General features: G+C 43.6%; 1 protein-coding gene across 1 annotated transcript; it reads right to left on the bottom strand.

The window, feature by feature from the left end:
- Positions 1–34,411: 34,411 nt before the first annotated feature.
- On the bottom strand, positions 34,412–45,750 carry LOC128411345 (protein mago nashi homolog 2-like). The gene is made up of 3 exons (XM_053383620.1): positions 45,696–45,750; positions 39,006–39,512; positions 34,412–34,542 (listed from the first exon to the last, which is right to left on the bottom strand). Exons 1-3 carry the CDS (start codon positions 45,748–45,750, stop codon positions 34,412–34,414), a joined length of 693 nt encoding a protein of 230 aa, XP_053239595.1.
- Positions 45,751–72,089: the final 26,339 nt, after the last annotated feature.

Here is a 72,089-nt window from a genome sequence, read left to right as displayed (position 1 = left end):
GGGAGGGGGCACTCTCCCAAATCCACAGCTGGGAAATACCTTTATTAGGACTAACCCAAATTGTCACAAAATAGTTTGCAAATTTTCAAGTTGTCTAGAACTCTCCCACCAAGCTAGTTTGGGGTGGTGGAGGTTATGAGAGGGAAAACACAAAAAATAGGCTAGATGTTGAAGCCTTGAGGTTTACATTTGAGTTTCTCCTCAAACCTCCATCACCACTTTTCAACTATTTACAATCTGGAAACTAATTTTCTACCCCTTAAGCCCACGGTATCCTTTCTCATAACCTTTTTTTGTCCTCTGAGGTATCATCTCCTTATCAGTTCATCATACAGCACTAGTGGAAAGAAGGTTTTGCTGGACTGTGTCGCACTAGTCTAAACATGTCATGGCTACTGTAGGCAGGACAAATGGTCTCGATGTTTATGCAATCCAGCTGCTCCCACTTCCCTCCTTACTCCCACCACCAATAAATATAGCTGATTGTATATATTACACTTCAGGGTCATGTACTAGCAGTGAGATCCCATTAGGAGGGCAAGGGTGACTGACTTGTGACTTCAACAATCCTTCAGAGTTAATCCAGCATTGTAGGAGCAAAAATTAAATACGCTGAGCTCCAAGTGTGATGAAAAAAAACAGCCCATAGCTGGGTAGCAACCTATAAAGGAAGAATTTAAAATGGCAATAAAAACTTTGTAATCTAATTACAGCAGTAAAAGTGAAAGGTGAGGCATTCACAGCATGGTTCACGTGCACTACGGCTAACCCCTGACATCTTGAATATATTATGTGGTTTCTTCCCTGCAGAAAATACTTTGTAAAGATCAGCCAGTCAGCCTTCGATCTTATTTTGTTATGTGCACTTTTGATTCTATGTTTCTGCAAATGTGGATACTGGGTTCTGGTGTTTAAGCTGATTTTCTGGGTTGGTGAGTGTCTCTGTGCTGCAATTTCGTGTGTCCACTTCTGAGAATAAGATTTCCCCCCCATACACACCTCCCAAAGATAATTTCAGAAAGATGCCAATTTGCATTTGGCAAATTGACTCTCACATTGACATACCCTAGAAACAGTCTGCACACGTTGTAACCAAAGAATCCGTTAAAATTCATCAAAACAACCGAGCAAAGATCTATCAAATGTAAAGCTGGAAGGGATAAGAAAAATAATCCCCCCTGTTTCTAAAGTTTGAAGGTGAGCGTGGATACTTAAATTGCTGTAACGACACTGTCCGTAAATAAGAGGCTTGTTGGAACCCCAAGATTTGCAAAAATATAAGCAATTCTTATGGGACGCGGGTGGCACTGTGGGTTAAACCACAGAGCCTAGGACTTGCCGATCAGAAGGTCAGCGGTTCGAATCCCCACGACGGGGTGAGCTCCTGTTGCTTGGACCCTGCTCCTGCCAACCTAGCAGTTCGAAAGCACAAAGTGCAAGTAGATAAATAGGTACCGCTCCGGTGGAAGGTAACCGGCATTTCAGTGCACTGCTGTGGTTCGCCAGAAGCGGCTTAGTCATGCTGGCCACATGACCTGGAAGCTGTACGCCGGCTCCCTCGGCCAATAAAGCGAGATGAGTGCCGCAACCCCAGAGTTGGTCACGACTGGACCTAATGGTCAGGGGTCCCTTTACCTTACACTTAAGGAAAAGGCTTTTGCAAAGCTTAGGAACCTAGGCAATTCACTACCAGCACTGCCAGACTTTCAGGTTTCAATATACTGCAGGTGCGAGAGCCTCTGCAAGTGTAATTTGGCACATCGGTATTGAAAATCAGTACAGATACTTAGAATATTTTTTACTGTATGGTTGGTTTTTACTTTATTGTTTTATTTTTGGCTATGAGATGGGACATATTTTAGAGCAGTGTTTCTCAAACTTGGGTCTCCAGCTGTTGTTGGACTACAACTCCCATCATCCCTAGCTAGCAGGACCAGTGGTCAGGGATGATGGGCGTTGTAATCCAGCAACAGCTGGGGACCCAAGTTTGAGAAGCACTGCTTTGGAGAAATAAAGTACAGTCAATTGAAAATGTTGACCTATGCTCTTCAGCAAAAAGGCAGCCGTAGAGGAGTGTAAAAGGACGCCACTTGAATGTATATCATCCATGCTATTCCTTGACTCCAGAATGACTGATCTGTTTCCAGATTCCACTGTCCATAATTACCAATCCTTGGCTATGTTGGCTGGGGCTGATGAAAGTTGGAGTCTGACAACATCTGGAAGGCCACAGTTTGGCCACCCCTGCTTTTTACTCTGGTGATGTGATGGATAACAATAACTCTTTGTAGTTGTACAAGGGAAGGCAGCAAGAATTCACAAGCCTTAGGACCACTTCCAATGTCAGTATGTGAATTTGAGGAATAAAAAGGAGGAAAATCCAAAAACATACACTTTGCAGAACTGCTTTGGGACTTCTGCACAGCACATGTGTCCGGCACATGTCAGGCACATGCATCTAATTGTTCCAACATGACGTACTTGGGTGTCCTGCTGCTTTGTACTTGAATTTTGTACTTGTGCCTTAAAACACTTGCATTACTGAAACTGAATAACAGGAGCCTGCCCTTAGAAACAGTCTGGTGTCTAGTTCCTCAACACTTATCTGCAGATGTGTTGGGGTAGGTCCATGAATGCAATTCTCCTGGAGAGCAGACCTGAAAAATTGAAGACAACCAGGCTTAAGATTGAGCTGAATCCAGGAAACACATTATAACATTCCTGACACAGGCTAATTGCATGCAAGAAACGTGCTTTTTTAAAAACAAATGCCAGCAGCCCTGTTGGTCCAGGTTTCTTTTTCTTTTGTTGCAGGGGGGGAGCAATCAAAACAGAAATAATTTTATTAGGACCAATTAAAAGTTGAAAAGATGTAAGTTAGCTTCTGAACTTCACAGAACTCTTCCTTGGGGTTAAGCAAGAAAAAGTGCAAAATTGGGAGGGAGAAATAAAAATGTTGCTGGTTAGAGGACTGCAGTCCTAAGATGTTTCAGGCTAATTTCTACAGGCTAGTTAATTTATTTTGTACTGAGTGTAGAAGATCACAGGTTGTACCAATATAACAACAAGAAAGCAAGGGCCACTTTCTCTTTGAAACTATGAGGCTGATGTAACACCTAAGAGCAGCTAAAAATAGGAGAGCCTCCAACTATAGACATTGCAGCAATAGTATTTAAAGACAATGGAAAATCTTCCAGTTAAAGTGACATGATGCAGGTAGATGTGAGCAACTTACCTGGATGCTTTTTCGGGGACAAAATGGTCCTAATTTTGGGCCCAAACCCATCAAAATGTCATTCTATTTTGTACTCCACTTGCATTATGGCAGGACAAAATGTTCTATATAGGCAACTGTAGTGGCAATGCTTGCTTTTGTTTGTGTATGTTTTGTATATATTGTAAAACTATTCATTTGCAGTTTGTATAATGTGCACACACATGTCGTCTTGCTCTGTTAGAGGTGACCAAACTGACCAGATCCTACATTACATGGACAGAACCCTAGCATGAGAAAGCACCTGCTAAATGTTTGAGAACCTTTTAGGATAAGTATAGATATATGGAGTAACCAGCCTTTGAATTAGGTTAGACAGGTAACACAGGTAACACAGCTACACAGCGTGTTATTACAGAGTGCAAAGAAGATACTGCTGCAGCTTTACCTCTGAAGATTGCCGTGACGCAGTGGGATGCATTCTGCATGTACCTCCAAAACAAGCATGCAGTAAGTACATCAGGGACATTTTGCAGCCCTCTAGAATGTTGGTGGGCTGCAAGCTTCCATTAGGCCCAGTCAGTCCTATGGCCAGGGACTATGGGAGTTATGGGACACAGGTGGCGCTGTGGTCTAAGCCACTGAGCCTCTTGGGCTTGCCGATCAGAAGGTCGGCAGTTCGAATCCCTGCGATGGGGTGAGCTCCCGTTGCTTCTGCCAACCTAGCAATTTGAAAGCACGCCAGTGCAAGTAGATAAATAGGTTCCATTGCGGTGGGAAGGTAAGCAGCGTTTCCATGCGCTCTGGTTTCTGTCATGGTGTTTCGTTGCACCAGAAGCAGTTTACTCATGTTGGCCACATGACCCGGAAAGCTGTCTGTGGACAAAGGCCAGTTCCCTTGGCCTGAAAGTGAAATGAGCGCCACAACATTATAGTTGCCTTTGACTGGACTTAACCATCCAGGGGTCCTTTACCTTTTTTACCTTTACTATGGGAGTTGCAAATCCAGCAACATTTGGAAAGTCACAGATTTCCCAACCCTGCAGTGCATTGATACAAGTGCAGACACCAATGCTTTGGTTTTGAAATATTGTTCACGTCAAATGTTTCAAACATATTGTTTAATAGTTCTAACTATTATAGTTAGTTAAATACACTTGTTTCCTACATTCCACTTTGCAATTCTGAATGGTGCTTTTTGCTTCACAATCTCTCTTAGAATTAAGAGTTCTGGTTCATCTTGGAATACTCTGCTCCGACTCCCCTGTAAACACTTTCTTAACTATGGCTGTTTGCTGTACCAGGTGTCCATTTACACATCACAAAACAAGAGGGATAGCATCACCAAAAAAAGGAAAAAAGAGGACACAATTCTGCACATCCTCATTTATATGGTTAGATGCCCACTTTGAAATAATTAGTGTAATTTAAGTTGGAATAAGGGACCCGGGTGGCACTGTGGGTAAAAGCCTCAGCGCCTAGGACTTGCCGATCGAAAGGTCAGCGGTTCGAATCCCCGCGGCGGGGTGCGCTCCCGTCGCTCAGTCCCAGCGCCTGCCAACCTAGCAGTTCGAAAGCACCCCCGGGTGCAAGTAGATAAATAGGGACCGCTTACCAGTGGGAAGGTAAACGGCGTTTCGTGTGCTGCGCTGGCTCGCCAGATGCAGCTTGTCACGCTGGCCACGTGACCCGGAAGTGTCTGCAGACAGTGCTGGCTCCCGGCCTCTAGAGTGAGATGAGCGCACAACCCTAGAGTCTGTCAAGACTGGCCCGTACGGGCAGGGGTACCTTTACCTTTACCTAAGTTGGAATAAAATATATCTCATTCAACCTGCATGCCTGCTCAGTCTGCCAACTGTTGATAGACAACTTCAGGGTCCCTGCTGTCCTTACTTCTGGTTCTTTACCATTACTCTGGATGCAGAAACATAGAACTGTAGAGTTGGAAGAGACCCTAGGGGTCATCTAGTCCAAAGATGCCTTCAGATAGAGGCCTGTCCACTGTACAACAGAACATGTGGTGGAAGGGTGTGTCATTTTAGGGAGCGAAATGTAATTTTTTGCAGATTTCTTCAGTGAGGGGTCTTCCAGTGTTACCTGTCCACTTGCTGTTAGACAAGGTCTTCTCATTGAGTGCTTTGATCAAGTGTTGCAAGGGTAACTTGTTGGTGTGGAGGGCACAAACCAACCAGACCAGCTTACAACCATGTTTAGGTTCTACCCAACACATGGTACCACCCTCCCAGCCGGTGTAAACATTTGTAGAATCTCCCCCAATGGCCTGAAGGCTCTTACCAATGCTCTTCTTCGTGAAATCTGCAAGGTTATTAGTAATAATTTCAGCTGGTTTTTCACTCTTTGAGCCTTTCTCTGGAGTGAAGTGGTAGAGATATATTACACCTGGCCCACTGTACAAAGAATAAGGCTGTTCTGTGATTTTGCTGGGGAGCTGCTGATCTGAACTGTCTGCTTTCAACATAACTTTAGTTGTATCTTCACGGCCATCAAAGAAGATGGGTTCAGTTTTACCCTTCTAACAAAGAAAACCAAATTCCTTATCCTGGGATTTCATTAAATTTTATTGGGTCTGCTTGACTTTATTGAAGCCTCTTGTCTTCTTCAGTGACCAAGCCAGCATCCATAAAGGCAGCAGTGGTGATGGCAATTGTGGTTTTGTTAAAGTCCCCAGTAAACCTATCGGGTCCTAAGAATTTATCTTTTTTCAGTCATTTAATTGCACCCTTTACTTCTGTTTCAGAAATTGTGCTATTCGAAAAGGTCCTGAGGTCATCAGTCAAAGTTGGCAGTCCAGTTGGTAACAGGTAAGAGTCAATATAATCCTTAGATGGATCTGTAGATGTGTAGAGGTTTTGAAAGAATTGTTCAAATTCTTGGCTGTTTGATGGTGAGTCATAGCAGAGGTGGTCTTCAGGGTTGTGTATGCATTGAATCAAGTTTCTTGTCCATCTTTTCTTTAGTGCTCATGCTAACAGTTTGGAGGCTTTGTTTCAAACCCATAGTAGATTATTTTGGTGTGTGCTAGAGCTTGGAGAATGTGATCTGTCTCTAGAGATTTCAGCTGTGCTCTCTTATCTCATGGAAGTTTGAATGTGTTGTGTTGTCCTCGGGTTAAATACAGGAGTTACAAATCCCATATTTCCTTGTCTCTTTTGTGCATTTCCTGAACAAGGATTATATCAGGGTGTTCTTTTTTAAGATGGATTCTACCCTACAGCATTTAACAATTGAGCCCAGCCCTTTGACGTTGAGAGAGATAACTTTGAAGGCTGGTGGCATTATAGACATGGGAAGTTGTTAAACATGCATGCTGTGAGTCTTGGTGTGAGTGTTGAATGCATGGCAGATCTCAGGTAAAGCAGCTGCACCGAGTAAACTTGAGAGAACAACAAGAGTCATAGGAACGCATAAATAAAAACATAACTATCTGTCCATGGTGAAAATGACTGAGTCATGACAGGGAAAGCTGTGGATAACTTTACTCTGGACCTCAGGAGATGAAGGAGGGGCTAGGGTGGGGGATTATCTTAGTGCTCCACACATTCTCCTTCCTTGGGAAGTCATAAAAGCCTGAAGGCTTTATAATGAAGTTGAATGCCTTCAAGCCTTAGGCTTGAGAGGCATAATATTAACGAGCAATGCCATCATCTTTTTGAGTCATCCATATTGAGGAGGAAAATGGGACAGACTGTCCCTTGGTGTAAATTCTGGGATGATAATTTCAAGATTATACAGAATATTTTCCATTTGTTTACCATCACTGGCTCCAAGGCATTTACCATTCACTTGCACCAATATCTGAAGTGGGAAACCCCACTGGTAAGTGGTTCCTGCAGCTTTTAGTGCAGCAGTGTAGTATTTGAAAGATCTGTGATGGGCCAGGGTCTCCGGGCATAGGTTCAGGAACACCTCCATAACTGCAGGTTCATATTTAAACTCATAGAAGTTGAGTAGGGCATTGAAGATGGAATTTTTGATCTGATACCTTTCAAATGCAACAATGTACCTAGGCATGTCTGAGGCCCTTGTTTTGGGTCAACCTACTCTGTGAGCTCATTCAATGTCAGCGGAAGTGAGGGGGTGGTATATTCAAACCACCAAATTTAAAATAAATTTAAAATGAAAACAATCCCCCCACACACCCCATCTCTCATTCCAGAATCCCACATGCATGAACATTTTTCCAGCTGTCATTATGAGACTGATCCTCAGTCTTTAATTCCAGATCTCCACTTGTCATTTTGAGTAATTGCAGTTCAGATTGAGTGGTTAGGCTAGCATTAAGCGCTACTTGCCATTTGTGTTACGTCAGCTATGCGATCAGATGACATCTCAGTGCAGAGCAGCAGTCCAGTCATTTGCTAGAGCCTGCCTTACTTTGGCAACAAATTTCTCTGAATCGCTCTCCTCCTTGGGGCCATTAGTAGCTTTTGTGCCCTTTTGCCTACAAGTGCCAGATGATGCCATGTATCCCTCATGAGCTCTGTCCAACAGCTCTGGGAAATCAACCTCTAGAGCAGCGTTAGAGTGCTCAGAGAGGTAAGAAATAGCATTTTTGCAGATGTTCAGAGCATTTTTAATCCCGAGGATAGTGGAGACTCAAAATCCAGCCACCATTAGCCAGACGTTGGAGAGACTTGTCAGGAGTAAGCATGGACCAATGGTACCAAATAGTATGGGAAACAGCCCTACTAGAAAAATTAACCAATAAACTGAAACTGACATGGGGACAAATAGAAGAAGACACCTTCATGCTGGTATGGCTCCCCTTTATCACATACTCAGCCCAACAAGATAATGACAATAATCCACCAACAGCATACAAATCAATATGGCTCACCTGATCCAAAACACACACCCACCCCACTCACACATGAAAACAAAGACCACCACAGCCAACTACAAATGAATAACCACACCCTAGGCCAACCCCAACCTCTCTCACCACCAAAGGAACACAAGCGAACAGCAAAGAACCTGCACAAACAACACTGACACCAAACCTTACATATGGTAAGTAAAATAGAAACATCGCCACCTGACCCCCACTCCCACCCATCTTTCCCCCCTCCACCTCTTTCCCCCTTTTCTTCCTAATGTCTCAACAAATGAAACTGATTTGTAAAAATGTTACGTGGGCGGGGGGGGGGGGACACGAGAGAGAGACATTGCACACTTTTGTAAATCAACAAAATCTTTAATAATAATTTTAAAAAATCCAGCCACCATTTGACAAGCACACCCCGCCCCCGCCCCAAGCCGTCTTGAGCTGAAGTAGATATGTGAACCAGCCAGAAGAACTAGCCTTCTGCCCCATCATCATTGGCTATCTTCAACACAAGGAACCTAAAGTTAAAATCCATCTTCATTTCTTTGACGCTGTTTGTAGCCACACACTGGTGTTCCTGGGAATAGAGTGCAAATGCCCCATTGATAAATATTCATATGCATGACATTATGCTACCAATATTTTGCATGTAATTAATTAAGATGTGGGCTGTGGCCCTGAGCTGACAAGTACTTTTGAGCTGAAGTCCTGAACAAGCAACCCACACCCTCTGCAATGGGCGCTTTGGCCTCATTAGGAGTGTGACGATTCCCACATGATCTTCTTAAATGCTTGCTTAAGTGTCACCTTTTCTGTCAGTGTATAAGTCGTGGAAAAGCGTGTTCTCCCTCATGGAAAGCGTGTGTTGCGGTGGGGTCCACCAGGCCACCCATCTGTTGCCAGGCAGGATTACTAAGGAAGCCTGTGGCAACGATTGGATGGCTGGGTTGCTGGGGTAAATCCTATGTTGCAATTTGTTGGGAGGGATCAGATGTTTTAAATCCTGTGAACGCAGCTTGGAGCTTTCTCTTTCGCTGTGTGTAACGGATCACCCACCCTAATTTGATGGGTTTTGCGTTGACCTTGCTATGCCTGTCATGGGGTCGTCTGCCGTTGGGGCAGGGGCCTGGTAGCAATTTTGTCCAGCTGATTGGCTGGTGCCATTTGGTTTTTGCCTACTGCGTAGCAAATCGTCACAACTTGTAAGGTTGCGGTTAGGCATTGGTTATCAATTGATTGGAGGAGGGGTTAGGATTGGCTGGGCCTGCCCCTCCAAGGTTGCTGCGGAAAGGGAATTCCGTTAAAGGAATCCTGGGGCTTGCCATCTTTTCGTCCGAATCCCTGGAATGGGGCTAGGGCCGCCAAGCCCTGGGGAGCATGCGGGGAGAGGTGAGGGTCTGTGCCTCAGCTCCATTTCTCCCCAATATTGTTTTCCCTTACTGGCTTTTGGTGGTGCCCGGAAGTCAGTTCTGTCCCCAGGCGGGGGGACAGATAGTCTTAACCAGTGCCTAAACAACCACTCACATTTATGTATTTCAATAAAGTTGTGGCCAAAATTATGCCCAAAACCTTAAACAAAATTTATGTGTGTGTTGTGAGTTATTTGAGGGTTGGCTTGGGGACCTTGACACGCAACTGGATGAAGCGGGGAGGCGAGGTAAGACTATGCAAGGAAGCACGAGAAGAATGCATTGGAACTAGGCCCAGAGCCTGTCTCCATTTGCCCTTCATTGCCTGCATAAACTCTCATGGTTCAGAATATCCTAGCACTGCAACTTCACATGGGGGCTGCATCCCAGAGAGTTTACTTGAGGTGCACCCAAGGGCTTGCACACACCCAGAACTTCAGCAGGGAAAGCATGCACACACCCTGCTTTTATTACAAGCTGCTTTTGAAATTCTTCTGAGATGCTGAAGAGTAGCATGGGTACCTACTATTTACAAAGCACGCATATAAAGCCCTGGGGAGTGCATGTCGTTATACAGTTCTCTGGAATGTGGCTGAGAAAACTGGGATGGGGGTGGGCAGAGCCACAAACACAGGAGAAAGTCAGGGCTTTTGAGTCTTGGTATTTGTTCCACCTACAAACTATACTAATGCTGCTAATTAAGGGCTTGCCCACATTTCTGCATTATTTAGCTATTCACCCACTTTCCCCCCATTTGAATTAGACTGGAGTTGTCCACACCCACATGTATTTGGATTTCTATGTGAGAAGCAAATTTGGTTCCCCCCCCCAATGCATGCCAGTAAGTGTTCCCTTTTGTGTTATCCCTGCCTTCTCATTTGTTGATTCTATGATGCCTATTAAGTTCCAACACGGCATGTGTATACATGCACCTTGGTGGTGGTGGTGGTAGTAGTGGCTAGGGTTAGGGTTAGGGTTTAATCCCTTCTTAAGAAATGTGCAAAAATACACAGCCAGGCAGTTGTAAAGTGTCAGTGCACAGCTTTGCCATTTTCTGGTTTTGGGCAAATCTGAGGTATCAAAACATTTATAGACATGCTCCTCTGTTCAGGAAAATGCTGGAAATAGTTAAAAGCATAGGTGGAAAAGAAATGAAAAGCAGACACTTTTCAGATTGTTGCACAATGTCTGGTGTAGAAATCTTTTAACATGACTTGCTTCTGCAATTTTCTGGTTTTGTGCAAATTTGGGGGGTTGAAAGAATGAATAATATGCACACACACAAACACACAGACTCCTCCATTCAGGAGTGCTCCAGAATAGTTGGGAACATGGACAGGAAAGAAATGAAAGCATTGAGGAAGTAGTTGGTAGGGAAAGGAGAGCAGTAGAATGTGGTATTTGATCCACTCACTGAAAAACACCAAAACAAATCATTTGCAACCCTGAGTGGAGTGGTTTGGAACCCCATTTTCCTCAACTGACTGGACTTACCCTCATATCATGAAAACCCACATTTACAACGGTCATCCAGATTAGTGCTGTTTGAGGTTAATGCCATGCAAACTACTCAAATTATATAGGAACACAAAGGGCGGCAAACACAATAAGCTCTGGCGTGGACAGGCCTTGATTTTCTGGTGCAGAGGAAGATCATAACAATTGGCAGTCACATGAGCTGGGTTTCGTGATCCTTGGGGAATGGACTGTGGTAGTGGTGGGGAACCAGTGGTCCTTTAGATCTTGCTGGAATACAACTCGTATCATCCCTGACCATGGACCATGCGTGTTGGGCTTATGGGAGTTGAAGTCCAGCAGCAATTGGAGGGCCACCAGTTCCCCACCCCTGATTTATGGAGTGTTATGCCTGGCTTCTAATTTTCTCACTATCCATTGGACATTACCCCACATTAGTTTTATTTGTAATGCAGCTGGCCCTAACCCTGCAAAATATTTGTGTTTAAGATTCAAAAATGAGATTATGACTGGAAATGCTTAGGGCTGTACCTGTGCTAAAGTATTGTGAAGTTTCAGGAATTTCACCAGAAGGTGCTGGGTATCAGGTTTTTATGTTTTGGAAACAATGCAAAGTTTATAAAAGTTTTACTATTACAAAATGACTTTTTATCAAGCGTTTCGATTCTGTGTTTGGGCTGGGAGCTTACTACTTAATATTGGAATTTATAGTTTAGATTGTATGCAAATTCCATGCCTTCCCTCGTTTACCCAGTTAGTAGTTGGATTACAGTTGCATAAATAAACCTTTAATTAGTAGTTATTAATTATGCAAGGTCATTTTAACTCCATCAGCAGTCAAGAAATGTGTTCTTGAGACATAGCCCTTTCCCGCTTTGACCAAGTGATTCAGTTCACAATTGCAAAACTTTGACTACAGACCATAATTTGAATTGAAGTGAGAGAGAGAGCATTGTGATCCAGAATTTCGTTTCAGGAGTTTAGACATGGATCACTTGGTTGGTTTGTATATTGTAAATATTTTATACCGCCTTTCAAATCCTGTTCCCAATGAGGTTTACAAAATGAAGAAATCAACACATAAGTTAAGAACAATAAGGCTAGAACAATAAGGCTAGAATGTAGCCTTATTGAAAAGTCCAAAGAAAAAATAGCTTATATGCCATCAGTGAAATGTTGGCACTCTCTTAATTTCAAGGAAATACAATGACATTTATTGTTAGTCAGGGGCAGCTGGTGTATGCTGGATTTGGTGGGGTTGCTTGTCAGCCAAGGTTGCATAGGCTAAGCCAAGATGGTCTCCATCTTCTTCCCTTGCAAAGGTACCATAGTTGGATAACCAATGCAGTTATACAATTACTTAGCATCAAACTAAACTGAATAGACTCTTACCTTGGTTCAGCAGGGGTCCCTCAGAGAAAAGGTGTGCGGTGTTGTTCAGCACCCCAACCTCCACTTCTTCAGATGTTTGGCACAGCACCTCTTCTTTTCATGCTGCCATCTTGTATGCAAAGTTTGTCTGGTGGTCATTCTGTCATGCAAAAAGTTCAGTGTTCCTATGACTGAAATTTGGTATTTTCTTGATCTTCTATTTCCCAGTCGGCTGCATTGCCAAGGCAGTGACATAGTGTTCCACAGGAAAATCTTAATCCTCTTCAGAGCCCAGAATATCCACTCTCCTTCCGCAGTTGTCACAGGAGTGCTGATGAGGATTTTGAGCAATTTCATCATTTCTTCCATTGCTGGCTCCAGATTGCTAGAGTATGGAAGCATCCATGCAGATGTACAGTTCTTGCCTATAATACAGGATAAAGATATCTATCTTCACCCTCCAGCATAGGCTTCTGGAGTTTCCTTAAATCTGTTGTGGAGATCTCTGGCTGTGCGCTGGAAAGAAAGTCCCTTGTACCAGCAAATTGGATGCAAATTGCTCATTTGCATGTGTGATGATGATGCCACAGACTTCTGATGCCACTTGATCCGAGATCTTCTTTCATTTGCTTCTGGGCAGCTGAGATTCCAGAAGTATCTCAGAGAACAATTTTCCAACTGACTCACCAAATTGATGGCATTCACAAAGTGATGCTGTAGAATCGATGGCTGTTCTTCAGTTGATTGTAGAGTGTTTTCACATGGAGCATTATTCTGTAGAACAGCAACAATGGTTGCTACATGAACTCACTGTCTCTTTTCAGCGTTTAAAGAAATTCCCCGGCCTCAAGGACTGAGTTCTTATCATACGCCCAGTCTCACATTTGATGAATCCTGTTTCAAACACCACATTCATTGTGTGGATGTTGAGGTTCCAGCATTTTTAAGACACTCTTAGGAGCCTTCGGTGCACAACTGACTTGAGTACTCCACTGCTTTTTGCACTGTGGGCAAAATAAAAATAAAAAATAAAAATGATGGGGGAACCAAGAAAGATCTGAAAAGAAAACTCTTCCTTCCTTGTTTGAGGATACTGCTTGCTAATTTCAGCTGATACACATAACCGTGAACATAGTAGGCACTGGAAAATGCATCTAGGATCTTCTTTTCCATTCTTGTGTGCTTAATATGCATCACAGTCACCCCATTGTAGCTCAAGGAATGAGTTTCTCTTCTGCAGCAAAAGCTCATTCAACTACAGAAACAAGGCTGCCACAGTGGTTTAAGGCTAAGAGTCTTGCAGCCGTGTGAATCCATAAAACCTGACCATCATCAAATGTGTCATCAACCAGTATATATTGGCAGTAGGTGGCAACATCTGTGGTGTCGTCAGCTTCAATGGCAACAGAAGGAGTGTATTTCATCTGTTGTTTAATATGATCCTGGGCCATAGGCAACATGAAGTCAAGCAGAGTAGTCTTTGACTCTAAACACTGTTGCACACTGCCAATGAACGTTCATTGTGGTCCGTGCTTTTCAAGGTGAAGCCATGAGCTTCAGGTGGCAGATTCAACCCCATTCCCCCACGGTTTCTCTGCTGCCAGCCCCACTGGGGCTTCACCTGCACCACAAACACAGCCTCATTGCCCTCACCGCTGGTGCTGTGCCGCCACGTTGTAGTGGCAAAATGGGCACAGCCGCAGGTGAGGCTACAGCTGTGGTGATGATGCTGGTAGTTCGGGTGCAACAACAGGGGCAGGGAGGGTGTGGAGCAGAAACCTGGTTCCACAGGGAGTAGCACTGAGAGGGCGTTGTGTTTTGTCTACAATGGCAAAGCATCTCGGGCCATTCCTACTTATGCCCCACTGTTCCTGAGGAGCCTCCGTTATTTATCTGAAAAGCTATGCACTCAAATAGATGAGCATAGTGTGTGGCTTAGATGGAAAATCAATACCGTACACAAACCAGTCTGTTACTGTCATTAGAGCATCTTCTTGCCAGCCTTCACAAATGATATACTGTTGTTGCACAATATGTCAAGCGCAATCCAAGGCTGGTGCAGGTGTGTTGGCAAAAGAACAGGCAGCTTCTCTTGTCCCCGTGAAAGCTTTCTTCTTGGATTTTTTTTTTAAATATTTCCTTCATCCAGAAAACCCAGAACATGTGGGAGGGGGAATCCCATCTTTAAAGCAAAATGAAAAGAGTTTAAATAAGTGAGTATTTGCCACATTGGTCTTTCCTGCAAAGCTTGCAAAATATGCACCAGATTCTCCTACAATAATTCTCCTTGGAAAGAGTGGCAAATCCAAACAGCCCTGTTCTCTCTGAGCTGATCAACCTATGGCTGGGCTGCACCACTTCAGATTGTAGGTGTTCTATGCGCTGTGTTGGTTGTGGGTGTATGGCATGGCTAAATGCTTCTCCGCCTAAAAACCTGGCGTGTCAGAGTCTGGGAGAAGACTAGACTAGAACTCTTCTCCCTGACAACTGCTATGACATTGTGAAGACTGATTGGGGGGGTGCCCTTTTGGCCAATTAAAAAACTTATTAGGTTGCAATCCTATACACATTTATCCTAGAGTTCTCAGATAACTCAGTGGGGACATACTTCTGAGGGGGGAAATGTCCACAGTTGCACTGTTAATCCATGAATCTTATTCCTGGCTTCTTTATCACTTGATTGTAGAAAAAAAACCCCTCAAAGCGGCTGAGAAAAAAGATAAAACAAGAAAACTATCATTATTATTTTTTTACCGTAATTTAAAAATACAGAAGGTTAAAACCATAATAAAATAGACTAAAATGGAAGGTTATACTAGCTCTACATGGTTGTGGCTGTGGGTCAGTAGAAATACTGTGTTTGGAGTTGTTGGGTGAGAATTTTCTATACAGAACAAGGAACATTTTTACAAAGGTGGTTTGCCTAATACAGGTGAATGAATGAAGGAGCTGGGATGTGTTTAGCTGGGAGCAAAGTTTGCCGTTTTATTGTTCTCTGAAAAGGATAACCGACTGTTTTAGGGCCACTGCAGAATAGATAAGCAGTGGCTTCAAAACTGAACAGATGTGAGATGGGTATCAGCCAGTGCTGACTAGCTGAAACTGGTATAACTTTTTAGAACAATCCAGGTTGGTATCTGGAATGCTGTACTCTTGAGAAGCCTTCTACTGCAAGCTATAGAACTAGGTGAACCTTGAGGTCCCTTGCCAGTTTGGAAGCCATGCCTACCCACCCAAATGTAATTACTTGTACTTACAATAATGGGATGCAGGTGGTGCTATGGGTTAAACCACAGAGCCTAGGGCTTGCTGATCAGAAGGTTGGCGGTTTGAATCCCCACAACGGGGTGAGCTCCCGTTGCTCGGTCCCTGCTCCTGCCAACCTAGCAGTTCGAAAGCACTAAGTGCAAGTAGATAAATAGGTACCGCTCTGGCAGGAAGGTAAATGGTGTTTCCGTGCACTACTCTGGTTTGCCAGAAGCAGCTTAGTCATGCTGGCCACATGACCTGGAAGCTGTACGCCGGCTCCCTTGGCCAATAAAGCGAGATGAGCTCCGCAACCGCAGAGTCGTCTGCAACTGGAGCTAATGTTCAGGGGTCCCCTTTACCTTTACGATAAACGAAGCAGTTTGATCAGTGATTCAATATAGCATCCTCCCAGTGGTTGCGTACCTGTGTGCTAGCTAGCTGTTTGTGGATTTGTGTAGGTGCAGGCTTGTTTAATAATAAGAATAATGCAATGAACTGGTTTAGTTCATCAGGATGGTTTTACTGACAAAGTGATGTAGCCAGGCTGCTTTCATACCTGGAAGTAATGTATCTTGTTTGAAGTACATTTAATGGAACAGATCTTGCCCAAAGGAGGGATGGGTGTGGTAGATACTCAGATTTGTGAAGATGCCATGTGCATCACTCATTGTTTCCCGGATTTCTCCCACAGCCCAGACACATTTTCTTTACTCCTTTCAATGCCAGCACACAGCCTTCTGTTCAAGTGTGTGGGAAGGATATGGAAGGTTTTAGAAGAACTGAAAGCAGACTGGCTACTGCGTTTGCCTTAGTTTCTTTTCCCACTCCACAAACTACATTCTATTATTCCTTGTAAGGGTTCATACATCCAAAGCCCAGGTTCAATACTTAATAAAGGTAAAGGGACCCCTGACCATTAGGTCCAGTCGTGACCGACTCTGTGGTTGTGGCGCTCATCTTGCTTTATTGGCCAACGGAGCCGGCATCCAGCTTCCAGGTCATGTAGCCAGCACGACTAAGCCGCTCTGGCGAACCAGAGCAGCACACGGAAACGGCGTTTACCTTCCCGCCAGAGCGGTGCCTATTTATCTACTTGCACTTTGACATGCTTTCGAACTGCTAGGTTGGCAGGAGCAGGGACCGAGCAATGGGAGCTCACCCTGTCGTGGGGATTCGAACCGCCAACCTTCTGATCGGCAAGTCCTAGGCTCTGTGGTTTAACCCACAGCGCCACCCGCGTCCCCAATACTTGATACTTCCAGTTAAAAAGAACTGTCATTTGGTGGGTTGGAAGCGACTTACAACCTTGGAGAACTACTGCCAGCCAGATCAGTATTCTTCAACTTTGGTTCCCTAAATACTGTTGGACTACAATTCCCATCATCCCCAGCCAGCTTAGCCAGTGGTCAGGGATGATGGGAGTTGGTAGCCCAACAAAAACCTGGAGGCCCAAAGTGGGCGAGTACTGGTGGCTTCACAGCAGGGAAAGTGTTGAGCTTCTTACCGATCCAAATAATGCCATAGGTACCTTTGAACAGGAGCACAATTTTTGGCCTTTAAGAAGACAGAATACAGAATCTTAGGCAAACCCATAATGATCTTAGTTTACATGCCCATGATTCGTTACCATAGAAGCCAGTGTATAGCCCTTACGTTCTCTCTCTTACTTTTATACGGCAAGCTTTCTTCCATAGTGAAACTCAGGAGGGGATTCCTAGGCAGTCCTACAGACCCTTCAGTAATATTGCTGCATCACAGACCTTGGGAACCATATCAGAGCTGCTGGATTTTTGAAAACAAAACAAAGCTCGTGTTCTGAACCTGTAATGATTTCTTGTTAGGCTTGGTTCTGCTCTGATTCAGGAAGAAGTAAAGGTTCACTTTCAGTTTTTGGTTCAGATTTGGTTGCATGCTTTCAATTATTCCTTTTGGGTAATGTGTCCTAATCACCCTGTTGCAGATTCAAAATTCCATTCAGGCTTGGCCGTGTGAGACTGACCTTATTTGGCCAGCAATCAGCTCTGACTTTCTGTAGGTTCTTCCTTCCTTTGAATATTGCTGCTGATACAAACTTGAGGTGTGAATAGTGGTTTGAGACTGATTTCATGCATCATCAGACGGACCTTGTGAATAGGTTCTCGCTTCTGCAGAAATCTGGCTGAATGATAGCCCCAGTTTATTTGCGTTCTTGGTGTATACATGGAAACAGAATATTATATTAATGTCCCTTTAGGCTGATCCAGCAATGCTAATATTATTTTCTTAAAGTGGGGATGGGGAGCTTGTTTGCTTCTAACACAACCTATAGCAGTCTGCAATGTGCAGCAATTAAAATCATAATAGGTGAAGTGTTTTTTAGTTGGTACTTGTCAATTTGACACACCAAGACCTTTGGCATTTTGAATTGGCAATTTTAAAAGTGACTTTCTCCAGTAATTATTATGAATGTTTTCAGCATCAGAATGAACTCTTGGAAATAACTAATATAATGTAGATACATTTGCCTATGCTTTTGTAGAAAGACACTTGGTTATTTATTATCAGAACACCCACTGTGCTGAGATTTCCTTCCCACTTAATATTATTGCATAGACCAATTATGTTGCTAAATTAAGCATTGTAATATAGAGTGGAAGTAGTGAAATACCTGGGCAGGAACTCCTAATTCATTCCATGAATAAATTACAATCTAATGATTAGCTGCTTTTAAGTGGCTAGTATTACATTTATTTTTGGCATACGCTCCCCAAGTTTTTTGAAGCATGCTTTATGAAGCAAGATTCCTGCAGTCTAACAAAGATTTGGTCACTGGTACCTTGGATACTTCCATGCATTTGCTTATTATGGACCATCTGCTCCTAATTCATGAAACTTTTGTGCAGTGTCCACAGTGTCCACAAAATGCACCAAGTCCACAATAAACCACAGTGTGGAGCAACCCTCCTGGTCCATACAGGAAAATGTAAATATGATTCACACCACTGTGCCAATTTGCAAAGTGGGGTGTGGAGCAAGTGGATGGGTCTGACCTGATATGACAGCCAGCCCTAACCCATGAGTTATACAGAGCACATAGCAAATTAAAATATCTAGAACATTCAGTATTAAATTTGTAACATGTTCTTAATTTGTGCTGCCTAATTACAGTGGGTTGCATCTTTCATCCTTGAAGCCACGGGCTTTTGTCCTGCCTTCCAATTCCCAGCTCTTTAAGATGGCACAGAACAGAAGCCGAGACAAAACCATAACAGTGATGGCTTTAGATGTTCATGATTCATTCTGGCTGGGTAGTGTCTTACCATATCACAGCTGGGCTGGGCTTTTTAGCTGATTCCTTTTTAGCTGAATTATTATTATTATTATTAAAGCCCTAAACGGCCTTGGCCCAGTATACCTGAAGGAGTGTCTCCACCCCCATTGTTCTGCCCAGACGCTGAGGTCCAGTGCCGATGGCCTTCTGGCGGTTCCCTCATTGCGAGAAGCAAAGCTACAGGGAACAAGGCAGAGGGCCTTCTCGCTAGTGGCGCCCGCCTTCCCATCAGATGTCAAAGAGATAAACAACTACCTGACATTTAGAAGACATCTGAAGGCAACCCTGTTCAGGGAAGTTTTTAATGTGTGACATTTTAATGTATTTTAAATCTTTGTTGGAAGCCGCCCAGAGCGGCTGGAGAAACCCAGACAGATGGGTGGGATACAAATAATAAATTATTATTATTATTATTAGTTGAGGTCCATTTTAGTTAATGTTTGGCTGGCTCCCTTCAACATGCCCCTTTCTAAAAGTATTGTTTGTTATTTGTATCTTTACAACTACAAAATTCACTCTAATCATGACTGCACTAGTATCCCTGCTCGCTTGCCTTACGGCAGATCTACACTTCATTATAAATACATGGGGCTCCCAATCCTTTATTTTCCCAAGAAAAAAAAATGCAGTTGCCAGAACCCAGAGGATATGTGCTGGGGAGAATTAAAAGGATGGATGTTTAACCATTCAACCTTCAAGTTCAGGAGGCCAGCTTGCTTGGGATGTGGTCCTGGCTGTGGGGCCAAGATTACTGACAGGAGAGGTGCCTAACCTGCACACCCCACATACAGATTCTTTTCCACAAGTACCCTTTCTACCATCATAGCCATGTTGTCTTGGCAAACACAGCTTTGGGAAAACGCATTTGCCAAAATAAGGCATAGTGCTACGAGAGGCGGAAAGCAAAAAAGAAAAGAGAGTTCTTTTATGGTTTATTTAAAAATGTCAGGTGATGAATTAGTGACATTACCATACATTTGTAGCTGACACTCTTAAGCTATCTGAAAAACAAGTTTTCTAGCATACCAACAATACTTTATAAAGGTTCCTTTCAGTTTATCGGTGCTAGAGTAATATTTACTTTGAGCTTGTCTCTGTGCCAATTAGTTTTGCTTGAGCAAGATGAAGCAGTCTTCTAAGGTTCCCATCTATCGCATTAAACTACTAGATGCTTGACTTCACTGAGGGACTGCTTTAGAAAAGTAATTCAGGTTGTGATTCTATGCACAGCTACCATAGGATTGTGCTCTTGGATTCCAATACCATTTATTCCATTTCTCTCTCTTAGCATCATATAAAGTGCTTTCTATAGCTAGCTACATTTCTTGAGACCTTATTATGGAAACCTAGAGTGTTACGGTAATTGTTTTTCCTCATAATGAATTCTGGCTTCTGACCCCTGGTATTTTAGTTTTGCAACCACCAAGTTTCACTACAATATAAATCTTACTCACAGAGCTATTGTGGTGCAAGGACTAAGTATCTATGAGATGGGAAGTCCCTGATTCGAATCTTACCTCAGTTACAACTCACTAGATGGCCTTAGGCAACCACTGTTCTCTCACCCACAGTATCTACATCTGTGATATGGGTATAACAGGATTTGCATACCCATCTTTTCTCTTAATACAGCTGTCATTTAAATGTGTTTGCATTAAGCCAGGGCCTGTATCCTTTTCCTATCCTCTTTTTCTGAATCCTCAAGTGTCAACCATTAACATCAACAGTGAAGCTCCCCAGTTGCTCCAACCAGGATCTGGTGTGTCTCCAATCGTCAGCTGATTAATAATCAACCATGAAAAAAATACATCAGTTATGGATCCTGTAAATCAGTTTCCAAGCGAATCAATGTCCAGGATTTTCTTTAACACCTCATTATCCCATTGTAAAATTACTTATTGCAGGCTTAATGAATGAAATCTCAGAGAGGCAGTGAAGATCTTGAGTCTCCCTTCTCTTCAAGAAACGGACTCTTGTCTAGGAGAGGTTCCTCTTCCAGGGTGTCCCTCAACCTTCTGGAGCATATTTTCATGAGGCTGTGGGGAGGAAAGGAGAATCAGTGAACATTGCCCCCCATCCAACTTGCAGGCACATCTTAGCATCTTAGCATCCTTTCCTCAGACTAATTAATCAGAAATAAAATTAAATATTTTATTTCAACTTTCAATTGAAAACAAATCTGCAACACTATGTTACTTCATTTAGGTGACAACTTGCATGTGCAGCAAGAGGCAATCAGAAGCGCTTGCACTTTTTTTCAGCAAACCATGGTTTGTTGTCATGTGTGAACCTGGCGCTGTGATAAGCTTAACTATGGTTTAGGTTTAGATTGTTCAGGGTTTCTCATGCACTGTTACAACAACCTTGTAAAATAGGTCACCCTTATATGCCCAAAGGCATAGTCTGAATGACCGTGCAAACCTTGGTTCAGTCAGTCCCTGGATGATAGTCCACATGGAAACACTGTCTTGAGTTACACAGTGGTGCCCTTCAGATATGGTTGGATATTAACTCCCATCCACTCCAGCCAGCATTTCTAATAATCAGGGATGATAGGAGTTGTAGTCCACCAACAATCTGGAGGGCCTCAAGTTTGCTACCCCTAAGCTACATGGAAGAAAGTTGTGTTTAAAAATCAAGTAAATAAATATTGTAGGTGGCAAGCTATGGCTGAGATAATAGTTTGCCAACGGTTGACTTGTGACAGAAGTGGTTAATGTTCAATTCTGCCCTTTAAAGAATTGTTTTCTGGTTTTAAATGGTTATCTACCTCAAACATCTTGTGGGGGGTTAGATAGACTTTGATGCAAAGAAATGATTAAATAATACAAAATGGACCTTGTTTAGTCTTCGTCCCTCAGAAGGACCAAATTACAAGCCTTATCACACAGGAAGCCCAGCGATGCATCTCTAGTTTCAGTAACCTCGCGGAAAAAGGCACAACCATCAAACCTAGTGTTTTCCAGAAACGCCGTTGGAAAAGTATAGATTTCGACAAATCCACTACTTCCTCCAGTGCTATTTTCAGGTTGTTTTCTCAAATTAAACATTAGGCTTAGCAGCATTCAACTCGCGTTAGATTAAAGGGGCCATCTAGCTCCATAAAGCTTAGGTTTGCTGTTTTGGCCTTGAAATAGCCTTTCCCTGGCTGGGTGGGCCAGGTAGAAGACTCTGAAGTGATGGTTGCCTGGCGTTCTCCTTAGCAGTCTCCTTGAGAACTGGAATTCACGATGAGCTCAATCTTTGATCTTTTTCTTCTTCTTCTTTTGGCCTAATTCATTGTTGTGCCTTCTGCCTTCCTAACTTAACTCATTTGTATATTTGGACTTTCCTGTATGCAGAGTACTTTAATGAGACCATAAGGACGAAACTCTGTTTCATGCAATTACAGCGAAAACCAGCTTAGTCACCTTGTATAAACGATCTGAAGTAGCTCTGCCAGAGGCTTCTTCCTTGAGAAGTGAGGAGACCTAACTAAATGAGGCAGGTGCATAGAGGAATATTAGTCTGCTGCTGAGGAATAATCTGTGTGGGAGGCTTTCATTCCACCTCAATCCAATGCTTGCTCTGCGTCCAGAGGAAAGAAAACTGAAAATAAGGGGATAGGGAAAGGTTTGCAATGAAGCCTGCAATCCTAAGCCCACATGCCTGGGTGTAAAGGTAAAGGTAAAGGGACCCCTGACCATTACGTCCAGTCGTGGCTGACTCTGGGGTTGCGGCGCTCATCTCGCTTTATTGGCCGAGGGAGCCAGTGTACAGCTTCCGGGTCATGTGGCCAGCATGACTAAGCTGCTTCTGGCGAACCAAAGCAGCGTACGGAAACGCCGTTTACCTTCCCGATGGAGCGGTACCTATTTATCTACTTGCACTTTGATGTGCTTTCGAACTGCTAGGTTGGCAGGAGCAGGGACTGAGCAATGGGAGCTCACCCCATTGAACAGATTCGAACCGCCAACCTTCTGATCGGCAAGTCCTAGGCTCTGTGGTTTAACCCACAGCACCACCTGCGTCCTTTGCCTGGGTGTAAACCCTACTAAATTCAATAGGATTTACATCTGAATGGGGCGTATCGGATGTTAGGGGTGGGGTGGTACCTCCAGTGGGGGGCTTATCGTGTTCCTTCTGGGGTAGTTTGACCACCTGTGGTGTCCACCCTGTGCTCAACTCTCACCCATGGCTCCTAGAAGCCGTCAGCATATGACAGCAGCCACACTTCAGAAACAGCTTTGACTGGCTGGCTAAACCAGGTGAGGGTTGTTGATGGTTCTCAAACCCCTAGTGAGTCAGGGGCTTGCCCTGAATGCGAAGACGGGCTCTGGAACATTGAGCAGACAAGACCAATAGTGGGTTTCAACGGTCAAGAAGGCAGTATCTGCATGTGCTGTAGAGGGAAATGAAGGGCCAATGGGGCTCCTCAGTCTGGGAAGGTAGCCCATCTAGGAGAAGGGAAACCCTGATCCTAAACATCTGTTGCCTTCTAGCTACACTGATTTGTGAGAAAGGCTTCAAGAGTAAACCCCAAGGAAAAGTCCATACCCACTGCCTTGAGGGACCTCTTTGGGAGAAGAAACGGTTAAGGAGTAAGCCCTACACAAAGCTGGAGTGGAGTCCCTAAGATGGTTGGATGGCTCTGTGTGCCATTTCTAGAATCCTGAGGTTGGCTGTTGCACTTCAATAATCAAATTGTGGAACTTTGTTAGAAACAAAAGGTAAGGGGAAGGCAGGCAGAAGGACAAAAAGGAATACAGAATACGATAAGATACGATGTGATAATCTTTATTGTCATTGCCCCATACAGAACAACGAAATTGAAAAAAATCTACATCAGACATTCAAAAACCAACAAGCCTGCTACCCCAGCTATCCCAGCCTGGTTAACCCCCTAAAAACTCTGATACCCCATAATTAAATACAGTATACTCCCACAGAGACTACCTTACACATTTGGATAAAAACTGCTTCTCAGGTGGCTAGTCCTAGTCTTTATAACCCTATACCTTCTTCCAGAAGGCAGAAGCTGAAAGAGATCATTTCCGGGGTGCGTACTATCCTCCACTATCTCTGCCACTTTCTTGTGGCACCTGGCAGCATAGATTTGATCTAAGGTGGGAAGAGTGCACCCAGTTATTCTCTCCGCAGTCTTTACAACCCTGGACAGCATTGTTTTTTCCCTGACCGTGCAGCTCCCAAACCAAAAACACAGACCATAAGTTAATACACTCTCCACAGTACAATGGTAAAATGCCATCAACAGGTCCTTTGAGAGGTTATTTTTCTGGAGGTTTCTAAGCCACCTCAAGCGGCATGCTCCACAGGGACGGCAGATCCGGCCTCCAAGGAATGCATCTCCTGCTGATGCTGCTGTGGTGGCAATGTTGTGGTGGCAACAACAGCTGCAGCACTCTCCATAGAGGCCGGATTTGCTGCCTCCTTGACAGCTCGCCCCCATGCCGCCTCGACAACAGCCTCTTGGCAAAAAGGAGGCCCTGCTGGTCTCCTCCCACCCTTGTTCCCAATGTCAATCTTTATTCCCCTTTGTTCCTCATGTAGATCTTCACTTAGCCCTTCTTCCCTGGTGCCATTTTGTGGTCCGCCTCAGGTGCCAAAATTTCTTGAGCCAGCCCTGTGCCAAAGTTAACAATCTGTCAGCAACAGCGTGCTATTTTCTTCCTCTTATAGATGGAAGAGAAGTTGCACTCTTTGTAAGCTGTGGGTACCATCCTAGCCTAGGCATTCTCTCTTTTGTGAGATAGGAGTAATGCCCCTTTTAGGATGGCGTCTTCCAAGAAAAATCTAAGTACCGTATTTGTATTACAAATAATTACCTTTTTTTAAAAAAAGCCTGCTGCATGATTAAATGAGGAGAGCTTTTTAATCAAAAAGTGTTATCTGACTAATCTAGCCCATTAATCAATTAAACACTGCAGCCCTGATAATGGTTTGTTTATTTTATCTTTTTAGAAGACTTGTAAAGCACTTAATCAAAGAGCTTTCTAAGTGATGACAAACAAAGTTGTAGATAAAATACAGCAAAAATCCACAAAACAATTAAAAAACAGATACACATAAAAACATTGTTGTTACAACTCAGATAAAATCAGTGAAACTATTTAAAACAAATGTAGGTTACGAGATGCTGCTGCTGGTGGTGATATATTTATAAGGTGCTTATTTTGCTAGTTGGAAGAATGCCGGCGTGTTTAGTTTGGAATTGTGTGACCACTAAAAATATGCAAATTTGCGGGTGCTAAATATTAACATGTGGTTTCCAGGTGATAATAAATTATATATGGCACGAACAATATTTTAATCTGTAGTGTTTGCCTCCAGCCCCCTATGAACTCAACATTAACAGAATTAATGTTAAGGATATGATAAATAATAAGTCATAGGATAATTATGAGTCTATAGCAAAAAGTTGGCCATATTGCAAAGTGGATTGCCATGGTCATTTTCAGTTATCTGAGCCACAGAATTTATCACTCTCAGGAATGAACTGTGGAGATGGAAATATGTCTCACATTAAGCACCTGGCTATATGAACCACTGGAAAAATAACCAAGTATCCAAATGCTGATTTAGTTATTTATTTTAATTCTAGTTGAAGAACTGCAGTAGTAAAACTTTATACTAAACGGGGAAATTCCATATATTGGCTGGCCTGGGAGACATCCAAAAATGTCCAACCATCTGTTGGGATAAGATAGATTTTATTTAACATAGCAGTGACATGGAGTCTACATGGTACCATGTGATATACAGTGGTACCTCAGGTTACATATGCTTCAGGTTACATACGCTTCAGGTTACAGACTCCGCTAACCCAGAAATAGTACCTTGGGTTAAGAACTTTGCTTCAGGATGAGAACAGAAATCGTGCTCTGGCGGCGCAGCGGCAGCAGGAGGCCCCATTAGCTAAAGTGGTGCTTCAGGTTAAGAACAGTTTCAGGTTAAGAACGGACCTCTGGAACGAATTAAGTACTTAACCCAAGGTACCACTGCATCTGCATAGAAAGAGTGTGTGGTTTATAAAGCTCTTAATTTACACACACATCTTGTGGAACAGTGGAACAGCAACAGGTGTTGCTGAACTACATCGATTTTTCTTGATACAGAATGATTTGTCCGATGCAAGCAAGTTCCTTTGAACTCAAGATTTTCTCAGGTGTTGCCTAAAAGTCAGATAGCTCTTCCATCCTGGTCTCATATGATACCAGTCAAAGTTGCTTGGGGTCGGACCCACCGGAAGTGAGCCATGCAGGTTATCTCAGCTACAAGCCCAGATCTACCTTCATCTATCTGCTCCCATGTTCTTATAATTTTCTGTTGCCTATGCAATACATTTTTTGCCGACTTCAAACAGAGTCCATCTGTGCCAAGTTCCCCACCACCCCCTTAATTAGGGAAATAAATCACAGGAAAAAAAGAAGTCAAAGCCGAGTGAATTCTTTCTGCTCTGCAGAATGCTGAGGACCTGAGCAACTAATATTTAATGAAAGAAGGAGGCGCTCGACATTTTGCAGGATTGAGCCCCATGGGTGGATATTTAATGGGTGCAGTTAGATACCATCTGTTAGCACACAAGCCATGCCTTATAAAGTAAATTGTGCTACATATAGACTCTAATGAGGATTTTCAAAGAGACCCACCTTAGAAACATTTTGTTTAATAAAATAACTTAATTAGAGAAAAAGCTTCTGGAGCTGCGGTTTGGGTGGTGATAACTTTCCTTTCTCAAACCACCTTTCCTTGGTTGATCACATGTAATCCTTGTGCCAGTGTGAACCCAACCTCTAGGCAAATTACGCAGTCAGAGAATTGTAAGTGGTTCATTTGTCATTCCAATTAAGAGAGCTGTTTACATGTCTTAATATAAGATATGCATGCAGTTTATAATATATATGTAAAACATGTGGTGCACAGCACAGAGCAATCATGATATTGAGGGTTTGCTGAAAGGATCTTTGTAGTTGTCACCTGCACAACCTAGGCTTTTGCAATACTGCAGTGCTCTGGTGCTCTTAAAGTCCTGTTGGTAGAACCTGTGTGCCCTGATTTACACAGTAAGCAATTCAAGGTGGATGAGTCCTGAGGTGGAAGAATGGAGTGAATCACTCTGGGTTATAAGCGGGAAATGCCGCTTTGGAATACTCTGGTTGTTGTTTAGTCATTTAGTCGTGTCCGACTCTTCGTGACCCCATGGACCAGAGCACGCCAGGCCCTCCTGTCTTCCACTGCCTCCCGCAGTTTGGTCAAACTAATGCTGGTAGCTTCGAAAACACTATCCAACCATCTCGTCCTCTGTTGTCCCCTTCTCCTTGTGCCCTCCATCTTTCCCAACATCAGGGTCTTTTCCAGAGAGTCTTCTCTTCTCATGAGGTGCCCAAAGTCTTGGAGCCTCAGCTTCACGATCTGTCCTTCCAGTGAGCACTCAGGGCTGATTTCCTTCAGAATGGATAGGTTTGATCTTCTTGCAGTCCATGGGACTCTCAAGAGTCTCCTCCAGCACCATAATTCAAAAGCATCAATTCTTTGGCGACCAGCCTTCTTTATGGTCCAGCTTTCACTTCCATACATCACTACTGGGAAAACCATAGCTTTAACTATACGGACCTTTGTTGGCAAGGTGATGTCTCTACTTTTTAAGATACTGGAATACTCTACCTACCCCCAAATACAGTGGTACCTCAGGTTAAGTACTTAATTCGTTCCAGAGGTCCGTTCTTAACCTGGAACTGTTCTTAACCTGAAGCACCACTTTAGCTAATGGGGCCTCCTGCTGCTGCCGCGCCACCGAAGCCCGATTTCTGTTCTCATCCTGAAGCAAAGTTCTTAACCTGAAGCACTATTTCTGGGTTAGCGGAGTCTGTAACCTGAAGCGTATGTAACCCGAGGTACCACTGTATATCATATGGTGCCATGTAGACTCCATGTCACTGCTCTGTTACAATGACTATCAGAGAACTATGGACAAATTCTAAGGAAGCAAGGGCAAGAGGTCACTCTCTGGCCTCACATTCTCCATCTCAGCCTTAATCACACCGTCATAAATGGAGAGGCTGGGACCGTCTGCTGGTTATTGTCCACAAAGTTTGTAAGCATGTGTAGAGGGGGTTCGCTACAGGAAAGCATCAACAAATGAAATACTTTCAGGGGCAAGGACACCATTTCAGATTTCGACAGGGGAGGCCGCAAGAGATTTCAGGGCCAAGGTGCAGGGACTAGCTATCCGTAGCTACTATCGGAGGCAGCATGCTCCAAATGCCAGTTGTTGGGGACCACAAATGGGGAGAATAATAATAATAATAATAATAATAATAATAATAATAATAATAATTTATTATTTATACCCCGCCCATCTGGCTGGGCTTCCCCAGCCACTCTGGGTGGCTTCCAAAAAAATATTAAAATACTATAATACATCAAACATTAAAAGCTTCCCTAAACAGGGCTGCCTTCAGATGTCTTCTAAAAGTCAGATAGTTGTTGTTCTCTTTGACGTCTGGTGGGAGGGCGTTCCACAGGGAGGGCGCCACTACCGAGAAGGCCCTCTGCCTGGTTCCCTGTAACTTGGCTTCTCGCAGTGAGGGAACCACCAGAAGGCCCTCGGTGCTGGACCTCAGTGTCCGGGTAGAACGATGGGGATGGAGACGTTCCTTCAGGTATACTGGACTGAGGCCATTTAGGGCTTTAAAGGTCAGCACCAACACTTTGAATTGTGCTCGGAAACGTACTGGGAGTCAATGTAGGTCTTTCAAGATTGGTATTATGTGGTCTCTGTGGCCGCGCCCAGTCACCAGTCTAGCTGCCGTGTTCTGAATTAGTTGTAGTTTCCGGGTCACCTTCAAAGGTAGCCCCACATAGAATGCATTGCAGTAGTCCAAGCGGGAGATAACCAGAGCCTGCACCACTCTGAAGAGTGCTGCCACACTTCAGTTCCCCTTGCCTGTGGGTGTCCTATAGGCGTCTGTTTGGCAACAGGCTGCTGGACTAGAATGGGCCTTTGGCCTGATCAAGCAGATCTCTTTGCACGTTCTCTGTATATATATATGTTATGATTGACAGCAAGGTTCAAAAGCCAGCTCTTGGGCCTTTTCCAAGATTAAATTGCCCCCAATCAGTGTGAATGAAGAACATTTGTTGTGGTTTGTGGTCATACCTTATAATAACAACAGCTTGGGTGTGCTTTTGGATTCCATGCCTGCTTCTTGATATTCAGATGGCAGCTGGTGCCAAGGATGCCTTTAACCAGCATAGACTTGTTCGCCAACTATGCCTGTTCATGAAGAGAAGCAACCTCGTCTCAGCAGCTTGTGCCTTAATCACACCCAGACTGGACGATTGCGATGCAGTCTTTCCGCATGACTCAGCAAAGAGAAGCAGGGAGTTCAAGCACTGCTAACATGGTATATTCTCCCATGTCAATATTTTTAGTGCTTGGGGAGACCTCATCCTATGACGCTACTCTGCCTTCTTACTTGACCTCATGACTTAAAACCTGACATGCCTAATTTCAAGACACCAGAATGACTTGTAGGACCATATTATGTGTGAATTTATTTGTTTCCAGGCTGTAGATACCCACCCAGTCATTGCACGGATCAAAAGTTGAGGAAAGTAGCAATCTCTATTTCCCCCTCCTTTTTATATGCTGTAAGCCACCCAGAGAGGCTGGGGAAACCCTGTCAAATAGGTGGGGCTTTAAATATTATTATTATTATTATTATTATTATTATTATTATTATTATTTCCTACTTTTATCTTGTTTGTTATATTGAATTAGTTTTCCCCCTCTATTGCCTCCAGAAAGAGGATTCGGTCAACCCCAACTACTATATATTTAGGGAACAGTTTGGGGCAAAGGGAAGATGACTTGGAAAAATAGAGATAGAATTCCCCTTTGTGGCTTGACAGCACGACATCATTGACAACATATGAACAGACAGCTTGCAGACTTTCTTTGGATAAATGCAGTGATATTTGAAATGAGTTTACACTATAGTGACTGGCAATTATATCTGCATTAGGATAATAAGAATAGACACATCTGCATATTAATATATGGTAATGTGGCAGTATTTTTTCCCTTTTTTCATTCTCATTTTGGGGTGTGTCCCCCGCCTTCACTCTGCCTTTTTAAAAATGAAATTCTCTTTTTAAAATGTATTGTTGCGCTCGCTGCTGCTGTAGTGAGAACCTACCTCTCATTCAGCTGCTGATAGTTTTGTGCTTTCTTTGTGGGAAAAGAACAACTGTGGAATAATGTGCATTTGAGGATTCTGAGTTGCAGTCAGCTGAGTTGACCAGAGGGCGTGCTCCAAATTCTGCCTTGTGTGGTGTTCTGGAGCACTGTAATCTGCCTTAGATGGAGGGCAGCCTTTCTCAACAGAGGGTGAGGTTTTTCTTTTCTGGTAATCATCTCCATCTTTATCTGGGTGGAGTCTAGTGTCGAATCACAATGAGGTGGCTACAGCTAGCTTTGGGAGGACCTATGATATGCCTTACCACCAAGTATCAGGAAGTGGGCCAAAGGTGGAAAGGAGTGTCTCCTACTACTAGAGTATAGTTCATGTGTTTTGTGTCTTGTTTGTACAGCTAGTATGTGATTAGGGGGTTGAGTGGCTTTTTTATAACTTAAAAATGTAGTTCCACTCGTAAGGCTTTCCTTGTTTGCAACGGGTTGCTCCCCAGCTGTGAAAACAACTTATTCTTTCCTTTTCACTCTAATGATGCTCTGTCGTTTTAGGTCCCCATCAATATGATTTCAGTTTCCTTCCCCTGGGAGTCTGCTGTACAGGAGTTCCTGTTTGAACAACTGAAACACAAAGTATTAATTTAAAGAAGCCAAGGGGTGGAGGTTTCAAATCAGTCCCAAATATTTTGACTTTTTCCAGATCTCTAAAATCATTAAAGGGACCCCTGACCATTAGGTCCAGTCATGACCGACTCTGGGGTTGCGGCGCTCATCTCGCTTTATTGGCCAAGGGAGCCGGTGTACAGCTTCCAGGTCATGTGGTCAGCATGACTAAGTCGCTTCTGGCAAACCAGAGCAGCACACAGAAACGCCGTTTACCTTCCCGCCAGAGCGGTACCTATTTATCTACTTGCACTTTGACGTGCTTTCGAACTGCTAGGTTGGCAGGAGCAGGGACCGAGCAATGGGAGTTCACCCTGTCGCAGGGATTTGAACCGCCGACCTTCTGATCGGCAAGTCCTAGGTTCTGTGGTTTAACCCACAGTGCCACCCGCATCCCCTAAAATCATTCCTATGCATAAAAGCAGGGAGAGATGTCCCTTAGGCTATCTTATGCATCCATGCAGACTTTTAAGTAACTGCTCACCTATGGCAAGGAAGACTTGCCTCAAGGCCAACAGGAAGGGATTTCTCTGTAAAATGGGGTTTCTTTTTTCCCACCACAGTTTCAGATCTGCAGTTTCCCATATGGCTGAATAGGTGAGATCATTCTGTCCAATAGGTGAGATCATTCTGCCAGAACATCAGGTTCAGCAGAATATTAATTTTGTGGTCTCTGTCCACAACCGGGAAGGTGATAGGAATAGAGGGGGGACTGGATATTCATCTCAAACTTAACTCCCAGAATAAATTGCCATCTGTGATGATACTCTCAGAGTTGGCTTTTATTCACAAGTTTCTAATCTGCAGTGCTCTTGGCTCAACAGACTCTGTGGAACACTTGCTAGTGACATTGAAATAATGCAGAGATCCCTTGTCATGTGACACTGATCAATTTGCATGTCAGGGCTGCTGAATCCCCTGCAAAGCAGCTTATGGCTTATGGCTGTCACCATTTCAGCCATGGGTGGCTGTGTGGGCAGGTTCACTGCTAGGTTCATTGTGGAGCCTTCTCCATGATTTGCATTTCCCATGATGTTACCTTGCATCGATGCTCACAAGATACCTGCAAACCGATGACATCATCAGTGTGGCAGAAACTGTTCATACTTAGTTTGCACACATTTGAGTTTGTTTTTGTTTGTTTCCAAAAAAATTAAAGTTTCACGAAATTATACACAAACAAAACACACAAACAAACAAACATAAATCATAACCTTATTAAAATTACACTTATTAACATTGTTAAGTGACTTCCTCGCTTCCCTTTGGTTGAATTTCCATGCATATCCTTATAACGGCTTTCCAAATCTTAATTCTTATAAACTTAACTTAGTCCATTAACATCCTTATATCTTTTCAATTTGAAATTGTACATATTAAACATCACTTAACTTATATAAATTCCTAAGCCAATCTGTTGCCTGCAAGCTATTTCCAATTAGTTAAACTTAACAAATTCAGCTAAATAATCGTTAAATTTTGTCCATTCTTCCTGATACTCCTCCTCCTTCTGGTCGCGGACTCTTCTGGTTAGGTCGGCTAGCTCCGAAAAATCCATCATCTTGAGTTTGAATTGATATGAATCAGAAAGGCAATTTGTTGTAAGAACTAAGTAATTACAGAGGAGAACCAGCACTATAAATTCAGTATCTTCTACTCACTGCAACCGTTTGACCTTATAACCTTAAGGCTACAACAAAGGTCAGCCGCAGTGGGTGGTGGGGCTCAATTACCCATACTGACTTGGACTAACCAACCAGTTATTTGGGTCCAGGCATCTAATGGTTTCTTGTGTGGTTTTTATGGTGTATATGGTTTGCTTGACTTTTCAAACCTAGACATTCTGCCTCTTCAGAGTTGTATGGGTGCACGAGGAGGGAAATCTATGAGAAGTGGATAACTGAATCACTTCATCTATTTTTAAAAGACTTTTCAGTATGCAGGGAAAGGGTAGGTAGACTTCCAAGCCCATTGGCTCTTACGATAATGGTTCAGATAACACAGTATAAAGTAGTAAAGCAAGTTCATGCAGGCATCTAGTGCTCTGTTGACTTCTGCTAAGCTAATAAATGGAGAAGTCTCTCCTCTTTTAACTCTGGGTGGCTAGTTTACTATAAATTCCTTTTGGCTCACAAGCAATTTGTGGTATTTTATCTCTGTAGCTACTGGCAATCCTGAGGTTGCCGTTGGTGCTGTGCAGATCACTTTGCAAAGCACCAGACAGCCACAGAAACCTGCCCAGAGTGGGTGAGGAGTAGTAGACTGGGCCGCCTTCCCTGCACAAGGAAGTATCTCCTTGTTTAACGAGGGTTAAAACATTAATTACTGTAATTAACAGATTCATTAATCTGCAGATGATTACAAATTTTAAATAGAGATCACATAAGGATATAAGAAGAACCCTACTGGATTAAAACAAAGCCCTTTCTAGTCCACCCTGGTTCCCACGGTGGCTATCAGCTGCCTATGAAAAGCCTACAAGCAAGGCATGGGCACAACAGCACTCTTCCTTCTTATCCTGGAAGTAAAATATACAGTTGTTAACATAGCAAGTAGCCATATAAAGTCTTGCCCTCCAGGAATTTGCTTAATCTCCATTTATAGCCCTCTAAGTTGGTGGCCATCAACACATCTTGTGGTGGTATTCAGTACAGATAGCACCAACACATCTTGTTAACATTTGCATTAAGTGAGAAAGGACTTCCTTCCACCTGTCCTGAGTCTCCCATCATTCATTTCACTGGATGGTCTTGGTTTCTGGAATGAGAAAAGGAGATAATTTGTAGTTTGTCAAGGATATAGCTTGTTGTAGCTTTGACCTCAGTTCTGAGGATTATTTGGGGAAAACCCATGTGTTTTAAATGTGTGTTGGATATGCTTTCAGTGTATGGTGTAGATAAGACCATCCACAAGATAGTGTACTCTACTACTATTGGATGCGGGTGGCGCTGTGGTCTAAACCACTGAGCCTCTTGGGCTTGCCAAGCAGAAGGTCGGCAGTTCGAATCCGTTCAACGGGGTGAGCTCCCATTGCTCTGTCCCAGCTCCTGCTAACCTAGCAGTTCAAAAGCATGCCAGTGCAAGTAGGTAAATAGGTACCACTGCGGCGGGAAGATAAAGGGTGTTTCCGTTCACTCTGGTTTCTGTCACAGTGTTCTGTTTTTCCAGAAGTGGTTTAGTCATGCTGGCCACATGACCCGGAAAGCTGTCTGTGGACAAACGCCGGCTCCCTTGGCCTGAAAGCAAGATGAGCGCTGCACCCCATAGTCACCTTTGACTGGACTTAATCTGTCCAGGGGTCCTTTTCCTTTACCTTTCTTTATAAGACTGTAGTCCATCCACAAGATAGTGTACACTACTGGTATTGGCAAGTTACAGTACTACCATGGATATTTTGAGTTCTAAGTGCCCTTGAGTGGGCCTACTGCACCTCTGTAAATAGGGAAATCTAGCCATTCAAGATGTCCACATGGCAGAATTGTGAGTTCACAAACAATCTTGGGTGCACAAGCACAGTAGCCAGAAAAAGGCAGTGTGGCCTGCAAATGCCTTGCAGATTTTGATGTGAGGTGTCCAGCATTTTGGAAAGAATACATTGAGGTGTTTGCAGAATGCCAACATACTGGTTTTCAAGCTCTCATGGAGAAAATCCTTAAAAGATCCTTAAACCTTCAACTGCTCAGGAAAAAGGGTCATCACCATCCCCAAGTTGAATTGCATCGCCCAGGACAAATGCAAATAATGTAGCCCTACTGGTAAGGACAATTATCCTGGGATCGTCTTCAGCATGATTGTCTAAAGGTTTATTTACTTCAGGAATAGGGACAGAACATGGATAGGTGCACAATCTCTTTCCCAAATGAGCCACAGGTTTAAATGTGAATCTGGACTCACAATCAATTGAGAGCAATGGCAGCAATTCCTGATGTAAAGTTATGGTAAACATTCAGTGGAGTTTTTGTGGACGTCAAAAGGCAAGACATAGACAACTCTGCAGATATAAAGAGACGTGATTGACAAATCCCTAGATATAACTATTCCAATATAGTGCATCTCCCACCCCCATGTCTTCAAGCCATGGCACAAAAAGCACCAAGAGTCAGGCCTAGAGATCTTGAACCCCATAAATTTGCAATTGTTTTAGCCACTGAATGTTGATAGTACTAGGAGAAGGAAAGGCATGCAGTGCTTATCACTTAATGAATTTAATTACTATCTGCACCTGCTCTAATTTAGCAAAGGCCTAGGAGATATTCTTAATAACTTTCAGGCATAAAGCAACTTTCATCCAATATTCTCAAGGACTTCTCCTCTAAATTTTAATTAATGAAGACTCTCTCAACATGCCAGGAGGCATGTGAATATTAATAATCTTCTGCATCCTTGATGGGTTCATGAAGGTATGGAGGTCAAGTTTCTTCCCATATTGTCATACAGGTGAATCAGCAGAACTGAACAGAACTGGCTGATCCGAGAACTTGTGTTGCTTCAGCAACTACATAGACGTCCAGCACTTTAAAGGGGTTACCAGCATTCCGCAACCTGGTGCCTTCCAGGTGTTGGTAGAGACCAACTCCCATCAGCCCTAACCAGCATGGCCAATGGCCAATGGTCAGGGTCAGGAAAGTTGTAGTTCAAAATATATGCAAAGCAACAGTTGAGGAAGGCTAAGACAATCTATTTTTCAATATCTGTGAAGAAACTGGAATCTAATAGAAACCAGAAACCTGCAGCCAAAGCAATTGAATATGTAAAAGTATTGGTGCTGACCTTTAAAGCCCTAAATGACCATAGCCCAGTGTCTCCACCCCCATCGTTCAACCCAGACAACTGAGGTTCTCCTCCGAGGGTCTTCTGGTGGTTCCCTCACTGCGAGAAGCGAAGCTACAGGGAACCAGGCAGAGGGCCTTCTGGGTAGTGGCGCCCTCCCTGTGGAACACCCTCCCATCAGATGTCAAGGAGATAAAGAACTACACAACTTTTAGAAGACATCTGAAGACATTTCTAACCTTTGATGTTTTACTATGTTTTCATATATGCTGTAAGCTGCCCAGAGTGGCTGGAGAAACTCAGCCAGATGGATGGGGTTTAAATAATAAAATTATTATTATCATTTATTAAAATTTGGCCCTATCACCTGCTGTCTCTTGAACTCAGTTACCCCCTTAAGGGTTGCCAAGTCACAATGTTGCATCCGAAGCAGAAGCCTCAGCTAAGGATGAGCAGAACCTCCTGGTTTTCTCCAATTTACATTAACCAAAAGGAAATAATCTCAGTGGTTGCTTCACCGACTGGTTTCTCAGTCTTCTCTCAGGGGGGCAAGGGTCTACTCATTAGAAAGCAAGTCCTCTGAGAAATGCTGTGCCCTCAGAAAGATAATGCTCGTTGGCCTTCACCCCCTGAGCTTGATGCATAATAGAACCAGCTAGGGCAGTTGGCTTTCTCTCTCCTGTTGCTGCACTTAAGAACATAAGAAGAGGTTGCTGGATCAGGCCAGTGGCCCATCTAGTCCCACAAGCAGAATGTGAGCACAAGAGCTGTCTCTCCTGTGCTTTCCAGCAGCTGGTATTCAGAAGCATTGCTGCATTACCAGCCAGTGTGGCTAGTAGCCATCAATAGCCTCTTCTCCATAAATTTGCCTACACCGCTTTTAAAGCCATGTAGGTTGGTGGCCATTACTGCCTCCTGTAGGATCGAGTTCCATCGCTTAAATATGCACTGCTTTCTTATATCTGTCCTATCCCTCGGCTGTGTGCATTCCTTTCTTCTATGGCTTCATTGCCTCAGGTCAAGTCAAATATCTACTATGATCTGATAGCTTGCAAATGTGTGTGCAACATTGTTGAAAAAGCATTACCTCCTTTGGATTGGTGATGGGATAGAGGGTGCTCTTAGCCCTCTGGCACTGACTTGTTTTGTGCCATGTCAGATGCCTGGTGCTGTTTGGGCTACCTGTTCTAGGAATCCATTTTGATGTGCTACCCAATTGGTGTTGAAAGCTACACTACTGGGTAATTTAAATTAAATGTAAATACCCAGAAGAGCCATGGGACGCAGGTGGTGCTGTGGGTTAAACCACAGAGCCTAGGACTTGCCGATCAGAAGGTCGGCGGTTTGAATCCCCGTGACGGGGTGAGCTCCCGTTGCTCGGTCCCTGCTCCTGCCAACCTAGCAGTTCGAAAGCACGTCAAAGTACAAATAGATAAATAGGTCCCGCTCCAGTGGGAAGGTAAACGGCGTTTCCATGCACTGCTCTGGTTCGCCATAAGTGGCTTAGTCATGCTGGCCACATGACCCGGAAGCTGTACGCCGGCTCTCTCGGCCAATAAAGCGAGATGAGCACCGCAACCCCAGAGTCAGCCACGACTGGACCTAATGGTCAGGGGTCCCTTTACCTTTACCTTTTTTACCCAGAAGAGCCATTTATAGAAGAAAGCGGTAAATGCAGCCTTTCTAGATTGCCCTCACACTTTTTGAGAATTTTGGTTGCTTGCCTAGGTTTCACAAATCACGTAGTGGATCCATATAGGATTAGGAAATAACACTGTGGGCAACCCTGCAATCTCAACGGTTGCTTTCTTCTGAGGAAGGAAAGGGGATCCATTTGGACTTTGCATAATTACACAACATAAAAATGTACGTAAGTGCTAATAAAAAAGGGTTCTCCATACATCTGTATATTTATTTACTTGCTTAAAAATGCTTATCCCCTGTTTTGGGGTGTGAGGCCTCACAAGGCAACTAACAAAATTAATCTTAAATAAAATAAAATAAGCTATTTCAGAAAACAATTAGCAAATCAAGGCACAGGAGTTAGAGGGTCAGGTAGCATCTTCCTCCCTCCCTCCTTACAGAGCCAATTCTGCCATTCCAGTTTCTCCTGTATGTATAAGGTGCATTCAGAACTTCCCCGTGTACTGCTTCTCACACCAACTCAATTGAAGACACTGGCTGGACTTGGTCTCACATAAGTTGATTTCCACATGAAAGCGAGAGAAGTGTCATCTGCATACTGCATTGATAAGCTCCACACATACCCATACATACGGCTTCTATCTCCATTTAACAGTGTGTACTTCCCATTGTGTCACAGAGGAGGTAAGCAAATCTTTTTAAAAAACGAAAACCCATTCTCAGCTCCATGCCGGTGGAAGTTTGTTTTCTGCATTCTTTTAGACGTAACTTTAAAAGCATATTATTCAAACAGGCCTTTGCAATGTGAATTTCTTCAGCCAGTACTTATTGGTGTTTTAACTGATTCTTTTATTGACCTTGCAGTTTTGTATGCTGTATGCCACCTTGCTGTATTTTAATGTCTATAAACATTTCAATAGATAAAATTATATGCAAATGCACATACACACACAGTTAACTGTTAGATTAATAGTCTAATCCGGTCTCTCCTCTACCACTCGGGTAGCTTGTATCTTTCTGTTCTCGCCACCACAGCAATATCCTGTCTTGCCACATCTCTGTCAGTGTTAGCTAAAGCTGGCAAGGGATTTGCCTCTAGTCTAGACTTCAGTCTAACTGTAGTGTTAATTGTAGGTTGCAAGAGGCTGCATTCTGCATTTGCCATAGCTCTGGCCACTGACATCACTTTGATCTTTATCCTTGGAAATCACATTCATTGAGAAAAGCTAAAACAAATTTCTCCCTCAGAGAGCTACCATCAAAGGCTGTGCTCTTTCAACTTGAACATTATCCCCGAAGCTTTGAGACTGCAATTAGAAATCAAATGCTGACTAATGTTCATCTGCTCTCAGTATCTTGCTGCAGAAATGTCAAAGCACCACAGGGCCTACTCAGGGTACAATGCTGAATTTCATATCTACGTGCCAGGTTTAGATAGCTTTTAGAAAATGTAGGCTTTAAAGGGGAATAGCAGGAAAACATAGTATTTTATGGTTACGGTAATACTATGATCACCTGACACCGGAGGGCAAAACCATGGCATAAAAGAAATTAGCTGGCATTTGACTGGCATATTTATAACTGATGCAGTTGTTTGAAGGGGTGCCTAGAGAATTTTATTAAGGTTTCATTATCCCTGGCGTAGTGTGGATCTTGTCCTCACATCTTTCTTTTTTTAAGCTTTTTAGCATTTATTAAATTCACTGTAAAAAATCTGACACACATAAAACCAATGAGAGATAAGGAATGTTTGGTTATAGAAAATGAATAAAAAGAAGTATAAAAAGAGAGAGAGAGAGATAAGGAATGGAAAGTCACCCCACCGAAAGAAACTTTACAGTACAAATTTAAATCCATACAATTTAATCTTGAACAGCAATTTAATCTTAATCTTAGCTTAATCTTGAAGTGTAATCCAATGAGACTGAAGACGAGACACTTGAGGTCCTGGATAAGGTAGTAAAACACTCTTAGACCTTCTGGATCCTTGGACTGATTTACATCAATAAGAGAACCAATTTTTGATGTGGTAAAAGAGATGTGTTCATCACCAATTACAATTTCAAGCTCCTGCCAGCCAACTCTGTCAGGAGGCGGCCATAATGCATCATCTTCTTTCGTGATTTCACTGTCATCGGTTATCCTCTTTAGCTCTTCCATCACACTTTTGTGTACATAGGCTTCTTTTCTGATCGTGACATCATTTTTATAACTGCTGTTGTTTGCATATCTCAGTTTCCCGTCAGGGCGGAACTCAAGAAACTCGTGGCCGAACTTCCTCTTGTGCCCAACGTAATAATGCAGATAGAAATCGCTCGCAATGGCCACATATTCCCCACCGGCCCACCGAGACCTTGTCCTCACATCTTAAACATGAAGTTGAGAGTTCATTAAAGCTCAGGACCCTTTGGCTTCTAGAAGCCCAAAATGAAGCCCATAGCCCTCACACCACTGCAATAGTTTGCTTGTGTGGTTTTAGAAATCCCTAAGGCAAGGTAAGGGACGCGGGTGGCGCTGTGGGTTAAACCACAGAGCCTCGGACTTGCCGATCAGAAGGTCAGCGGTTGGAATCCCCGTGATGGGGTGAGCTCCCGTTGCTCGGTCCCTGCTCCTGCCCACCTAGCAGTTCGAAAGCATGTCAAAGTGCAAGTAGATAAATAGGTACCGCTCCGGCGGGAAGGTAAACGGCGTTTCCGTGCGCTACTCTGGTTTGCCAGAAGCGGCTTAGTCATGCTGGCCACATGACCCAGAAGCTGTACGCTGGCTCCCTCGGCCAATAAAGCGAGATGAGTGCCACAACCCCAGAGTCGGTCACGACTGGACCTAATGGTTAGGGGTCCCTTTACCCTTTACCTTTAAGCCAAGGTAGCAGTGAATACCAGTAACTGGGAAACCCCAGGCAGGAAGAGTGTTCTTGTGCTCAAATCCTGCTTGGGAGTTTCCCACAGGTATCTGGTTGGCCACTATGAGAACAGGATGCTCGACTGTGTGGACCTTTGGCCTGATCCAGCAGGCACTTATTATGTCCTTATGGCAACTTCCAGGTGTTATGGGCCCCTATCTCACATCAGCCCCAGTCACCATGGTGAAGGGTCAAAGTTGATAGAATACAGAGTCGCGTGTCGAGGTCCCCAAGCCACCCCAATAAAATACAATTCACACAGAATTTTTGTTTAAGGTTTTGGGCATAATTTTGGCCACAACTTTATTAAAATACAGAAAATGTGAGTGGTTGCTTAGGCATTGGTTGCGACGATCTGTCCCCGCCCGGGGACAGACTGGCATTCGCACGCCCGTGAAAGTCAGAAAGGGAAAACATTTTGGGGAGAAAGATGGACCTGGGAACCATACCCCCACCTCTCCCCAAATGCTCCCAAGGACTCTTGCGTGGCCCTAGCCCCTTGACAGGGGTTCAGAGAAAAGCATGGTGTGCCCCTGGATTCCTTTAACAGAAAACCCTTGCAGCAGCAGCACTGGAGGGGCAGGCCCAGCCAATCCATGCCCCTCCACCAACCAATTCATAAAAACCAATGCCTAACTGCAACCTTACAAGTTGTGATGATTTGCTACACAGTAGGCAAAAACCAAATGGCACCAGCCAATCAGCCAAATGGACAAAATTCTTACCAGGCCCCCACCCCAAAAGCAGATGACCCCATGACAGGCAGAGAAGGTCAATGTGAACAACCCTAAATATAGGGAGGGTGGGCGGGTAATCCGATGCGCGCAGTGAAAAAAGAAAGCTCAACGCTGCGCGCAGGGAATATAAAACTTCTTTGGCTGTCATTCAAAAAATGGCAACATCAAATTCTCCCCAATGACAAGAGGAGCCCAATCACAATGGTGGCCAACTACCTTTACCCGCCCTGCAACAGTGGGATGTCTTGGAAGACCCCACCGCAACACGTGCTGTCCATGAAGGAGAACACGCTTTCCAAAATAATCTGGAGAACATCACGTTGACTACCCCTGGTCTAGGTGTGTACCTAAACAAAGCCTTTAAAAAAAAAAGATTGATAGTTTTATAGTATTACTGTCAATGCAGAAATCAAAGAGAACTAAAAGACAGTCTTGAATGTAAGCTGTAGCCTGAGGCCATATGGCCAGCCTTCCAAGGAGTGCGTGAAATGCATTCTTAGGAAAGTTGGTGTGTATATGTATATGTATATGTATTTTATACACACACACACACACACACACACATGTATATATATAAGACAAAATCCACTTTTAATAGTGTCAAGAGCATTTGGTAGCCAATGATCACTAGGATTTCATGTAAATATGTAAACATTATTATAGGTCCAATGGTCAGACTCAAGGAAAGGTAGCTGCCTATGTCTTCTCAGTTAAAATGATGTGTGTGGCACAAAGAATTGTAGAGTTGGAAGGGACCATGAGAGTCATCTAGTCCAATCCCCCTGCAATGCAGGAATCTTGCAACCAATATGGGCCTCAAACCCACAACCCTGAGATCAAGAGCCTCATGCTCTATCAACTGAGCTATCCGAGGCTATAACAACATATACATCAGAGGGGTTTTATTCAGCCCCTTTTTATCATTTCCTCTTGAATTATTTGGCTTCCATTGCTTCTATGAATTTGGCTCACCAAGATTCAATAAGTGGACTGTTAGGTACTGAGTTGAATAGGATCCAAAATGCAGCAGTCTGATTGGTCCTAGAACAATAGGATCCAAAATGCAGCAGTCTGATTGGTCCTAGAACAATAGGATCCAAAATGCAGCAGTCTGATTGGTCCTAGAACAATAGGATCCAAAATGCAGCGATCTGGTTGGTCCTAGAACAATAGGATTCAGAATGCAACAGTCTGGTTGGTCCTAGAACAATAGGATTCAGAATGCAGCAGTCTGACTGGTCCTAGAACAATAGGATTCAGAATGCAGCAGTCCGATTGGCCCTAGAACAATAGGATTCAGAATGCAGCAGTCTGACTGGTCCTAGAACAATAGGATTCAGAATGCAACAGTCTGGTTGGTCCTAGAACAATAGGATTCAGAATGCAACAGTCTGGTTGGTCCTAGAACAATAGGATTCAGAATGCAGCAGTCTGACTGGTCCTAGAACAATGCAGCAGTATGATTGGTCCGCAGGAGCCACCCAATCCAGCTCCAGGTGGAAGTGAATCCACAACCTGATTGGCCTACAGGAGAATCTCGGAATTAGCCAATCACGTGCAGCCCATTGTGTAAATAATGTATATAAAGTATATTTCATGGACACAAAGCATACAATACAAATCTGTTGGCTACCTCTGCTAAATAATGTCAATATCTGTCTATCTTGGGAGACAATGGAGGAGCATGCCTTTGAGGGTGACGTCAAACTGTTGGAAGGTTGCAGCGCCTGCTGTGGCTGTAGGAACTGTTGCAGGAGTGACATCTTTTGTTGCAGCTGGGGCAGATGAAGGCATTTGGTTGTGCTGCTGCAAATGCGCCATGGCGTTTCTTCTCCCTGCGCTCCTCCCAGCTGTCATTCCTCCTCGGGTCACTGCTACGGATACACAACCTGACTATCTGCCTCCAAGCACTGCAGTCATCTACAAAGGATTCCCACACAGTGGGGTTGATGTTGCCAGCCTCCATGTCACATATGCAGAAATCTTTGTAACACAGACTTGGTGCCTGGAGCCAGTTCCCCGTAGAGCACATCCTTGGAGATCCTGCCATCTTCCACTCTGTAGACATGACCAAGCCACCGTAGATGTCACTGAGAAAGGAGTGCAAACATGTTGGGAATGTGGACTTGGGAGAGCACATCTTTGTACTGCCGTGTGATACCCAAAATCTTCCTGACACAGCTCATGTGGATGGTTTGAGGCATTGCGCTTCACCGTTGTAAGTTGCCCATGAATCACTTCCATAAAGCAGCATGCCTAGTAGACCTTCATCTTTGCATTGGACATTAGAATCACATTCTCCTATACCTTTTGGAGACGTGAGCCATTGATGTACAGTGGTACCTTGGGTTAAGTGCTTAATTCGTTCCAGAGGTCCACACTTAACCTGAAACTGTTCTTAATCTGAAGCACCACTTTAGCTAATGGGGCCTCCTGCTGCTGTCGCACCGCACAATTTCTATTCTCATCCTGAAGCAAAGTTCTTAACCCGAAGCAATATTTCTGGGTTAGCGGAGTCTGTAACCTGAAGCGTATGTAACCCGAGGTACCACTGTACTTGAGTTGCTAATACACTTGTCCAGGTCAGCTTTGATGGACAGGCTGCTCTATCAATAAATATTAGATATGAACAATTTGAGTGTAGCTACCAGTCTGCTGCACCAACATAATTTGCTTTGCCAGTTTTGGCAATCGGGTATGTTTATCGCAATGCTGCACTGAGCATTTATTCTATTGTTTAGCCATCCTGTGTTTCTCCCAATGATGGACTCATAGAGAATGTCTGCATGTCAGATAGGCAAAGTCCGTGAAGATCAATTGGGCAATCAAAAATGCAGTCTTCTTGCCTGCTGCATGCCTGCCATCGTATCTCCACCCTCAACTTTTTATTTGCTAAAAGGAACAAATGGGAAAGAGGAAGCAATTAAATTTTGTAGCTTTTAAAGCTGGCCTGTGTATATGGTAAGAAAATACCATAAATGTTTTTTGACTTTTTGCCAGTTGTTAGCAATGTGCAGCCCATATGAATTCCTATATAACAAGGATGGAAATAATGTCAAGAAACCCCGTAAAGGCTTTTGTGGCCTGAATTGTAATGAATGTAGTTTGATACAAAGACTTTCTCACAACATGGCAAAGTGAATCATAAAATACTGGACCTTGAAAGTTAATGCATTTTTTTTTTTAACAATAGCCCAGGGACAGTTTACGTAATGAATTGTAATTAACCCACCTTCAGAATCTTTTATGAGTGTTTTGCCAATTAGCTTTGCATGCTTGCTAATGACTCATAGCCTGCGCATGTCTTTACAGAGCACACTTGTTGCTAGTCTGTTAAGTCAGCAGAAGTATGCAGCATGCTGATGTAGCTACAGGTAAGAGCCACCCGATACTAACAAACTTTAGCATTCGCCACTCAGAATGCATTTGCAAGGACTGAAAGCCCAAGATAATTGTAATGTATAGCAACGGCAAGAGGCTTTTGGTTTCTGAAGGATTGCAAGGAATGTACTGGGCTCTGGTTGAAACATCTGTTGTTACTTAGTACTAACATATATAATATTGCTAATTGCTGAGACATCTTTGTTTTCCTTACTTAGCACTAGGGTTAGAATGGTTTTATTTTTGTGGCTCATGGCTTCCTGCCATTTGCAACACAAGTTCTACTCTAAAGAAAATAAAATGGCTTGCAGGCTGCCTACTTACGTGGTGTACAGGCTTTCTATTTTTAAGAAAAATTAAAGAGGATTAGTGCAGTAATGCAGAGCATACAGAATTGTTTCTTGCCAGCCTTGGATACATATTTACAAGCGCCTGATTCCTGCCCTCCCAAATGGTATCGCTTCAGAAGCGATTAAATGGGGAAATGCATTCGAATGGCCTTTATATTGCATTTCCTGCTAATTTGATCTGTTGGATTAACTGATGCTAGTGAGGTACCCATAAAATTGTGCAAACACACGTTGTTCCCCCTAACCCCCAATAATAGTCATGATGATAGTATGAGGCATGGACACCAGCTTTCTTAACTTAACAAAAAGCAGCAAAGGGGATAAATATGTTGGAAAGCTACCAACCCTTCAGCATAGGTACCTGATCTGAAGAATACCCGTTTCGCTATTTATCTGACATGGACCATTCCATTCTGGCTCCAAGTGCCAGAAAATCTGCTGACTGATCTGTGTTTGTCTTTGCCAGCACCCCTTGAAGGCATTGCTGAGGAGACACCTGATCACCCCATGTCATCTGGACTTGCCAGCCACAGATGTAATGAAATGGACAGGGTTCAAGAGCAAGTAGCCCCTTCTGTCAGTAGGGTGTGAGGTATCATTGGGATAAGGTCCCCTTATCAAAGAGATGCCTCAGGAGGTTCCCCAGGTTAGCCTCTCTCCCTGCGCCTGGCAACTGTAACTGTGTTACACCAAATGTTATCACACTGAATGAATTGATTCTTCCCCACAACATCCATAGTGTGGGGTTGGTGCTCTCAATTTGCCAGTTGTGAGGTTATCGAAAAATGGTCCTACTTCACTCCGCAAATGGTGACTGGCGAATGTCATGCTACAACATCATAAAGGGTGTGTGTGACTGGGGGCTACCACTCAGAAGGGTGTGGGGTAATCCTCATTGAGCCTTGAAGTTCACTGATATGGTGAATCTTAAAGTGTGTGGGATCCAAGCCAGTTAGAGCTTAATAGTTCTGAACCGGCACCTTGAATTTTGCAGAAAAGGTAATAGTGAGCCTGTGCAGGTGCTGGAACATGGATGCAGTGTGTTCTCTTCTCGGGAGGAGGTCATTATGCACCAAGCAAGCAAGGCCAGTCTTGCCTAAAATTCATCATCCGTAATCTAACCTCAAGATTGCAAAGCCATTAATTGCCATTGCTCGATCTGAATTGGACAAATCTCACCAGGTTCGTCTGATGAAAATGGCTCCTTGCTCATCTCCATAACCTGTGTTTCCATGTATAATTAGGAGCACTCAACAACCACCAGTCTGAGGGAAGGTGAACACTACCTATTATGCAACTCCAAATGATGAGTCTATCTGACCATTAATGCTTCAGTCTTGACTGAGATTCTCTCTCCCTCTCTTTTGACTCGCCTACATCCAGTTTCATGGCATGATCAAACAATGGATAAGAAACCAGATTATAGGACCCAGGGGCAGGGGAGAATGAGAATGTGAATAACAGCTATGGGTTATTTAGCATATGGTATGACACCTAAGGCTCTACCTCTGGATGTTGCTGAACAGCTTCGTATATTCATTAAACACAACTGGGGACAAGATGGCACTTTGAATAGAGAAGTCTTGGGGGATGAAAAGCCAACCACCTATTGTTACATTTTAGGTCTTCTGGTAGGTGCTGATGAATGAAGTGTAGGATTTAACCTCTGCGGGTGGCGCTGTGGGTTAAACCACAGAGCCTAGGACTTGCTGATCAGAAGGTCAGCGGTTCGAATCCCCGCAACGGGGTGAGCTCCTGTTGTTCGGTCCCTGCTCCTGCCAACCTAGCAGTTCGAAAGCACGTCAAAGTGCAAGTAGATAAATAGGTACTGTTCCGGTGGGAAGGTAAACGGCATTTCCGTGCACTGCTCTGGTTCGCCATGACCTGGAAGCTGTACGCCGGCTCCCTTGGCCAATAAAGCAAGATGAGCACCACAACCCCAGAGTCGGTCACGACTGGACCTAATGGTCAGGGGTCCCTTTACCTTTTAAGAGGACCTTTAAATGTTACTTTACATAGTTGGAGCAACATTCATTCATTCATTCATTCATTCATTCATTCATGACATTTATACCTCACCTTTTATTCCAAGGAGCTCATTATGCTATGCCCGGTTCTCCAACTCCCCATTTCATCACCACTATAACCATGTGAAGTAGCTTAGGCTGGGAGTGTCTGCCTGGCCCAAGGTCACCCAGTGTGCTGAGTGAGGACTTGACCCTCCTTTTCCCAGGTCCTAGTCTAAGACTCCAACCACTATTCCACATGGGCTCTATTTCATGCTGGAGTGTGATGGAATGCTGTCATAGCTAGAGCCCTGTATAATATTTTTTGGGGAGGAAGCAAACAGACAGGTTTGTGGGCAGGTGTCAGACACCACGCCAGCCCCAACTTATGCATATTCATTTGAAGTTTGTGGGGTGTTATTCAGTGTAGGTAAAAAGGTAAAGGACCCCTGGATGGTTAAGTCCAGTCAAAGGCGACTATGGGACGTGGGTGGCGCTGTGGTCTAAACCACTGAGCCTCTTGGGTTTGCCAATCAGAAGGTCGGTGATTCAAATCCCCGCGACGGGGTGAGCTCCCATTGCTCTGTCCCAGCTCCTGCCAACCGGGCAGTTCGAAAACATGCCAGTGCAAGTAGATAAATAGGTACCAGTGTGGTGGGAAGGTAAAGGGTGTTTCCGCGCACTTTGGCTTCTGTCACATTGTGCCAGAAGTGGTTAAGTCCTGCTGGCCACATGAACTGGAAAGCTGTCTGCAGACAAACGCCGGCACCGCAACCCCATAGTTACCTTTGACTGGACTTAACCATCCAGGGGAATAGGTGTACTGGCTCCCACTAGCACAAATATTTAGTTGACTGTGGCCCAGAATATTTAAGTGACTGAGCTATACTAGTGGTGAGTGAAGCACAGACAAGTGAGGAATGGGAAATCCCCCTGCCTGTTGGAAGGTTTACATCAGTGGAGAGGAACCCTTTTCAGCCTGAGGGGTGAGCCTTATTCTGAATGAAGCAAAAATTTTATCTTTGTACAGTAGGCCAGTTTCTTGTAACACACACACACACACACACACACACACACACACACACACACAATATTGGTAGCTCAGTCGGTAGGGTATGAGACTCTTAATCTCAGTTTCATGGGTTGAAGTCCCCTGTGGGGCAGAAGTTTCCTGCATTGCAAGAAGTTGGACCAGATGACCCCTGTGGCTCTACAATTCTATGATTCTATCCTCCATCTAGACAACCAGGAGCCAATATCAGAGTGCAACATCTCAGCCAGGCAAAAATATTTCAGGTGCAAAGCTGGACCAAGTGGGAGTAGTCCCAAGGGCCAGACAGTGAGAATCGGAGGGCCACATCTTCCATCACTGCTCTCTATGTCAAGCTGTATTCTAGCATGTATAGTTGTATGTAGGAGGGTATGAAGTTTTTCCCAGCAAGAGGTCGTTTTCTGACTAGGGCATAAGTTACCCTGTGGAGCCTGTGTTTCCAGCATATCAGCCTTGGTCCAGTGCTGGGAAAGGGGCCAGCTCAAAGAAGACTGCATGAATAGTGGTGTAGCATGGGGGGCACAGGGTGCAAAATCATTAGGGGGACAAAATTTCTGGTGCTGCCTCAGTACAGCTGTGTACTGTTGGGATACTGCCAGGGAGACAAAGTCCATCTTAGCCCCCAAGCCGGCTGCCGGACGATCCATCGATCTCCCGTAGACACGCAGTATCAGCAATTAGCGACACGAAGCCTCAAGAATAGATTGCCACATTCTTAGGCTGGTGCACACTCTATCAGCAGAATTCACACAGCAAAAGATGCACAGCAGGAGAGCATTTTTCCAAGTTTATTCAGCGTTGATCAGAACAACGAAAAACATGACCGCCTGCATCGGTATGCTTAGGCAACAACGAAGGAAACGAAAGCAACTGAAAACATAAACATCCTGTGAACAGGAAATACGCAGACTCTGTGACTCACAAAGCCTGCTCCCTTTTAAGGTGGAACGGAAATATCCTAACATGTACTTCCATTGCTGGGCTCCATTGAAAACAGCTTCTCCATGCAAACCAGGAAGTGGCCTCTCCAGACAGCGGAATGCCTCTTCTTTTCTTATCTCTGTGGCTGCGATCTTCTGGGTGACGCAGACGCCATTAGGCAGTTGAAAGGGTACTCCATCCGTTTTCTTCCCTCCCTCTCACCCACCCCTTTGTGTGGGTACTCTGCCAACATGCATGAAAACTGTTTCAGTAGCTGAAGAGACCAGCATAGGACCAGATTCCTAACATATGCTGTTTTTTAATGTGTGTGTGTGTGTGTGTGTGTGTGTATTTCTCATTTAGCTTTCTACTCTATAAGGATGTCCCAAAGGTCATGTGGGAAAGTGCCAGTAAAATCTTGCTCAGCATTTATATGGATTACCTTAACACTGTAGTGTTAAGAGATCAAGCATGCTGTTGTACTTCATTTACCAAAAATATGTGTGCTTCTTTGCTTTTTGAGCAGTCCGGTGAGATGAAGCAGACTGGGTCAGCTGGAAGAGCTGCACTCTCCTGGCAGTCTGAACAAACACCAATTCCACCTCATTAAAGATGTGGTGTGTTGGGTGATGATAACCGGAAGATGGTGTCTGGCAAAAACCACCATTCATATTCATAGTTGGATTTAAGTGAATTAATAACCAGACGAGGGTTATTACTGAAGCAATATTGTGCTGAAAATTTGATCTCTTTTGTTTATTTGGGTTTAAAAAATAATAATCTTGGTATTTCCGACAGATCCGCTACTTTTACTATTGATTTTGTCCAAATCATGCGCAGCACTTGGCATGCCAATTCAGGTGATCAGGGTTTGACTTTTCATCACTTCATTTAGCTCAGACAAGTTGACTAAAAAAAAAAGTGTTGACACTTTTTTTTATAAATAGAAAGCATATGGTTAGTTAATCATTTAGAATCACTGAACACCTACCCAGAGTGGTCATAATTATAGCAATAGTCACACAGTATGTGAAGCCCTACCACAGATTTCTTGGGTGTTGTGCTTCTATGTCTGGACGACTAATTTGGATGGTGATTTGTCAAGTAATGTAATCTTCAGAGGTTGCAAGTGAAAGGAAAACCCGAGGTGTCCTTTATGGTATTACATGAACAGGAAGGAGCTAGCAGACTTCAACAACTGCTTTCACAATTGCTGTGCTCCTGTAAACATCTGGGGCATGAAAGCAATTAGCAACTAATATAGGTTAGGTAGGACTCGTTATTGGAAACTACGGAGTCTCTGCTCAACAATCCTTCTGGGAAGTAGACCTAAAGTTAATTAACGATATTAGAAAAAAATACTAGTTGTTCTCAACTAGTCATGCATACCAGGCACATAAACAGCCCCTCCAAACTGCTTACCTTCCCAGGAGTCAAGCAGGTGATCTCCACATGTTGGAAAGTTGAAACTCTCCCTCTGTTGGTGAATTGGCTCTCTGATACCTGGGATCCTTGAAGAAATGTTGCCAATTTAAAGTGGCCAGAGGTTTCGACAAAGCAGAGGTCTTCCTCTCAGTATGACTCTCTTTAATGTTGAAGTGAGAGGGGTTAAATAAACCTGAATGCTATCTTCTATCTGTACATGCTAAGATGTTTCATAGTGTATTTTGGCCTCTGCTTCTGGCCAAGGGTGACTGTACCTCACTCCTCTAAGGAAGAAGATCATGGCAAGAACTTGGCCCCATCCATTGGCCAGTGAAGGAGCAGCTTAAAGAGGTTGGCTTCTGCTCTCCCTGCCAGGAAGAAGAGTCTGTTCCAACTTCCAGTTGCCCTGGGATCTCAGAGCTAAAATGAGATTCACTCTGGCCCCATCAGTCAATCAGAGGACATGGGGCTGCGGGGTGGGAAAGGAGAGTTCAGGGTTGTTGTTTTCTGCATTATTTGTTGCTTGTAAGCTATTACGATAGTAGGATTGAAAAGTAGAACATAAATCTTCCAAATTAACAGAAGTATTGTTGTTTTAGCACTATAGCAATTGCACTTTATTCGGCTTAATAAGCACAATAGATGAAGTGTTAAACTATGGGACATAGAGTCCTCCAGATGTTGTACAAATTCTGTTCACACATCCAAGAGTGTGCTTGGGTTGGGCCCACCCATTACTGCCATGCTGCCTCCAGAAAGTTGGCCAAATAAAGTCACAGTACTGTAAAATACAGGGACGCGGGTGGCGCTGTGGGTTAAACCACAGAGCCTAGGACTTGCCGATCAGAAGGTCTGTGGTTTGAATCCCCGCAACGGGGTGAGCTCCCATTGCTGGGTCCCAGCTCCTCCCAACCCAGCAGTTTGAAAGCACGTCAAAGTGCAAGTAGATAAATAGTTACTGCTCCAGCGTTTCTGTGCGCTGCTCTGGTTCGCCAGAAACGGCTTAGTCCTGCTGGCCGCATGACCCAGAAGCTGTACACCGTCTCCTTTGGCCAATAAAGCGAGATGAGCGCCGCAACCCCAGAGTTGGCCACGACTGGACCTAATGGTCAGGGGTCCCTTTAACTTTACCTACTGTAAAATACAGTAGAAATGCATCAGTGACAAGTACATTGAGAAGAAAGCATAAAAAGCCAGATTCTTGGCAGGCAGCTACCTGTACCTGCCAGAATAAAAAAAAATGTATTTACCAAAGATAGAGAGGACCACCTGTACTTGTTTCACAAGTCAAGGTGTGCTGCAAATAGCCTTTTCATTCTCTCTCTCCATCTTAGATGCAGTGTTGTGGGAGGAAAAGGAAAAAAGAAGCCCCCAAAGTCTGCCGAACTAACTTCAGCTCCGAAAGGAGCCACCTGTACAAATAGGAAACTTATGCTCCAGTTTCATTTTAATGAACCTCCTGAAGAATCCAAGAACCTTCTTCCTCCTCTGTACATGGAAGGCATTAAAAATTGACATCCATGTATGATAATAAGCTATGTGCTTTAAAAAATAATAATCCTGCTGTATCCCAGAGAAGTGTCACCACTCTATGTGATGCTTAGTTTGGGTGTCAGAGAACCCACTGGACAACACAGCTGAGTCCAAAGGCTGAACTAAGTTGGGAGCTCATGATTTTGGTGACACAGCTGCCCAGTCTGAACCATGTATTTAAACAAATCACCAATATATACTCTATGAGACAACACCACCAAGATGGCCTCAGGCTCCCTGCCCTACCCAAGGCCATCCAAGTCAATGGAGCTAAAGAGGATGATTTTCTGTTTTTCCCCATTCAGCTCAAGGGCCAGAAATGCCCCTTTAGGATGGATTAGCCCAGGTTTTCAAATCACCTCTCATCTGGTGGTCTGCAGGGAGTAAAAATTGTTTTAGGGGAGTCAGTTCAGTATATGCTATCACTGACCCCCTTCCACCTACCAAATTGCCCACAAACCGCTTTCATCTGCGATCTGATGTTTTTACATTGCATACTAGCAAATCTGATGTTGCTAGATTATCCCATGGGCCACATGAGCCTGTGGATGTCCTGGGAGGTGGCATCTCATTTTAGGTCATAGAAGTAGAGCAGAGTCAGAATGGAAGGGGAACACCTCTGACAAATACCGTATTTTTTGCTCTATAAGACTCACTTTTTCCCTCCTAAAAAATAAGGGGAAATGTGTGTGCGTCTTATGGAGCGAATGCAGGCTGCACAGCTATCCCAGAAGCCAGAACAGCAAGAGGGATTGCTGTTTTCACTGCGCAGTGATCCCTCTTGCTGTTCTGGCTTCTGAGATTCACAATACTTTCTTTCTTGTTTTCCTCCTCCAAAAACTAGGTGCGTCTTGTGGTCTGGTGCGTCCTATAGAGTGAAAAATACGGTACTTTCTCCCACTGTGAAAAGCACCACATTTGCAGGGAGCTGCAAACCACTGATAACTGTTTTGCCATTCAGAATGAGCAAATGACTTCATGACCTCGCTCTGAATATTCTTTGTGATGTCATGATGGAATCAGATATGATTGGCTACATGGCTTCATTTTATCGTCATGGAGCCAAATCCATTTGGTTTTGTGATACTGTCGTGCTACCTTCATGATCTGTGATTGGCTGAGATCATATATTAACGAAAAGAAGTTGGCAGTGTGTTGTTTTTTTAAAAAAAGTATTCTGATGTCACTGATGCCAAGAGGCACCAAAGAGGTATTTAAAAGGCACAAAAATGGTGAGCTTGGACAGGAGATATTTGGAAGGTCCTGGCGTGCTCTGGTCCATGGGGTCACGAAGAGTCGGACACAACTAAACGACTAAACAACAACAACAATTACAAAATTGCCAATTCCAAAAAGGGGAAAGGAGTTTGCTAACAAATGTATCACAGCATGAAAGTTTTCACTGTATTCATCTGACCCCATTAATATTAACAGTTTAAATTTGAAGTATAAAATACCCCTGTATCAAACACGAACGTTTGGTTGTGCTTAGACTAACCTTGTGAAGAATACAGAGAATACAAAGATTAGATGGACTATGAAAGAATTTAAGGAAAGGAAGTAACTGAAGAACAGATGTAAAGGTGAATTAGATAACCAAGAGATGTGTGGTGAATGCGGTGGAAGTCTTTTATAATATTTTAACTAGGATTTAAATATTGTAATGTTTGAAGTATGAATTTGGAATAATTGATTATGAAAAGTATTTTTTCTCTTCATTCTTTTTCTTGTTTCTTTCTTTTATCTTTTGCCTTTCTTCTTTTCTAGTTTGCATTCTGGAAAATTGTGTAGATAAAATGTTTTTATGTATGGTTATGTATTGTTTCTATTTCTTTTTTTCTATTCTTTTTTTTGGTAACATTTAATAAAAAAAAATTAAATGATTTTTTAAAAAAAGTATAAAATACCCAATTCCCTTCTGGATGAATTAAGTTTCTGGTTGTTGAAAAATGAGTTTACCATAAAAATTAAAAACTAGCTTTTCACTAGAAATACAGGAATGTGTGGTTCTCACAAGCAAAGCCCTCCACAACTTGGAGCTAGAGATTTTGCGGATTGAAGAGCTAAGCTGTTAGATTCTAAATGCAAGGCTTTTCGTCTTTTGACGAAAGCAGATGATGATACAGATATAATATAATGGGAAGACACTCGTGGAATAGTTTAAAACACGCAGTGGATGGAGCCCTACTTGCTCTAAGGTCAAGTCTGTTAAAGTGTAGTGCTAAAGGTTTACCAAACAACCCTCTAACTTTTCCTCAGAATAACTTGGAAACAAGACCAGCAGACGGTTTCTATTTTTATGTTAAAATGGAAACTGAGATGGCAAGGATTCGTGGAATTTACTAAGCGAGGGAAATGCTTTTTCAATCTTAAATTCAAACGGAATAGAAATTATAGCCTTCCAGTGTTGTGGCGCTATAATATTAGCTTTCCTCTTTCCCAGCTGCTAGCAGTTGCAGGAATTGGAAGCTGGAAGTATATTTCCTAAATCGACCTAATTCCTTTCAAAGTCTTTCTGTGTGAACTACTACACCACTTGGCACAATTCATGTTATTGATTCTGGAGAAAGAAAACCAGTTTTGTAATATTTTTTTGCAGATAGTTACAGGAGAAACAAGGACAAATAAATTAAACAATTGGGGAGTTTCAAATAGCATTGTTTTCTTTGCCCTCTGGCTTTCTCTGCCCTGAGATATTTGCAGTGCAACATGTCTACTCAGAAGAAGTAAGTTCCTTTGTTTTCAATGGGGTTCATTCCCAAATAACTGTGTACAGGATTGAAATCTTAATTTATGTGTAGCTGTTGCAGTAAGAAAGAGTTTGCATTTGTGAAACCGAACCACGTGGCATGAGGCTTCCGGAGATTTTGTCGTGATTGCATCTTTCTCCCAAGACGGATGAATTTTAAAGGGCTTAAATAATGGAGAAGCGTTTATGATCTAGCCATTACTCTCTGTTAATGCAAATATCAAATACATTCAACCACTTGGGTTTGATGTAAAAGTTATGGGAATGTTATATCATGAGCTTTGAGTACTGCGTTGTTTCAAATGTTGTAAAAGTTATTGTGGGCACAGGTGAGCACTGGGGTACGGGGGACCTGTGGAGTGTTTATTTCATAGCCTGCCTAGAGAGAAGTAGCATGGAAAGAATAATTTGCTATTAAATTACCATCACACAGGTTTAAAAAAAAAGGTAAAGGACCCCTGGACGGTTAAATCCAGTCAAAGGCGACTATGGGGTGCGGCACTCATCTCACTTTCAGGTCGAGGGAGCCAGAGTTTGTCCACAGACAGTTTTGTGGGTCATGTGGCCAGCAGGACTAAACCACTTCTGGCACAATGGGACACCATGACGGAAACCAGAGTGCATGGAAACGTCGGTTATGGTACCTATTTATCTACTTGCACTGGTGTGCTTTTGAACTACTAGGTTGGCAGGAGCTGGGACAGAGCAATGGGAGCTCACCCCGTTGCAGGGTTCAAACCGCCAACCTTCCGATTGGCAAGCTCAAGAAATTCAGTGGTTTAGACCACAGCACCACCCACACCCCTACATCATGTAGGTATATCATGGAGGCTATATGCCATACTGGAGGGAATTATCAAGGGAGCAGCCTGAGAAACAAGCAAGAAGGAATCAAAGGCATTTAGATCTTGCTAACACAAAACTATAGGACTGGAACTTTGTGGAGACTAGTGGAATATGTATACAACTACATGTTTGCAAAAATTGAAGAATGTTAACAAATACTGTTATTAGGTGCTATACACCTGAAGTAAAGCAAGCAAGCAAAATGGCAGTGGTTTGCTTTATGGGTAAATTTATGGTGTTGAGTTGACTCACAGATTAATGGAGGGTCACAGCAACATGAAGCTACTTTTCTAAGAGCCAAAAAGCCAAGAAGATATAGTCAAACTAAAAAATACTCATTGCAATAATGTTTTAAGCAAGTTAATTGATGACTATGGACACTTAGTAACACCAACTTTCCAAAAGAGACTTTAGATTCATGCTATTTGGGTTGAGGTGAGGTGAGTGAACAGAAAAGTTACAGAATGAACTTATGGCAAGGGTGGTAGAATGGAAGAAAGCAAGTAGAACTATCTCCAGATGAGGTTACTGGAACTGTCAGGAACTGACATAGCTTAAAAAATGATCTACTTGAGATGATATGAGAATAGTCATCACCCTGGTGCCTGGCTGGGGCTGAGGAGAGTTGTCATCCAAAATCATCTGTAGGTCACCTCATTGACCAATGCTATATTAGAACACGCAGACAACAGATGTTTTCCCGGGGATCTTGTGATTAAAAAACTCAGGTTTCCAGGATATCTGCTGCACTTTACTATACAGTCACTATGCAGCTGCAGAATGTGGTTTCTCATGAAATTACATTGCACAAACGTATGATTGCAGAAGGGGAAATTACAAAGAGGCAGCACAACCCTATTCACGTCTACTCAAAAGTAAGCCTCATTGAGGCTTACTTCCAGGTATGTGTGTGTATTTTCACGTAACACATGTATTTTCATGTAATACATCGGAGCAGTGCTAGAAGAGAAAAGCAGTCCCTTCCCTTAGACTTTGAGTGATGCACCCATAAAGTCTGAATATTAACCATTTTTATAGAAAAGAGAATCACGTGAAACAGAATCAGGTTCTTTCCAAACATTGGCTTAGATTTGGGCCATGTGTACGCCAGATAATATACCCTCCTATGAAATAACAATAAAGTTTCTCCAGTTGATTTTGAGGATTAGGATCATGGCCTCAAAGAGGTGTCAACTTGGTCTGTATGCATCTCCCATTGTTCTAATCAGGAAGAAGACAAATTCGTTGATAATCGTGATGGACTAAAGGCTTCTGAACAGTTTAGGCATGAAGAATGCTTATCTTTTACCAGGCATAGAAGGAGCCTGAACTTGACTTGAAGAGTGAATGTCATGAGATTGCAGTAGGAAAAGAAGAAAGACTCAAAACATCATCTATTACTACGGTGGGTATTTGGCAGTTTCCTATGATGATGCCACAGGGATTGACAAATGCTCTGGCAGTCTTCCAAACAATGGTGGAACATGTTAAGAATGACATCAGTATCACTGAAGTCATAGGATTCTTGGATTACTTAATATTTTCAGAAACCACTGATGATCCTTAAGCAAGATGTATGAAGGTTCTTCCATGTCTATTGGAGCAGGATTAAAACTGTCAGTTCCCAAGTGCAAGTTCTTCAAAACATCTGCTAAAGTTTTGGAATACGGAAGGGTGCACTCTGGTCTTTAAGGAGGACGATGTTGCAGCCGTTCCAGCCCAGGATAAGTTTCCTTGGAATGAAGAGCACTGATGGGGTTTATGCAACACAAGGTTTTTGTTGACACAGTGCTGAGCATAAGATGGAAGCTTCATAGCAAAGTTTTGATAATGATAAACAATAGCAATATCAACTAAGTTCCTGCCTGAAGACTTCCAATCTAACAGGCACATTCAGAAGGGGAAAGAGTTGGGGAAGGATCAGGAAAACAAGCAAATTCAGGCAATAATTCCTCATAAAACTGCACAAATATTTGATGACAAGATGGAATGACTTCTAATAGAAAACAGGACTGGGAGTGGAAAAGTCAAATATCAGCTGGGTCCCAGATGAGTTGTTGAAGTTGCAAGTGTATGACCTAAACCTGACAAGTTATCAGTTTTGAAGGACTGTTCAAGGTTAAAAGCAGTAAGGATGTTTCTGGGACCATTGTAGAATGAGATGGTCATCCTGTGTCTGGGCTGCACTACTTGAGACTGCAGGTGGAGGCTCTTCTTACTGAATGTTCCACTAAGGGGGAAATATCCCTGCACTTAGAAAACTAGCCTGTCAGGGTGAGAGGTTCTATCCTAGCCTTCTCCTTGATTTACTAGTTTTGCTTGTTTATGGGTTTTCTCCATCATGTCCATTCTCAAGTGGTACAGTACAGACAAAAACGCAGTGTTAGTTAGTTAGGCTAGCCCAGTGGTTCCCAGACTTTATTCCCATGGACCACTTGAAAACTGCTGAACATCTTGACAAATGACTTAATGATTTCTTTTTCTGCCTGTTGTAACAATTGGAATACACTGTGCTGGATGATATTTAATGGTATGTTTTTGGCTTATTTTATTTCTTATATACAGTGGTACCTTGGTTTACAAACTTAATCCGTTCCGGAAGTCCGTTCTTAAACCAAAGCATTCTGAAACCAAGGCGTGCTTTCCCATAGCAGCGGGGGACTCAATTTACAAATGGAACACACTCAACAGGAAGTGAAACATGTTCCTATTCGAAGGCAAAGTTCACAAACCAAAACATCTGCTTCCGGGTTTGCAGCATTCTTAATCCAAGTTGTTCATTAACTAAGTTGCTCTTAAACCAGTGTACCACTGTACTGTATTTGATTGTATTCCATATAATTCAACTTATAATACAATAAAGTAAAATTCAGTTAAAACCAATATGTCTATGTAATGCAGGCATAGGCAAACTCCGGCCCTCCAGATGTTTGGGACTACAATTCCCATCATCCCTGACCACTGGTCCTGTTAGCTAGGGGTGATGGGAATTGTAGTCCCAAACATCTGGAGGGCCGGAGTCTGCCTATGCCTGATATAATGAGATGGGTGTTCCCTTTCCCATCTTCAACCACAAATCCACAGACACTTCACAGACCACCTGAATGAAGCTTGTGGACCATTGGTGGTCCACAGGCCACAGTTTGGGAGCCGCTGAACTATCTTAGTAATAAACCTTTGATGTTACTTTTGCTAGGAACAGTATAAGAAGGGAAGGAAGGATGCCATGGCCTTGGAGTTGTCCAGAACTGAAAGATCAATGGACTGATGATCATCAAGAAGCAGCTAAACCCATAATACACGTGCTGACAACTGAATGTGTCTTGGGGTTTGCTGAGTGGAAGCTGCCATATATCACATACAGATGCTGGCTTGACAAGATTAGTAGGAGGGCTCTGGGTCAAGAACAAGAAGGATATCTCAAAGTCATTACATATGTCAGCCAAGGATGAAGTGCAAGCGAAAGGAAATCCTCTGTGCCTAAACTTGAGTTCCTTGACCTTTAATTTGCTATATCTGAGAAACTCAATGACTGTTTGCAGTGAACTCTGAGGTTAAAATTGATAACAGTCCTTTAACCTGTGTTCTTTAAACAGCAAGCTTGTAGGTTACCCCTCACTGATGGATAACAGCACTGGCAATGTATGATTTCACCGTAAGCATGAGGCAGGCATGGCAAATTGAAGACAGATGGGCTTATCTGGGTGACCTCATGACTTTGGCGTAAAGGATCAAACTGCACTGCAATTACTTGGATGTGTTTCAGAAACATTGTCAAGAGCTGCACTTGACACTGGGGACTGGGTCATCAGCTGCATTTGGAAGAGCCTGTTAGGAGCGATCTAATAAACTTGCTATGGTCCTTCCCACAGTTACTTAACGCTTGATGCAGTTTGGAGGGTAAAGGGTTGTGAAGGCACCATAGACCAAAAGACTGTTCATCTGGTTGAGTGTTGTAGTTATTTATACCCAGCAATTGCCTGGCTAGTAAAGGTAAAGGGTAAAAGGGACCCCTGACCATTAGGTCCAGTCATGACCGACTCTGGGGTTGTGGCGCTCATCTCACTTTATTGGCCGAGGGAGCCAGCGTACAGCTTCCGGGTCATGTGGCCAGCATGACTAAGCCGTTTCTGGTGAACCAGAGCAGTGCACGGAAATGCCGTTTACCTTCCCGCCAGAGTGGTACCTATTTATCTACTTGCACTTTGACGTGCTTTTGAACTGCTAGGTTGGCAGGAGCAGGGACCAAGCTCACCCCGTCGCAGGGATTCGAACCACCGACCTTCTGATCGGCAAGTCCTAGGCTCTGTGGTTAAACCCACAACGCCACCCGCATCCCTAATTGCCTGGCTACCTTGCATTATATCTGGTATGGCTGGAACAAAGGAGGGTGTCTTGTGGCTACAGCTTTATCCACAATTTTGCCAATTTAAAGCATATATATTTCTATGCTGCAGACATAAACTGATTCTACAGCAAGTCTCTTTTACCTGGAAAATGCACTTCTTTTAGATGGCGCCAGGGACCTTTAGCAGAGAATTCTCTGCACCAAACTAAAATCTCCAGAATTCCTTCAGGAAGAGAGCCATGGCAGTAAAAGTAATACAAAACAGATATGAGTTTGTCGTGTAGATATGCTCAGATTCCTTTCCATCATATTGCTGGTTTTTGGTTTGGTTTGCCTAAAATTTGTGGCTTTTAGCTGATGGGCAGGTCGGCTCTAAGCTGCCACAGAACAGTCTGAAATCATCAATCTCTGAACGTTCCTGTAGCAGAACAGCCCGTTCCTGGAAGGACTGAATCAATTTTCCTTATTTCATTTCCATCTCCTGGAAACCTCAGGAGTTTCAATTCTTTTCCTCTGGTACGCATTCTAAAAGCTTATTCTAGCTAGTATATTACTTGCAAGTCTAAATAGCATGTATATTTAATACAGGACTTTGAGTCTATGTTTTAAAAATAAAAATTTCAACACCCATGAATGCATTCTATCACGGTGTGAATTGTTACTGTTCTTTGTTTGCTTTACATATCCCAATGATGTGGTGAAATATCTAGATATCTTCTTATGTTGTTTCCATTATTTCACATGAGGAAATTGTGGCTTAACTTTGGGATATTGCCATCGATGGCCTTCCCTGCGAGTTTCCCCGTCTTTCCTCACCACTACCCAGAATAGAACAAGAAATCCCAGCAGAGGCATCAGATCTCATAAACCTAAGACATATATTAATGACTGGTGGAGTGCTGGTCTATGTGGGGCTCCTCTCGCCCCTTGACCTGCAGTTAGGGCAGAATGCTGCAGCACAATTGCTGATAAGACTGGGGCCTTGTGTGCACATGACACCTGTGCTCAGAAATCTATACTGGCTGCTGATATGCTACCTGGCCAAGTTCAAAGAGTTACTTTTAGCATATAAAGCCCTTAACAATTTTGGACTAGTTTACCTCCAAAATTGCCTAGCCCCACATGTGCCTACTGGGAGAATTGGCACTGCTATAAGCACTACATAATAACTGTTCTGCATCTAGTGTGGCAGCACTTGAACTTTGGAATCCAGCAGGCATTTTCATTGTACTCTCTTTGGAACTTGCTAAAAACAGGTTTAGACCAGCCAACCCAGGTGTTTTAGAAAGTTGAGGTAGTTTAGTATATTTTGTATAGGGTTGCCATTTTCTTAATTCTGTGTCCAGGGCGGCTGTCTACCAGCTCCACCAGGAACGCAGGCTAAGACCCTACCTGCCCGCAGACTGTCTCGCCAGAGTGGTGCATGTTCTAGTTATCTCCTGCTTGGACTACTGCAATGCACTCTACGTGGGGCTACCTTTGAAGGTGACCCGGAAACTGCAATTAATCCAGAATGCGGCAGCTAGACTGGTGACTGGGAATGGCCGCCGGGACCACATAATACCAGTCCTGAGAGATCTGCATTGGCTCCCAGTACGTTTCCAATCACAATTCAAAGTGTTGGTGCTGACCTTTAAAGCCCTAAACAGTCTCAGTCCTGTATACCTGAATTAGCGTCTCCACCCCCATCGTTCAGCCCGGACGCTGAGGTCCAGCGCTGAGGGCCTTCTGGCAGTTCCCTCATTGCGAGAAGTGAGGTTACAGGGAACCAGGCAGAGGGCCTTCTCAGTAGTGGCGCCCGCCCTGTGGAACACCCTCCCTTCAGATGTGAAGGAAATAAGCAGCTATCTTCTCTTTAAAAGACAGCTGAAGGCAGCCCTGTTCAGGGAAGTGTTTAATATTTAATGCTGTATTGTTTTTAACACTTGATTGGAAGCCACCCAGAGTGGCTGGGGAAACTCAGCCAGATGGGCGGGGTATAAATAGTATATTATTATTATTATTATTATTATTATTATTATTATTATTATTCCTGTTTTTCCTTTTGTGAACTGCTTTGAGCTTTTTTGCAATCCAGCAGTGTATAAAGCTTAAAAAATAAAGAAACAAGTGTGTCCTATTCGTATTGGCCATGAAGCATGAGACTGCTGCCTGTGCCTGCTCTTATCTTCTTCCCTGAAAGAGGCAGTTTCACCTGTTGTAGGTGTGCTCGTCAAAGCTTCCCCCCCCCCCCGCTTCATTCAAAACAAAGCCTTAAGAGGGGGGGCAGAGGATAAACATTATTTGGGTGCGGTGGAGAGACTCTTTGTGCCACTTTTGCAGCGCCTATTCATTTGAAATGGGATTTCTACAAAAAGGGTGATTAGCTTCAATGGGGCTAATTGACAAGGGGACGATTAGCTTCCTGAGTGCTGTGCATTTGCACAATAAAGTCTCTGGAGAGTTACTGGAGCTTTTACTATTGATCTGTTAAAATAAGACATCTAGCCCACCCCATTGTCCCTTTATGAAGTGTGTGTGCCCTACAACTACCAATGTGCTATCATTTCCTGAATTTCACAAAAGAGAAGTAGCTTGATTTGTTTCACTCACAGCAGATGGCAGCAGTAGTATTTCTTTTTTTTCCCTTTTAGCGATAGTGTTTGCATTCACCCTGAGTACCCTTTCTAATCAATGTGTAATAATTACTCATTTAAGCAGGTGGGCTCACCTGTCACTGGCCTACTACTTGAGAGGGCTATTTTACCTTTTTCTTACACCTGCCTCGCCCAGTGTTGTATCTTTCTAGTTTCCAATGATACTTTGACAGTGATTAAAACCCACCCACCCATTAACATTATTATTACAATTTCCCTGTGTTAAACTGTTTTTTTGTTTACAGTGTAGATGTGGGACAACCCTACCCTCCCTCAAAATATGCAGCATTTCAATACACTAATTGCATGATCAACAACCTCAGTTATGCAGATGACACAACCTTGATGGCAGAAAGTGAGGAGGAATTAAAGAACCTTTTAATGAGGGTGAAAGAGGAGAGCGCAAAATATGGTCTAAAGCTCAACATCAAAAAAAACGAAGATCATGGCCACTGGTCCCATCACCTCCTGGCAAATAGAAGGGGAAGAAATGGAGGCAGTGAGAGATTTTACTTTCTTGGGCTCCATGATCACTGCAGATGGTGACAGCAGCCACGAAATTAAAAGACGCCTGCTTCTTGGGAGAAGGGCAATGACAGGCCTAGATAGCATCTTGAGAAGTAGAGATGTCACCTTGCCAACAAAGGTCCGTATAGTTAAAGCCATGGTTTTCCCAGTAGTGATGTATGGAAGTGAGAGCTGGACCATAAAGCAGGCTGATCGCTGAAGAATTGATGCTTTTGAATTATGGTGTTGGAGGAGACTCTTGAGAGTCCCATGGACTGCAAGAAGATCAAACACATCCATTCTTAAGGAAATCAGCCCTGAGTGCTCACTGGAAGGACAGATCATGAAGCTGAGGCTCCAGTACTTTGGCCACCTCATGAGAAGAGAAGACTCCCTGGAGAAGACACTGATGCTGGGAAAGATGGAGGGCACAAGGAGAAGGGGGCGACAGAGGTCAAGATGGTTGGATAGTGTTTTCGAGGTTACCAGCATGAGTTTGACCAAACTGCAGGAGGTAGTGGAGGACAGAGGTGCCTGGCGTGCTCTGGTCCATGGGGTCATGAAGAGTCGGACACGACTAAACGACTAAACAACAACAACAACAACAATTACATGATCTCACCTTTCTCACTTACTCCAAATCCCTCCTCAAGGCCCATATTTTTCATGAAGCCCTTGGCACAGAAGGATTGATGGAGAACAAAAATGACTGAATAAACAGACAACACAGTCTTCAACAACCTAGTGTTACAATTCCCATCAGCCCCTGGTGCTACCATTCCCATCAGCCCCAGCTAGCCTGGATGGCAAAGGCTGGCTTAAGCCCTAAGCATGTGAAACAAGGACGTGTTCTTCCTCTGTTTACTCTTCTTTCCGCTTCCTATGCTGTTTCCTCCATGTCATTTTTTTTAGATTGTATGCTGTTTGGGGTGTTAAGAGAGGGGTGGTACCTCTGGCCAGGGAGCACATCATGCCTCTTCTGGGGTAGTTTGTCCACCTTTGGTCTCCACCCAGCACTCAGCAATTGCCTGTGACTCCTAGAAGCTGTCACCATGCAACAGCGGCCACACCCTGGGAACAGCTTCAACTGGCTGGCTAATCCAGGTGAGGGTAGCCAATGGGTCTCAAACCCTCAGTGGGCTGGGGACTTATTCTTTGTGCAAAGACAAGCTCTGGCGGATGGGGCAGATGAGACGAATAGCGGGTCTGATGGTCAAGAAGCCGGTTACTGCACAGGGCAGGTGAGGCTCATCAATCTGGGAAGGTAGTGCATGGAGAAAGAAAACTCTGATCCTAAACCTCCTCTGCCTTCGGCTACACAGTGCAGCAGATATGAAGGAAATCAATGTTCCCCAGCCCATGCATGGAGCTGCAGCTTTGCCTCCCCCCTTTCGTCAGAGCGGAGCGTGCAGCAACAAAGTGGGGCTAAGCTGGCGATGGCTTCTTGCCAGTTGGCCAATCGGGAGGCACCAGAGGTATGTCTGCTTAAGGTGGCCACACCTCTTCCTGGCCTCAGCTAGAGGTAGAACCAGCAGGACTACCTCATCTGTCTGGCCTTCAGGCGGTACGGCATTAATTGATCGCCCGGTGTGGAATTTTTTTGGCTGCCTTCCTTCGATTGCCGAAGAAAAGAACTCTGTGCTGCTGGATGGGTGCTCAGTTTTGACAGCTTGGACTCCCAACTCCCATCGTTAGCTCCAGACAGCACAGTCCATGGCCTGGTGGAAGTTGTGGCTCAGGAATATCTGGTGGGGTCATGTTGGGTTAGGGCATTTTTATTAATGGCCCTTTTGGTTAAGGTTAGAGAAAAGGAGCTTGGGGTACAATGAGAAGCACCCTGAGACATTGTAGTGGCTGTTGCCCATTCAGCTTCTTACAGTTTACCAGCCTGAGTGTCAGGGGCAGGCAGAAATCTTAAGATATGTGCAAACGGAGGACCCAGCAATTTATGAGGTTCTGTGCCACCCATGCGAGAGCTGGACCATAAAGAAGGCTGATCGCTGAAGAATTGATGCTTTTGAATTATGGTGTTGGAGGAGACTCTTGAGAGTCCCATGGACTGCAAGAAGATCAAACACATCCATTCTTAAGGAAATCAGCCCTGAGTGCTCACTGGAAGGACAGATCCTGAAGCTGAGGCTCCAATACTTTGGCCACCTCATGAGAAGAGAAGACTCCCTGGAAAAGACCCTGATGTTGGAAAAGATGGAGGGCACAAGGAGAAGGGGACGACAGAGGATGAGATGGCTGGACAGTGTTCTCGAAGCCACTAACATGAGTTTGACCAAACTGTGGGAGGCAGTGGAAGACAGGAGTTTCTAGCCCTGTTGGCACACAACCTGAAAGAGTTAACATTAGCATTTGCTATGGGAAAGGAAACAAAATAAAAAAATTCCTTCCAGTAGTATCTTAGTGACCAACTAAGTTTGTTATTGGTATGAGCTTTCGTGTGCATGCACACTTCTTTAGATACCACGTGCATGCACATGAAAGCTCATACCAATAACAAACTTAGTCGGTCTCTAAGGTGCTGCTGGAAGGAATTTTTTTATTTTGTTTCGACTACGGCAGACCAACACAGCTACCTACCTGTAACTAGAACTATAGGAGAGGAAGTTCTTGAAATGCACTCCTCCATGGATTTATAAATGGAATTTGATTATTCCGGCCCAGTCCAAGCTTTGCATATGTACTGAGTGCCTTGCACACTATCAGATTTAAAAATAAAAGTCTGACTAATTATGTGCCAATATATGCACAACAATACATATAAACAAGTTGATCCCTGTGCCGTCCTATATTTCTGCTGCATAATGTTGTTACTTATATGAATACATACATATTTTTATAGATATGTGCATTGTTGTATGTACCTGCTTATGTGCTCATTGCGTTTGAAAATGGAGTATACTGTATATGAATACAATAATTCATAACATACAATAATTCTTCATATTTTTAGTGGAAGGGGGAGGGTTTGCTTCTAGCTGAGATTAAGGGGAAAGACAGGAATGGGAGGGCGGTAATTATGTGGCTAAACTTGACATCAAGATTTTCAGAAAATCCATTCCCAGCTCTTTATATGTCTCGATTCATCTCCAAAATGATTAGTTCTGGTTGTCCCTTGCTGGGCCCTCTAGATGATTTTAACATTTGGAAACCAGCAGATTCCTCATTATGAAATGTGTGGAGAAACAGAGTGATGCTCTCGCACACGAATCCATGAACTGCTATTTGCACTTGGGAAAAATCAGTTGTATCAAACGTGCTTGCATTGTGTACCAGGAAAGGGCAATGATGTTGTGCCTTCTTTGCCTGATGGACTCAGAGATTCATCCGGATATGTAACAGATAATAAGTGATAAGGGGGAAATTAATCTACATGTGGATACAACACAAAGATGGTTAAGGGGTGACCCAGAGAGCCCAAGTCTTTTGTGGCAAGCCCCAGATCTCCAGCTTCTTCCTCACTTTTTTAAAAAATGGAAACTTAGCTTATAGGGCAGCTGGTGTACTGCAAAATAAAGTCCTGGTTGAGACCCCAATAAATTTCAACCAGGCATCTGTGCATACTGGGTTGAATTCAACTAAGTTTTATGTGTAGACCCACTGAAATTAATGAACGTGACTGAGTCAGGTCCATAAAATTTCAATGGGTCTACTCTGAGTAACACTTATTCCCCCCCCGTACCTTGTCTTGTGGTTTTCAGGAAAAGAACTATATAAAAATAAATATTAAAAAAAATAGCATATGCAGATTTTACGGAAATGCGTGTCCCGGCCCTGTGTCCCTTTATGTACGTAGCAAAAGGTGAGCTGTTTAATATGTGAGGAAAATAACATTGGGAAGATGGTTTCTATAGTCAGGTGGTTTTATCTTTTATTATGCAAATTTCTTTGTCATTTTGGTGTCTTTTCAGTTGGCTTGCAGCAAGCTACTTGAGTGGGAAAGCAAAAGTGTTGTGGTACATCTTTGGCACAAAATACACGTTCGAAATTGGATTACTTAAGTAAAGCTGGACAAAAGCCATGGGAAAAGGTTCGAAACAAGAGGAAGAGGAAGAGGAAGAGGAAGAGGAAGAAGAGGAAGAGGAAGAGGAAGAAGAAGAAGAAGAAGAAGAAGAAGAAGAAGAAGAAGTAGAAGTAGTTTGGATCCAAGAGAACCACAAGTGGAAGAGAAAGAGCTGCTTGCTTTTTTCCACAAATGCTTGTGCAAGAGTTCACACAGTGTCATCATCTGAACGGACTGTGGCATTTCTCAGGATACTGCCTCCGCCCTGGGTTACACAAGCTCTTGCTCAAGTGGAAAGACACCTTTGGATTTCTCCCCATGGGGGCAGCTGGCCCCCTAAACAAAATAAAAAAATACCGTAAATAGACTTAACTAAAAGTAGAAGCAATCAGAATATTTGAAATTGAAATGCTCTCTGAGGTCACTTGAATGATGCGTTGAAGATTTTTTTCTGAATGATTGGAGATTTTGACAGATTTCCTGAGTGCTTGGGGTCCAAAGACAGTAATTTAAAACATTTCATTCCAACTCTGCTAGACAGAGCCAGACAGAGGATGATGGTGGGTGGGTAGCTGTCCTCCCCACCCTAACATAAATCCTAGCTATACCCATCTTTCTCCCCAGTGTTCTTGCATGGTGCTAAACTGCCCTCCTGTAAGCAGAAGGCATTTTGTACATGGAGAAGAAAACCTTTGTATCCACTCCAGTGTTTTACAGTAATACATGCATGCGCACACACACACACACACACACACATCCATTGATAATGGCCCAGATCCAAAGAGCTTCATGAGGCACATGGAACAGTCTGGGCATGCCCAGTGGGGATTCCCCCTCACCACCACTTTTGAACAGCATTCCCCTCCCCCACACCATACCCAAACCGCTCTGGAAGCCTCCTTGCTCTCAAAAGAGATTTGTGCATGGCATGGTGGGTGGGGCTCTAAACAAGCTCTAAGCCCCCGTGGGCACATGGAATTAATTGAATGGGTCCTTGGATCCTGGCCCCTTTTGCTTTTAATCAAAACTCCTTTCAAATTGTCATCCAGCTCCTGCAGCCGTTCTGCAACAGAAAGGGATATTTCAGAATACAGTTGCTCCCGCTATTACTCTCGCCAATGTTTGCATCAGGGCTGCGAGTCCTGGAAGACCCGCTCCCTGCCTTGCAGGCCTTTTCCCACCTGGCCCTAACTGATTCCAGCTACAAAAACCTGAGGCTGCTGAACAGACTCTTGGGCTGGTGTATTGTTTTTTTTGGGGGGGGGAGGATTGTTGGGGCACGGTGGGGTGTTGTTGCTAATGCTGCTTTTTTTTTGTATCTTTATTTTAGATTCCGTTGTGATTTATGTGGAAACGGTTCAGTTTCGTTTTGTATCTTTGCTGCTTAATTAATTGCTGATGGCTACTTTTGTTATGGTGTAGTTGTGTATTTTTTTCAGGTTGAGCATGGTTAGAACTGTGGAAAGGTAGCATTCAAATAAAATGATGCATGCATGTATATACGTATGTATGCATGCACGCATGTGTAAGTTAATGATGGGTTGAAACTACTTTCTTATGTGATTTTGCACGTGGAGCAAATCATTTGCCAAATCATTATGCTATGCAGCTTTCCTAGTTCACTGTCAATTCTTTGTGCATCCCACTCAGTACTTTGATATATCACAAACTGAGTTCACCTACACCCCTGACTCTCTTGCACCACACTAAAGAGAGGTGGTAGTCAGCTGGGTCTTTCTCAGAGTAGACCCATCAAAATTAATGAACATGACTAAGGCCCATTAATTTAAGCGAAACTTACTTGAATACCGACTGACGTATTAAGCTTGGCCCTAAGGGCAGCAGGAACACTGGGGAGAAAGCAATAGTAAGCACTGTATCGTTCCACCATTCTTTTAGGGAACTTTCTAATGAACAACAAATGAAGTCTCGTTTGATGAGGAAATGGTCAAACCCACTAGTATATACTACATTCCGGGTTGGCGGGAGGTGGAATTTGCCGTTCCTGCTGCAGATTTCCTGGAACTGGCAGAAAGTGTGGGGTCATGGCGGTGTATGTAATAATGCAAGAAGAGGCCCCGAGGCAAAGGAGCTCCATCGCTGCTCTTGTTCCTGCTTGGGAATAGAGGACACTTGGCCCCTTGCCTGCCTGAGCTTCAGATGCTCTGAGCTGTCAAGATTACTCTATCTTATTCTCAGTGTCTCCATCTATAACATGGGAAAGATACTTGCCTGTCTCCGATGGGTGTGGGGTTGAGACATTTTATTAATGTGCAAAGCGCTTGGAAAGCTTCACATCAAAGGTGCTATTCAAATGCAAAGCATTAGTATTCTGTTAGCAGTAAGGAGTTTTTCATATTAGCTCTGGAGAAAATTGCACAGTGTTGTTGAATCAAGCCTGGAAAAAGAAAAATGGCCAGGCTGCAAGTTTCATAACAGGAAGGTTGATCACCAGAGAAAAGCCAGGGGAGTTTGCAAACCAGGACTTCGACTCAGACGGGTGACAGAGTAAGCCTTTAGGTTTTCCAGACTTGGGTTTCTAGCTGTTGTTGGACTACAACTCCCATCATCCCTAACTAGGAGGACCAGTGATCAGGGATGGTGGGACTTGTAGCCCCAAAACAGCTGGAGACCCAAGTTTGGGAATCACTGCTCTAGAGTGTGAACCAGCTGGGTATTGTTCTTTTTCAGTGTGCAGGCGCCGCAGTTTTTAAACCCCTGTTTCACTGTTATTTTTAAGTTCTGTTATATGACTCATACTTCAAAGGCTGCAATTCTATGCTCTTTCCTTCAGACAACACCTTCAGGAGCAAATAACAACTGGGGTGTGTACATGTGAATGTTCGATGGAAAACTGGTGCAGGGTCTCAGTCCAGAACAGAACCCCTTCAGATGCCTTTCCTTCGAAATAAAAGTGACAACACCACTTTTTGTGAACGTGTGGTTAACATAATGTGTAGCTAGGGCCTTCTCTGAGAGCAAAACCCATTCAACTTAATGGGGCTCCCACAAAAATCAGCACAGGACTGGGATTGCATTGCATGAGCTGAACCTCTTAAACTGAAAGGTAAAAGCCAGGACACCATCAGAATGAACAGTCTTGTAACATGAGAGAGATTAATTCACAGTAAAAGGAAGAAAAAGTCTGGGCTGGATCTCAGTGAACCATCCTTTGAATTCTCAAATACATCCCTATTATTTGTATTACACCAAAACATTCAGAAGTTTTCAAAAACTGAGCATGGTACCCTTTACTGTTTGAAATTTTAAGTCTTAGTTGTTGGTTTCCTGCACTGTTTGGTAACATAAGATTAAGTACAGTGGTACCTCGGGTTAAGAACTTAATTCATTCTGGAGCTCCGTTCTTAACCTGAAACTGTTCTTAACCTGAGGTACCACTTTAGCTAATGGGGCCTCCTGCCGCTGCCGCCGCCGTGCGATTTGTGTTCTCATCCTGAAGCAAAGTTCTTAACCCCACCCGAGGTACTATTTCTGAGTTAGCGGAGTCTGTAACCTGAAGTGTCTGTAACCTGAAGCGTCTGTAACCTGAGGTACCACTGTATTATAATGATTTGATGCTACCATATTCACTTGGGTTGCATGCTGTTCGCTTTCTTTTTAATTTAGATTTATAAATAAAACTCTTGAAGCATGTACATGATAAAACACCGTTGCATTATCACCATCATGTCAAAAAGAGCCACCCAACAATAGGCAATTAACAAAACGAACAAATAATCCCAGAGTCCCCAATTTCCAGTATGTTTAGTACTACAGTGGTACCTTGGGTTATACACTCTTCCGGTTACAGACTCTGCTAACCCAGAAATAGTACCTCGGGTTAAGAACTTTACCTCAGGATGAGAACAGATATCGTGCGACAGCGGGAGGCCCCATTAGCTAAAGTGGTACCTCAGGTTAAGAACAGTTTCAGGTTAAGAACGGACCTCCAGAACAAATTAAGTTCTTAACCTGAGGTGCCGCTGTATGAGAAAAGGCCAGAACTATGTAGTCAGCATGATATTCATGAAGTATTGCCATGTCTTTGTGAAGAATGAGTTGAGTCTGGATTTCTTCAGAGAGCGCCTTATCGTTCTAAATTTCAACATGCATTTAATCCTGGAGAATGACAACTGTGGCTTCCCCAGTAATCATCTGAACAAGTATTAAATTAGGATAAGTACTTGTCTTCTCTGGTGAAACTACCAGCCTGCAGGCAGTTCACTGGGTGGGAGGTAATAAGATTCAGTGGGAAACCAGGTACTAGATTTCTGAAATGATACCAGACAACAGAGCCAGTGTGGTATAGTGGTTACAGAGTGTCAGACTAGGACCTGGGAGACCAGGGTTTGGATTCCACTCAGTCATGAAGCTCACCGGGTGACCATGGGCCAGTCACTGCCTCTCAGGCTAACCTACCTCACAGGGTTGTTTTGAGGAGAACCAGCTATGCCACCTTGAGCTCCTTGGAGGGGTGGGTAGGAATGCAATCAATAAAATAGCAATAAGCATTCATACATTCATGCATGTGCAGGAGAGAGAGTGTATGCATGCGCTGCTCAGATTCCTGTTCTGGAAACGGGGGTGGCATTACTTCTGTGATCATGCCCCCTCTCTCTTTTGTGGCTTCTCCTGTTTTGATATTTTATTTCAGTGTTTCCCAAACTTGGGTCTCCAGCTGTTTTTGGACTACGATTCCCATCATCTCTGACCACTGGTCTTGCTAGCTATGGATAATGGGAGTTGTAGTCCTAAAACAGCTGGAGACTCAAGTTTGGGAAACACTGATATATATTGCATGAGGCAGACATACAGAAAGTGATTGGCGTGTCAGCTGAACAGGTACCACAGGGAAGTGTGTGAGCTTCTACCATAAATGCTGATTAAGCAGCCCAATTCACTTGTGGTTTGTTAAAGCTCTTAAGATTCACTCTGTGAAGCTCAAGCATGATATGCTATTCACCATATTTCCTTAAGGCTAAGAAGGAGATGGCACTAAGACTTCAGTTTCTGCCTCTCCGTGCAAATGAGGTTAGGCGTCTTGCTGATAAAAAATGGGCACCATTCCATTGCAGCCCATGGAGCTGTGCCCGCTTTCTGATAAGGATCTAGCCCACAGTCTCGTCTGTTATGAAAGACTGAAGGCTGTAAAACGGTTGTGTAATGATTTAATGTGTCAAGCTTGCTTTGTGTGGTTTGTTGTTGCAGATTCCACGTTGGGCTTCCTAGCTGCGCAGCGAGTGAGTTTGAGGAGCAGGTAATCCAGGCATGGCTTAGCAAATCACCGCAGCATTTTCTGAGTCTCGGTTTTGGTGTGTGGCTGGGACAGATGGAGAAAAAATGGTCTGCAAGGTCTGGGAATTTTGCCCGCTCACCTCTCCTTTCCGCAGACTTTTCCTTGCGGTGATAGTTGAGTTCTTTCGTCACCGTTTGAAATGATGGAACGGGTGGCTTGTGAACTATATCCAGACCCCCCTCCTCCGGTAATTTGCAATACCTTTGTGGCCATCAGGAGTGCAATGAACAAAGAGCCTACCAT

The sequence above is a fragment of the Podarcis raffonei genome, chromosome 3 (assembly GCF_027172205.1).
Source record: "Podarcis raffonei isolate rPodRaf1 chromosome 3, rPodRaf1.pri, whole genome shotgun sequence".
NCBI classification, from domain to species: domain Eukaryota; kingdom Metazoa; phylum Chordata; class Lepidosauria; order Squamata; family Lacertidae; genus Podarcis; species Podarcis raffonei.
This window is presented reverse-complemented; position numbering and strand designations above follow the sequence as displayed.

Excerpts from the sequence above, each read along its gene's own strand:
- LOC128411345 (XM_053383620.1), bottom strand. The coding sequence starts at position 45,750 with ATGGAAACACAGGTTATGGAGATGAGCAAGGAGCCATTTTCATCAGAC. Across the intron at positions 39,513-45,695 it reads ATTTTCATCAGACGAACCTG|ATGTGAGGACAAGGTCTCGG; the intron begins GTGAGATTTGTC and ends TTCATGTTTAAG. Across the intron at positions 34,543-39,005 it reads TTGCTGTTCAAGATTAAATT|TAAATAAACCTTTAGACAAT; the intron begins GTATGGATTTAA and ends CTATTCCTGAAG.